Raw genomic sequence first — 65410 nt, 5'->3', positions numbered from 1 at the left:
TCGTCTATTTCAGACAGTCGAACTCAGTGAACGAGAAAGCAGTCGAATCAGATAAGGTGGCTTGTCCATGCCTTATGTTCGACATATGATATCGTGATACAAAAGGATCATCAATCGGAATCATCACTGGAGTTCGTATGACCACGAACAAACTCTATTCGAGATAGGTAGTCATAGTGTCTTGCTAGAGACCGCCTATGACTTGTATATCCGGAATAGAGATTCCGGGTTATACTACTATATCGAGTGAGCCTACAGGGACACACACGCAGGGAAGGACAAAACGCACGAGAATACGACCGAAAAACCAAGACGGAAGGGTCTGGAACGGACGGACCAGAAGTCCGGAACGGATGGTCCACCAGGTCCAGACCCGACGGTCCGAGAATAGTCGCAGATCGCCCGTTCTATGTGATGGAACGGACGGTCCGCGTTGATAACAGACCGTCCGTTCTGGCTTGCCTGGAACGGACGGTCCACGTTGCAGACCGTCCATTCTGGCTTGCTGGAACGGACGGTCCACGTGTATTTCTGGACCGTCCGTTCCGGGTTTCAGATTTTTCGAAAATTAAACCGAAATTAGGGTTAAATCACTTTATAAGAAAGAGATTAAAACCCTAATTCGTATGAGACTTGAGAGAGCCGACTTTCAGAGAATTCTAAGAGCTTTTGGTGAGATCCAAAGAGTTCAAGGAATTCTAAGTCTCGTTTTCTCGAAGTGCACAAACCGAATAGAGATTCGAGTCCTAGCAGACAAGTTCCAATCGTTGGAATCCATCCCGAGGTGTGGATACATGTAGAGGGCGAGGTAATCTTCCTGCCTTTCGTGATCAGACGTGTTCTTCGATTGATACAGGCCCCGGATCGATTGAGGTAAGCGTTCTAACGTTTCTACGATTCAATAGCAGCATGGTTCTAGGGTTATATATAAATTTTTGTTTTACTTCCGTTGCGCAAACCCTAGAATCGATCTCTTAGGAATTAGATTCGCTCATGAGATCCCAGGAATCCCAACAGGAGGTGTCACTCGTGAATGTCTTGTGGCGAAGCCAAGGGATCTCTGACATGACTTGGAAACCCGAGGCAGAGATAAGTAGTAGTTATCCGCATCTATTTACTTGAGCGTTGTACGAACTCCTTTATATGGCGTTCGGTTTGTATCAGACTTATGTTTCGGATGGTACATGGCGATATGGATTGTGTTTTGGTGATGATATCGAGTACGATGAGGTATCGATAATATTATGCGATTCCGAATTCGAGGACGAATTCTTTTTAAGGGGGGAGGATTTATAATACCCTGAAACCGGATTTGAATATTTAATTATTTAAAAATAAATAATTAAATAGAGATGTCACGAAATCACCCAAAACAAATAGTACAATGCCGAGAAGAGGTACAAGGATCGTCACGTGCGGAAAGAATCAAAAAAAAAAGAAAAGAAAAAAAAACAGGGTTGGTCCGCCGGACCAGAATTTGGTCCGGGGCGGACTAACCTCCTCAGCCAGAGTCGGAGCGCGCTGAGCGGACTGGGGAAAATTTCAAAAAAAAAATATAACTGACCCCGGTCCGGCGGACCAAATAGTTGGTCCGACGGACCGGGATCCGATAGACACGCAAGTTGTCAACTTGCGGTCTTGGGACACGAACTTCGCCGGATTTCGGGACCTACCTGCCGTGCTGCCACCTCCCACGCCTCAAGGATGTTGCAAGCTCGCCTATGGGCCTAGACTCGAGCCCATTCGACCCCTCTCGCACGCCATAAACTCTCATCAATCCTCTCCCTTAGCCATTCTCGGGCAAAACAGAGGAATGAGAGAAACAGGGAGAAAGGGAGGGAGAGAAGGCGAACCAGAGAGAAAGAAGCTCGGGGAGACCAAGAGGGACGTGCCCAGACGTGTCCCGAAGCTTCTCACGTCGTATGGAGCACGGGGAACGCACACAAGCTCGGACAAACTCAAGAATAAGGTGAGTGGCTTGAGTTGGATTTGTGAGATCTCATTTTCAATGTGTGATGGTGCATATCGAGATTTTCTTGCGTGTTTAAGGCTTAGAACATGTCTAGGAATGTAAAACTATGTTTTAATAACATTTGGAAACAACCCCGAATCGAAACGGATGAGAAAACGCGAAACAGAGTTCGGAAATGGCGAAGAAGAAGACAAATCCCAGTCCCGGTCCGCCGGACCAGCCGCTGGTCAGCTCCGAACCGAGACTGTGATGATGAACATGTGGTCAGTCGGAGCAGAGGGAGACGGGGCAGACCGAGAGAAAAACACGTCCTGATCCGCCGGACTAGACGTGTTCTGAGGAGACGTACACCGACTGACCGAGAAAGGACGGACCAGGGGAAAAGAGTAGTCTGGTCCGGGGCTGACCAGTACTGGTCCGCCGGACCAGACGTACTCCGAGAAGTTTACGCTCCGCTTGACCAAAGAACCGGACCGAGAGAGAGGAAGAATAAGCTGGTCCGGGGCTGACCAATCCTGGTCCGCCGGACCAGGATTGTTTTCTCTCTCGGACCGACGGACCAAAAGATGAGGCGGACCAGGGGAGAAAGAGAACTGGTCCGGCTGACCAGAACTTGGTCCGCCGGACCAAGCCCAGAGAAAAATTTGGAGAAAATTCAACTTCAACCGAGAAAGAGAAAACGGCCAACGGGGTTGGCCCGAGCCTGAGCAGGCTTGACCGTGGGCGAACTAAACCCCCAACAGAGGACAAAGCTTCGTGATTGAGATCAATCGGACCGAGTTTTCGCCAGAATGTTGTGTAGCGTAGTGAGATGTGCGACATCAAAATACGAGCGGTCGTTGCGTGATTGTTTGTGGGTAGAATTGCATGGCGTTAAACGGTAGCTCAGTAGGGATCGGATGTCGTGATACGCGTGATCGTACTATGGGGAATTGCACGTTGTGTGCCATGTGTGTAGCTTGCTCGTGCGTATGAGTTAAGCGTGATTGTGGTTGTGGATGGTTGTGGACTCAACCATCACCGTCATGGACTTGACGGGTGTTAAGATGTGTTCTAGTCGTGTACGATACGACGGCCAACGTTACGCGAGTGACGGGCGTAGACTCGCCCCTAGTCATGGATTTGACTAGGGTATATGGCTAAGCCCGATGGTGGACTCCATACGGGCATGATTGAGATTGCCGTTTACGTGTTTATTGTGTTTTGTTTATTGCATGTGTTTTATGGAAATGTCGACTGTACCGTTCTTAGTGGGAACGGGATTTCCGGGTTCAACCCGGGCTACTCACTAAGCAGTTGTATTTAGCCCTCGTGGTTTATATTTTTCAGATCACGAGGATTACGCCTAACGCACCGGACGACGATGACTTGAGAGAAGCAGCATCATGTACGGGATTTGAATTCTAGATTATGGGACTTGTATTCCCGCATTTTGTACGGTTATATTAAGACTAATCGGACATGTGTTATTTTGCGAATGATCGCGTTGTATTTTCCGCTGCTTACTCTGATTTGAATTAAAATGTTTTTGGATTTCGTATTTTCGCTTCCGCAATTTATTATTTTATTATATATCGTCCATGTGGCACAGTCCGTTTACTGTACACGGGTTACGGGTCTCACAGTGATTACGCCATCAGTTGTCAGAGTCGGTAGGGGAACAGGGGAACCCGCATCGATGAAAACTCGAGGTTGTGACCCTCAAACAGAGACCGAACCTGGACACTCCAGGTGAAGTAATTTGTAGGAGTAAGTTGTGTAACATTTGACATGTTGCAAGCCAATAACATCTTCTGAGGTTCCTGAGTATTGAAAGTGGCAGGAGCATCAGTGTGCTGGGTTGTAGGTATCTGTGTGGCTGTTTGATTAGTGGCCATGGTGGAGAATTTGGGAAAAGAGTGGAGGATCGAGCGGTGTTAGCGAGTTCGCTCTGATACCATATAACAGTACACGTTGATGTGTAAGAAAGCGGCTTGTCTTATTGATCTCTTACAGTAGTACATTTATATATAGGAGAGTAACAGATATGGCTAGAAAATATATACAGAGATATATAGTTTCCCTTATAATAAATAGGTGATCAAGGGATCCAAATAACCCAGATGAGTGGTGAATCTTCCGGACTCATCTACCATCTTTAAGAATCTCCATTGGAAAGGGATAGTGGACCCCTTGACGAAGGCCTGGGGAAGTAGCCGCATGTTTTCCATTGACTGGGATAGAGAATTTGGTTGTTATTGTGCATTGTTTGATCCATCTCACAAACCGAGTATGCAGTCCAATTGTTTACAGGATTCTTATATGCATATGTATGCATACATATATATATCGTTTATTTTTATTTTTGTCTCGTGATAAAACCGATGATATATATTACCACGTCATCCCTCTACTTGAAAGAAATCGAAGAAATTTAATGCAATTTATAACCGAAAATTGAAAACCATTTTTACATTTTTTATATGTATTTAGTACATTTTGAATTTGAATGTAGTTTTTTTTATCAAAATGAAAAATTAGTGAATATTTTTGTTATTTTCACCAAAATTTCCTAGATATCTCTATATAAATGTGGTAAAATAAAGTATGATTAGAGATTGATTTAGTGAAAAAGATTTAAACAAAAATAAACGAATCAATTAAAACTTTGATAAAGAAGAGTAATATTTCTCAAATCAAATTTGGAATGTTATGAGTAATAAATATATAATATATCAAATGCAGAAGGCAAATTCACATATAATCTTCATTACACACATATACAAACATATATATACACACACACACACTTGTATATAACTTATTCTCCTAGATACATTCAAATTAAAAGTTCACATGTCAGTTCATGTCGGTTGTGTTTCCACAAATTAAAAGTTCATGTCGGTGCCGTCCATGTATAAGAGGATGAGGGACGAAGGCGTGAAGTCCGATTTGTATACATCTTCTATCCTGATCAATGTTTTTTGTCATCTGAAGAAAATAGGTTATGGTTTTGGTGTTTTGGGTGATATTATGAAGAGAGGTCTGGAAGCCGATTCAGTAATGGTCAAGACTCTGGTGAAAGGTCTGTGTTCGGAAGGGAAAGTGTTTGACGCAGTTCAAGTGTTTGACAAAATGTCCGAAAAAGGGTTTCGTGCGGATGCTGTCTTTTACAATTCTATGATTCATGGGTACCGCAAACTAGGAATGTGGGAAGAAGTTACAAAGATGATCCAGAAAATGGCAATAGAAGGGCTTTCACTGAATGTTTATACTTATAACATCTTGATCGATGGTTTTTGCAAAGTCAAGAAGGTGAATGCAGCGATTGAAGTGTTCGAATCCATGTTGAATCGAGGCATCGAGCCTGATGCAGTTACCTACAGTACAATGATCGTTTGCTATTTCAAGCATGGAGAAACTAAGGAAGCATTGAAACTTCTAAAAGAGATGATTCATGAAGGGTTGAAACCTGACGAGTTTACTTACACCACCCTTATTCATTTTGTAAGCCTATCGGGAGATCTGCAAGCTACACAAGGAATCTTTGATTCAGCTTACAAGTCTGGTCACTCTCCTGCCATATATTCATATTCTGCCCTCATTAATGGTTTGATAAAAAATGGGAAAATGGAAGAAGCTCGGAAAAAATTTGATGAAATTCTAGGTATGGGTTTGGTGCCCGATGTTGTAACCTACAACACAATGCTCCATGGCCTCTGCAAAAGTAAGAAGCTATCTGAAGCGAGAGAGTTGCTCATTGATATGGAGGCAAAGGGTTGTCCTCCAGATGCTATTTCGTTTAACACGGTTATTTGGGGTTTCCTTAAGGGTGAGAAGATTGAAGACGCAGTCCTACTTCTTGAGAGCATGCTTGAGAGGAATTTCTCTCCCAATAAGGGTATTAAGTCCAAGTTAAGTCGCATCTTTGCAGATTCTAAGGGTTATAGAACTCTTCAACCACTTGTAGACGCTTATGGAGTGAGGATCTATGAGCAAAATTGATATAATCAGGTGAGGAAAAAAGACTAAAGGTACACCACAATCATTCTGTGTTTGAGCACAAAAAAATACTTCCCTAAGCAATAGATGATGATGGTGCAGAGAGGGTAACTAGTTGCCTAGAGATCTCTTTTAGTGGCCGAAAACCCGAAATACAGAATATAAATCTGTTCAGTCTGATGGAAAGTCTTCGTCCAAGAGATTCTACCCGAGTGCCGCTCTCTTCCGGCCACGCCCTCTGCTGGTGGAGTGTTGCGTTAACTCCACTGGGAAACTGTGGACTTTTTCGTTGTATGCAGTCTCGGATCCCTCGAAAGAGCGAAGCCGGCGAAGAGACTGATCCAAAGAAAAAGATTTGGGTCCTATGATTCTCGACATCATCGTGAAAGTAACAGAACACTTCCTGTTGTTTCCAGGTTCGCACACGACAACAGAGCTTCTATGCTCTAATTCGTTTTCTTTCTCTATTTCTTTTTTTCTGCCCCTATAGTTTCCCTAATGTAGAAAAGCAGCCCTAACATATTAATGCCATCACCCACATGTTTGTGGTCGAGCGGTGCCTTTGGCGCTGGTAGTGGAGTTGTGTCCTTTCCAGGTCAGGGGTACGACTCCAGACATGCGGGGAGGGATAGGCGTAGCCAAAGGCTGCTCCCCGGTCGGAGAGATGTAAGTTGGACCGATAATTTGGTTTAGACCAAACAAATGAGATTATGAGAGTGATTTGCAGAATCTTAGTATTGAATTCCAGTTTATTTGAAGAAACATACAATAGTTTACTTTTTTTGGATTTGTAATGAAATCGAGAACGTATTTGATCCTAAGAAGTTATCTCAAAATCAACAAACACCCCAAAATCTAGCAAGAGTCTCCCAAGATGAATTTGAAATTTTCATAATTGAAAAGTTTATTAAAATAAATAATACCCAGCAAACATAAAATCATTTTATGTTATCATGTCACAAAATCTATGTTTTTCATTTGAAATAGAAGAAAGTATAATAAGGTTCAATAGTCATAACAAGAATTAAACAACTCTAATATATCGGTTTAGAACGTGACTTACATTCCTAGATGTTAACCCCAATAAAACCATATAGATTACAAATGATAATAGATCTGACAAAGCAAAAAGATTTCATCTTGTACGAAACCCAATCGATATCAACATCAATAATTGGCAGTTCATATAACGATTTATCTTTATAGTTGTACCATTTATAATAAGAGTTCAACAATCTACGCAACATTAAAAAAATATTTGAATTCCATATCTTCAATGAATACGACGATTCGTCTATTATAATATTTCTAATGAATGTTTTTCTACATGATTATTGATTAGATTTAAGGATAATAAATTTAGAATTATCTCTTTAAAACTTATTTATTTAAAATTTTCTGATACCCGTTTTATTGAAAAATTCTTGGAACATTTTGAAAATCTTCATAATGTGATAAACAATTTGTATCCAACGAGAAAGATCTATTCAACCACAATAATTATAATACCAATGTAGTTATTTTCTAGAAACATGAAGATATGTAGTTTTATTTTCTCTTTTTTTTTTTTTGGTTCTTAATTTCTCTGTGGAATTTTAATATTTTCTGAATATTCGATTCAAGACAAGTCGACTTGAGGAGTTTGCGCCGATATTTTTTTAACATTTGAAAAATATTTTGAATCATGTTGCTATGCTCTTTTATATTTTTAAAATAAACCGGGAGCCATTATTAGTATATTTGAAAATTACTACAGTAATTTGGCATAAAACAAATTATTAGCGATTGATGTTTTTTCCAAGGCAGGTTATTTTAGATCACATTAATAGTTTAGGTTTGGTTTTCTACTTTGGGGAAATTAGAGGGGTTGAAAAACAAAATAGAGAAACAAAAAAACCAATAGGTTTGAGAAGGCTCTCCCTGTCGTGTGTGAACTGGAGACGACAGACAGAGCTTTGAAGTGTTCCGATGCCGAGAATCATGGGAGCCAGATCTTTTTCTTCAGATGGTTTTCGATCACTCTCTTCCCAGTCTTCGCTCTTTGAAAGAACCAGTGCTCAGATTCCCAGCGGATTTGAACTCGAGTTGAGGCGACTATGCAAATCGGGTGAACTTAACCTTGAAGGTGCTATTTTTTACTTCGATAAGCTTATTGAGACAAGACCCATCCCTTCGATTGGTACTTTTAACCATGTGTTGGGTTCTGTCTCGAAGCTCAAAGGGTATTCGGAAGTGCCGTCCATGTATAAGAGGATGAGGGACGAAGGCGTGAAGTCCGATTTGTATACATCGTCTATCCTTATCAATGTTTTCTGTCATCTGAAGAAAATAAATTATGGTTTTGGTGTTTTGGGTGATACTATGAAGAGAGGTCTGGAAGCCGACTCAGTAATGGTCCAGACTTTGGTGAAAGGTCTGTGTTCGGAAGGGAAAGTTTTTGACGCAGTTCAAGTGTTTGACAAAATTTCTGAGAAAGGGCTTGGTAGGGATAGTGGTTGCGAGGCTAATGTACTTTCTTACGGGATGATTATCCATTCACTTATCAAGAACTGTTCATTGGATAGAGCAGTGGTTGTATTTCAGAAAATGATAGATCATGGAGTTGCCCCTAACGTTATTGTTTTTGCTGACCTGATTAATGGATTGAGTAGCTCGGGACGATTGCGTGAGGCACTCGAGCTCTTTGATGAGATGGTTGTTCGAGGAATCTCTCCGAATCTCATAGTTTACAATTCTTTGATTCGTGGATGCTGCAAACTAGGAATGTGGGAAGAAGTTGCAAAGATGATCCAGAAAATGGCAAGAGAAGGGCTTTCACCAGATGTTTATACTTATAGCATTTTGATTGATAGTCTGTGCAAAGTCAAGAAGGTGAATGAAGCGATTCAAGTGTTCGAATCCATGTTGGATCGAGGTATTGAGCCCAGTTTGCATACATATACCTCGCTTTTGGCTGGCCTTTTTACTGTCAACAGGTCAAAGGATGCCGTTGAGTTATTTGAATCATTGAGGCATGGAAACCTTCGGCCTAATGCAGTTACCTACAACATAATGCTCCATGGACTCTGCAAAAGTAAGAAGCTATCTGAAGCGAGAGAGTTGCTAGTTGAAATGGAGACAAAGGGTTGTTCTCCGAATGCCAATTCATTTAACACGGTTATTTGGGGTTTCCTTAACGGTGAGAAGATTGAAGATGCAGTCCAACTTCTTGAGAGCATGCTTGAGAGGAACTTCTCTCCTTGTGAGGCTGTTAAATCCAAGTTAAGCCGCATTTTTACAGATTCTGAGGGTCATAGAACCCTGCAGACACTTCTAGACGCTTATGGAGAGAAGATCTTCTAGTGAAATTGATATAATCAGGTCAGGTAAAAAAACTATAGGTACACCACAATCATTCTGTGTTTAAGCACAAAAACTACTTCCCTTAGCAATAGATGATAATGTGCAGAGAGGGTAACTAGTTGCCTAGAGATCTCTTTTAGCGGCCGAAGACCCGAAATACAGAATATAAATCTGTTCAGTCTGATGGAAAGTCTCCGTCCAAGAGATTCTACCCGCGTGCAGCTCTCTCCAAGCCGTGCTCTTTTACTGGTGAAATGTTGTGTTGTTACCTTCTCTGAAGTTTCATCCTTCCTCAATCTGTGTATCATCGCTTTCACCGTCGAAGCTTTCAGTTTTATCTAATGTCTCTTCCTCTTGAAGCCTATCCCCCGAGTTTTCTTGTTCTGATAGCTTGTCTCGTAGTTTAAGCTTTGCTTTTTTCGCATTCAATACAGAAAGGGAACTGCATGTACAACAGACAGACTTAGTTTCTGTTCCGTCCTGTAATACAGAAAGGAACAAAGTTGATGATGATTCTGCTTTCAAGTTTAAACTAAAGCTATAGAAGTGTCCTGTAATGAAGTGGAGAAAGACCCTTGTCTCCATACACACCTTGGCATAAGTTAACAGTATGATATTGGACAAAATATCTTAGGATCAAACCTATTCCGTTTATATTCAATAAAGTTAAGCTCTTTTAAATTTCTTAAAATAAACTGGAATTCAATATTAATACTCCGCAAATTAATGATCATGGATTCTTAAAACAAAAAGTAACGGAATCTAAATTAACCATAACCAATTAATCCAAACCTAAACGAACGCTCTGAAATTTAATGAAATTTCCATGGAAAAAGAAAAACAAACTCTTAGATTTGATTATGCAATGAACAAAAAAATAGGAAATGTGTCTTTTGCACATTGCTTCCCTGTTTCTTCTCCGTCAAAGACGTCTCGTCTTGCCCTTTAAACCTCCCATTCTTTCCATCCATCTGTGTAGAGAGATTGTAACATTTTGATTGCCCACATCATTGAATCCGCATCTGCAGTTTGTTAATGTCTATCACTTCTCCACTGTTTCTTCTCGGGTAAAGAAGTCACGTCGAATGGAGACTTAACATTGTCATATCAATTTTACTCGAAGATCTTCTTTCCATAAGTGTCCACAAGTGCCTGAAGAGTTCTATGACCCTCAGAATCTGCAAAAATGCGACTTAACTTGGACTTAACAGCTTCATTGGGAGAGAAATTCCTCTCAAGCATGCTCTCAAGAAGCTGGACTGCATCTTCCATCTTCTCACCGTTGAGAAAACCCCAAATAACCGTGTTAAATGAAATGGCATCTGGAGGACAACCCTTTGCCTCCATTTCAACCAGCAATTCTCTCGCTTCAGAGAGCTTCTTACTTTTGCAGAGTCCATGGAGCATTATGTTGTAGGTTACAACATCAGGCACCAAACCCATACCTAGAATTTCATCAAATTTTTCCTGGGCTTCTTCTACTTTCCCATTTTTTATCAAACCATTAAGGAGCGCACAATATGCAGATATGGGGGGAGACGAACCAGACTTGTATGCTGAATCAAAGATTCCTTGCGCAGCCTGCAGATCTCCTAATTGGCTTACAAAATGAATAAGGGTGGTGTATATAAACTCGTTAGGTTTCAACCCTTCACGAATCATCTCTCGTAGTAGCTTCAATGCTTCCTTAGTTTCTCCAAGCTTGAAATATCCCGCGATCATTGTGCTGTAGGTAACTACATCAGGCCGAAGGTTTCCTTGCCTCAATGATTCAAACAACTCAATGGCATCATTTGACCTATTGACCGCAAACAGACCAGCCAACAGCGAGTTATAGATATACAAATCGGGCACGATGCCTCGATCCAACATGGACTCAAACACTTCAATCGCTTCAGTCACCTTCTTGACTTTGCACAGGCCATCGATCAAGATGTTATAAGTATAGACATTCAGTGAAAGCCCTTCTCTTGCCATTTTCTGGACCACCTTTGCAACTTCTTCCCACATTCCTAGTTTGCAGTATCCACAACAACAACAACAACAACAACAACAACATGGTCTTATTCCCAAGTTTATTTGGGGTCGACCGCATGAATCCTTCGTTTCCACTCATTTCGATCACTTGTTAATTCTTTCGGAATCTGCAATACTTCCAAATCGTTTCTAATCACACGCTCCCAAGTAAGTCTAGGTCTACCTCTTCCTATCTTTTTCGTCTCCATTTTTATACTCTCTATTTTTCTAACCGGCGCGTCTAACGGCCTCCGTTGTACATGTCCAAACCATCTTAAACGTCCCTCCCGTACCTTCTCTTCGATACCTATTACTCCTATTTTCTTTCGAATACTCTCATTTCTAATTCTATCTATCCTTGTGTGTCCGCACATCCATCTCAACATCTTCATCTCGGCCACACTCATTTTTGACATATGTTGCCCTTTCGCCGCCCAACATTCGCTGCCATACAACAATGCGGGTCTTATGGCGGTACGGTAGAATTTTCCTTTCAACCGTAAAGGAACCTTACGGTCACAAAGAACTCCTGTGGCTTGTCTCCATTTCATCCATCCCGCTTTTATTCTATGGCTAACATCCTCATCGCAACCTCCATCCTTTTGAAGGATTGACCCAAGATATTTAAAATGCGGGTTTTGAGGGATTGATCCTCCTTGTAGGGTCACTCCCACATCACTGGGTCGTTTGCCACTGAAGTCACAATGCATGTACTCAGTCTTCATCCTACTAATCCTAAAACCCTTAGTCTCTAGCGTACTCCTCCATAACTCTAGCAGTCCATTTACTCCTTCTCTGGACTCGTCTATTAGCACGATGTCATCCGCAAACATCATGCACCACGGTACCTCTTTCTGTATATCTCTAGTCAGTTCATCCATGACTAACGCAAAGAGGTATGGACTTAGAGCGGACCCTTGGTGTAACCCTATCGAGATGGGAAAATCTCGCGTGTCACCCCCTGTTGTTCGGACACGAGTAGTCGCACCATCATACATGTCCTTCAATACTTGTATGTATCTTACCGATATCCCCCTACGCTCTAAGACCCACCATAAAACCTCTCTTGGTACTCGATCGTAAGCTTTTTCGAGGTCGATAAATACCATGTGCAGGTCTTTCTTCATATCTCGAAACTTCTCCATCAAGTTCCGGATGAGAAAGATTGCTTCCATTGTAGATCTTCCGGGCATAAAACCAAATTGGTTTACGGAAATAGATGTGTCGCTACGTAAACGTCGCTCTACGATTCTTTCCCACAACTTCATCGTATGACTCATGAGTTTTATGCCTCTATAGTTTGTGCAACTCTGGATATCTCCCTTATTTTTAAAAATAGGAACTAAAGTGCTTTGCCTCCATTCATTTGGCATCTTCTTCGATACTAGGATTTTATTAAACAACCTAGTAAGCCAAGTTACTCCGTCTTCTCCTAAGCACTTCCACACTTCAATAGGTATATCATCGGTACCACATGCTTTACCTATTTTCATCTTTCTTAGCGAGTCTCTCACCTCTGCATATCCAATCCTTCGAGTATAACCGACATTCCTCTCCTTAGTGACGGTCTCTAGTTCTATGTGGTCCGTTTCCATGTTCTTGTTATATAGGTCATCAAAGTAACTTCTCCATCTCGCTTTGATGTCATCGTCTTTAACTAGAGTTTTGCCTTCTTCATCCTTAATACATCTAACCACGTCCAAATCTCTAGTTCTCCGCTCTCTCGCTCTAGCTATTCTGTAGATATCGTTTTCTCCCTCCTTTGTCTCGAGCTTCTCATACATCCTTTCAAAGGCCTTGGCTCTTGCTTGGCTAACGGCTTTCTTCGCCTCCTTCTTAGCCAACTTATACTTTTCATATGCCTCGTTTGTATTACATGTAGGCAATTTTCTATACCAATCCCTTTTGGTCTTTAAAGCCTTTTGTACTTCTTCATTCCACCACCATTTTTCCTTTGTTGGTGGTCCATACCCTTTTGATTCTCCAAGTACCTCTCTAGCAACACTCTTAATGCTAGATGACATATCTAACCACATTTCGTTTGCTTCTTTATCTTCTCTCCACACCTTCAATTTTAGCATTTCCTTCTCGAATAGCTCACGTTTTTGTCCTTTTAAGTCCCACCACCTAATTTTTGGTATATCCCTTTTCCTTGGACGAGATGTCTTTCTCTTGATCTTGACATCTAGCACTAGCAACCTATGTTGACTAGTTAGAGCTTCACCCGGAATAACTTTGCAATCCTTACATAGGGTACGATTCGACTTTCTCGTAAGAAGAAAGTCGATTTGGCTACGGTTTTGTCCGCTCTTAAATGTCACTAAGTGTGATTCTCTTTTCTGGAAGTGGGTGTTTGCCAATATGAGGTCATACGACATGGCAAAATCTAGGATACTTTTTCCTTCTTCGTTCCTACTTCCATAGCCAAACCCTCCATGTACCATTTCATATCCTTGTCGATCCTTTCCGACATGTCCATTTAAATCTCCACCGATAAAAATAGACTCTTCGGGTGGTACACTTTGCATGAGCTCATCCATATCATCCCAAAACTTCTCTTTACACTCACTATCTAATCCTATTTGCGGGGCATAGGCGCTAATTACGTTAATAGCTTCTCCTTCTACAACTAATTTCACTAGGATGATCCTATCGCCTACTCGTTTCACTGCAACCACCGACTCCTTCAGAGATCTATCTAGGATAATGCCCACCCCATTCCTATTTCGTTCTTGACCCGAATACCATAATCTAAAACCAGATCCGGAGAGATTCCTCGAGCAACCATCTCATCAAACAGTTCAAGTGCCTCACGCAATCGTCCCGAGTTACTGAATCCATTAATCAGGTCACCAAAAACAATAACATTAGGTGCAACTCCATGGTCTATCATTTTCCGAAATGCAGCCATTGCTCTATCCATTGAACAGCTCTTGATAAGTGAATGGATAATCATCTGGTAAGCAAGCCCATTAGCCTCGCAACCACTATCCCCACCAAGCCTGTTCTCGGACATTTTGTCAAACATTTGGACTGCGTCAAAAACTTTCCCTTCCGAGCACAGACCTTTCATCAAAATGGAAACCGTTACTAAGTCGGCTTCCAGACCTCTCTTCATAATATCACCCAAAACACCAAACCCATAATCAATTTTCCTCAGGTGACAAAAAGCATTGATAAGGATAGTCGATGTATACAAATCGGACTTAACGCCTTCGTCCCTCATCCTCTTACACATGGACGGCACTTCCGAATACCCTTTGAGCTTCGAGACCGAACCCAACACATGATTAAAAGTACCGAGCGAAGGGACGGGTCTTGTCTCAATAAGTTTATCGAAGTAAAAAAGGGCACCTTCAAGGTTCAGCTCGCCCGATTTGCATAGTCGCTTCACCTCGAGTTCAAATCCGCTGGGAAACTGCGGACTTTTTCGTTGTATGCAGTCTCGGATCCTTCGAAAGAGCGAAGCCGGCGAAGAGATTGATCGAATACTATCCGAAGAAAAAGATTTGGCTCCTATGATTCTCGACATCGTGAAAGTAACAGAACACTTCTGTTGTTTCCAGATCACACACGACGACAGCAGAGCTTCTTTGCTCTAATTGGTTTTCTTTCTCTATTTTCTTTTTTTATGCCCCTATAGTTTCCCTAAAGTAGAAAATCGACCCTAACATATTAATGCGATCTAAAATACCCCTGCGGTGGTAAAACATCAATTGTTCCGGTAATTTGGTTTTAGACCAAACAAATGAGACTGTGAGAGTAATTTACAGACCCATCTACAAGTATGATATCGCGATAAAGATTGTGGAGATACGAAATTGCATTAAGAGTCTCCCTAGAAAAATTTGAAATTTTCATAATTAAAAAATCTATCATTTTATGCTATCATATAACCAAAGCTATGTTTTTCCATTAGAAATAAAGGGAAAATCAATCAACTTTGTGCCAGATTCGTTAATTAAATCAAGAATTAAACAACTCATATATATTGGTTTAGAATGTGACTTTCATTGTTGTATGCTAACTGGACAAAATAACCGAATCGACTCGATCGATATATATTCAAACCGAACCGAACCGATTAAAATAATATAACCGATTAGATATGAATATTTCAAACCCGAATTAATTGGATCCGAAATTATCATAAACCGAATATGAATTAACCGTAATTGAATATAATTGTTTATCTATCTATATATCATCAATTAATATACAATATTTTCTAAATCTAATTAGAAAAATTAGTTAATAATATTGTTTTATAACCATAGTATATACCAAAATGAGGTATGTATGTATTTTAATTTAATTATTGATGTATGACATTTGTATTAGAAATACTGTTTTTGTTATTTTTGTAAGACAATTGATTAATTTTTTGTCGATTTTTTTGTTTAGATAAACTAGAACCAAACCAGATCCGAACCGAATTTGAATCCGAACCAAACCAATTAAAATAATATATCCGGTTGGATATTAATATTTTAAATCTGAAATAATCGAACCCAAATTAACTGAATCCAATTAAACCGAACTGATTCGATCACCTACCCCAACGCTAATTCCGATTAAACTATATAGTTTGAAAATGTTAATAGAACTCTCGTCAAACGAAACAAAAAAGATCATCATCTTATACGAAAACCTATCGATACCAACATCAATAATTGACAATTTATATAATGCTTGTACAATTTATAATAAGAGTAAACAAATCTATACAACGTATCAATTAAAGAAATATTTGAATTCCATACCCTCAATAAATACAATTCATCTATTATACTATTTCTAATAAGTGCTCTTCTAAATGATTATTGATTGGATCTAACTACAACAAATTTAGAATGATCTTTTTAAAACTCATTTTACTTCAAATTTTCTGAGATCCGTTTTTTGTAAAAAAAAAATTATATTTCTTAAACTAAACTGGAAGTCATTACTAATATATTTGCAAATTACTACAGTAATTTAACATAAAACAAATTATTAGAGCGATTAATGTTTTTCTACGGCAGGTTGTTTTAGATAGCATTAATAGTTTAGGTTCGGTTTTCTACTTTGGAGATATTGGAGGAGTTGAGAAAGAAAATAGAGAAATAAAACCAATAGCTTTGGGAAGGCTCTCCCTGTCGTGTGTGACGACAGACAGCTTTGAAGTGTTCCGATGTCGAGAATCATGGGAGCCAGATCTCTTTCTTCAGATAGTTGTCGATCACTCTCTTCCTTGTCTTCGGTCTTTCAAAGAACCAGTGCTCAGATTCCCTGCGGATTTGAACTCGAGGTGAGGCGGCTATGCAAATCGGGTGAGCTGAACCTTGAAGGTGCTCTTTTTTACTTCGATAAGCTTATTGAGACAAGACCCATCCCTTCGCTTGGTACTTTTAACCAAGTGTTGGGTTCGGTCTCGAAGCTCAAAGGGTATTCGGAAGTGCCGTCCATGTATAAGAGGATGAGGGACGAAGGCGTGAAGTCCGATTTGTATACATCGTCTATCCTGATCAATGCTTTTTGTCATCTGCGGAAGATAGATTATGGGTTTGGGGTTTTGGGTGATACTATGAAGAGAGGTCTGGAAGCCGACTCAGTAATGGTCTCTGACTTTGGTGAAAGGTCTGTGTTCGGAAGGGAAAGTGTTTGATGCAGTTCAAGTGTTTGATAAAATGTCTGAGAAAGGGCTTCGTGCGGATACTATCATTTACAATTCTATGATTCATGGATACTGCAAACTAGGAATGTGGGAAGAAGTTGCAAAGATGATCCAGAAAATGGCAAGAGAAGGGCTTTCACCGGATGTTTATACTTATAGCATTTTGATTGATAGTTTGTGCAAAGTCAAGAAGGTGAATGAAGCGATTCAAGTGTTCGAATCCATGTTGGATCGAGGTATCAAGCCCAGTTTGCATACATATAGCCCGCTTTTGGCTGGTCTTTTTACGGTCAACAGGTCAAAGGATGTCGTTGAGTTATTTGAATCATTGAGGCATGGAAACCTTCGGCTTAATGCTGTTATCTACAACACAATGATCGCCGGCTATTTCAAGCATGGAGAAACTAAGGAAGCATTGAAGCTCTTAAGAGAAATGATTCATGAAGGATTGAAACCTAACGAGTTTACTTACACCACTCTTATTCATTTTGTAAGCCAATCAGGAGATCTACAGGTTGCGCAAGAAATCTTTGATTCAGCATACAAGTCTGGTCAGTCTCCTGACATATATTCATACGCTGCCCTCCTTAACGGTTTGATAATAAATGGGAAACTGGAAGAAGCACGGAAAAAATTTGATGAAATTATAGGTATGGGTTTGGTGCCCGATGTTGTAACCTACAACACGATGCTCCATGGCCTATGCAAAAGTAAGAAGCTATCTGAAGCTAGAAAGTTGCTCGTTGATATGGAGACAAAGGGTTGTTCTCCGGATGCCATTTCATTTAACACTGTTCTTTTGGGTTTCCTTAAGGGTGATGAGATTGAAGATGCAGTCCATCTTCTTGAGAGCATGCTTGAGAGGAACTTCTCTCCCAATAAAGCTGTCAAGTCCAAGTTAAGTCGCATTTTTGCAGATTCTGAGGGTCGTAGAACTCTTCAGGCGCTTATGGGGAGAAGATTGATAAGTGTCCCACATTGGAAAATGAGAGGGATTTGGGCCAATATATAAGTCCAGGATTGTTAGAATAGAGTTATTAAACTGCCGCTTGTATTCCACTACCAAAAGAAATACAAGACTCAGAGAGGCATACCTCTCTCACACCATGCATAAGCTTCTACTTTTCTCGATACCCTTACTCAACGCAATAAGGAAAATAGATATAGGCCTTTCTCAGCAACAGAATGCTGAGGTGGCAGGATCTACTGAAATCTTTCTAAAACACGCATATGAAAAGGAATAACCGAATTGCCTAGGTAATGATTCCTTCATCAGGAATGATCCCCTGCAACGTCTCCTTGCCAGCTCCGTGTTCCTCTTTCTCAACGGCATTTGGGCCCACACTATGCTCCTCAGCTTCTTCCCCTTCCCTGACCTTCCTCTTCTTCCTTGTATAAACCCGTAGAGGCGTATCAATACCCCCCGCGTAAAGTCTCAGCTTGTCCCCAAGCTGAAAATTAGGGAATTGACTGTTGAATATATCCGCCTGCTCCCAGGAAGCATCATGTTTCGGCATGTCCACCCAATCAATTAGAACTTCCAAGAATCCCTGAGAATTGTAACGTGTGTCCAAGATAGCCGCAGGTTCCAGCAAAATCTGCATCTCGGCAGACAAATTCCTTGGCAGGGAAGTTGGCAGAAAGGAATTCCCCTGGGCTGGCTTCAACTGAGAGATATGAAAGACAGGATGAATATGCGAGTCCTCCGGTAGTTTGAGTCGATACGCCGTTTTTCCCACACGAGCGAGAATCTCAAACGGGCCATAGAATCGAGGGGCAAGTTTCTGATGGCTCCTCCGAACCACTGAATGTTGCCTATACGGTTGCAGCTTAAGAAACACCCAGTCTCCCACTTTCAAATCCAATTCCCGTCTTGAAGCATCAGCATATTGCTTCATCCGGTTCTGTGCTTTAGACAAATTATGCCGGAGTTCAACCAACATCGCATCCCTCTCTGTCATCTCCTTTTCCAACTCAAAATTTGCAGTCGATCCCGCCTCAAAACGCAGAAGAGTCGGGGGTTCCCGGCCATAGACAGCATGAAATGGTGTAGTGTTGAGGGAGGAATGGTACGAAGTATTATACCAATATTCCGCCCATGGAACGAACTTAGCCCAACGTCTCGGATGCTCAATGGCGTAACAGCGTAGATAAGTCTCGAGGCAGCGATTCACCACTTCTGTCTGCCCGTCAGTTTGTGGGTGGAAAGCGGTACTGAATTTAAGCGTTGTTCCCACGAGCCGGAAAAGTTCCTTCCAAAAGTAGCTAAGGAAGATTTTGTCGCGGTCGGAAACAATGGATCTAGGATATCCATGCAACCTGATAATCTCCTTGACAAAAACATCTGCCACCTGAACTGCGTTGAAAGGGTGCTTCAAGCAAATGAAATGCGCATATTTACTGAGGCGATCCACCACCACCATCAAAACATCAAAACCTGCAGACTTAGGCAAACCTTCAATGAAGTCCATCGATACATCCTCCCAAATTTGATTAGGAATTGGAAGCGGTTGCAGCAACCCCGCAGGAGCTAAGGTCGAGTACTTAGTCTGTTGACAAATTAAACATTCAGCAACATACTTCTGAATGACCGTTCTCATCCCCTTCCAATAGAAAATAGCCTGAATACGCTTTAAGGTTTTTAATAACCCCGAGTGGCCCCCTACCGGTCCGTCGTGAAATTCCTTCAAAATAGTCGGAATGAAGGCAGAAGTTGCTGGAATCACAAAGCGATCGCGAAACAACAGAATACCTTGGCGAATATGGTAACCTCCTGGTGCAACCTGATGATTTAACAGCTTTGTGAAAATGGCAGAGAGCTCCGAATCGTTTTCCACTTCTTTATGCAGTTCTTGTAACTGTAGAACAGAAGGCACCGTCAATGTAAAGAGAGTGGACAGAGTAGACATACCCGCCTGAGTAGGAATGCGGGAAAGTCCATCCGCCGCCTTGTTTTGAATCCCCGGCTTATACAAGATTTCAAAATCATAACCGAGCAATTTCGACAACCACTTCTGATATTCCAGACTTATTTCCCGCTGTTCGAGCAAAAATTTCAGAGCTTTCTGATCCGTGTGTACCACAAAGTGACGGCCTAAGAGATAATGGCGCCACCGCTGAACTGAGAGAACTATGGCCATAAGTTCCCGTTCATAAATAGGCTTCAATTGGTCCCGAGGTGACAGACAGTGACTATAATAGGCAATAGGGCGATTTTTCTGCATCAATACCGCTCCAATTCCCTGACCCGAAGCATCCGCCTCTACCACGAAGGTGTCAGAGAAATCCGGAAGAATCAAAACCGGTGTTGTCACCATAGCCCTTTTCAACGCATCAAAAGCCTGTGAAGCTTCTAAAGTCCAGTCAAAACTATCCTTCTTCAATAATGCTGTCAAAGGCCGAGCTAAGATGCCATAATTTCTGACGAAACGTCGATAATAACCAGTGAGGCCAAGAAAACCCCTCAATTCTTTAACATTCTTCGGATACGGCCATTCCCTCATTGTTGCCGTCTTAGTGGGGTCTGTAAGGACTCCCTCCTGATTGATCACATGACCCAAATATTCCACTTGATGCCTCCCAAACTGACATTTCCGACGATTGGCGAACAAATTGTTTTCCGCCAACACCGAAAGAACCTCTCGCAAGTGGATAATATGATCTTCCAATGTCTTGCTGTACACCAGTATATCATCAAAGAACACTAAAACAAAACGTCGGAGGAAAGGCCGGAATACCTGATTCATAGTGGCCTGAAACGTTGCTGGCGCGTTGGTGAGGCCGAACGGCATCACTAAAAATTCGTAATGGCCGTCGTGGGTTCTAAAAGCGGTCTTGTGAACATCCTCTGGGCACATCCTGATCTGATGATACCCTGACCTTAAATCCAGCTTGGAAAAAATCTTTGCGCCAAATAACTCGTCCAGCAACTGGTCTATCATCGGTATGGGGAATTTGTCAGGCACCGTAACCTTGTTGAGTGCCCTGTAATCTACACAGAATCGCCAGCTTCCGTCTTTTTTCTTAACAAGCAGAACCGGGCTAGAGAACGGACTGTTGCTCGGTTGAACAATGCCTGCCGATAACATTTCCCGCACCAAACGCTCTATTTCCTCTTTATGAGCATGGGGATACCTATATGGGCGTACACTGACAGGTCCCGCATCAGCCTTCAAAGTAATCCGGTGGTCGACTTCCCGCGAAGGAGGTAAACCAGAAGGTTCATCGAAAACTCTGGAAAATTGCGAAATGAGCTGGTCCGTGATTAAAGGAGAATCTGAGGCATCGGAGAGCTCCCGATGACTCGAGGCAACTTCGACAACATACCCAATCTCGCTATCTGCCACCGTCTTGAATAACGACTTAAGTGTAATGAAGGAGTGCTGAAGTTGCGGATTACCTTTCAAGGTGACAGCAGTCTGACCTGTAAGAAACCGCATTTCCAACTTCTGGAAATCCATTTGGAAACGCCCGAGTGTTTGTAGCCATTGAACCCCCAATATCACATCAGCACTGCCAAGCTCCAAAGGAAGGAAATCATCCACAATTTCCAGATGTTGTATGCGAAGTAGAACTGCCTTACAAACCCCCACTGATTGGACTGTCAGACCTGTACCCAGAGACACCCCATAACCCGGCGTTTTTGTCGGGCGGAGACGGACCTTGTCGAGCACATGTAGAGCGATGAAGTTGTGGGTTGCGCCTGTGTCGACTAAAACCACTACCGCCTGATTCTTAATGTATCCTTCCACCTTGAGGGTAGTCGGCGAAGTAATTCCGACCGCCGACTGGAGAGAGAGGACGGCGACTTCCATTTGCTCCCCGAGGTTGTCTGATTCCGGCTCCTGCTCCTCGTCGGCCGGCAACTCAAACTCTCCCTCTTCCTTCACCACAATAACTTGGAGTTCGCGATTCTTACACCGGTGACCGAAAAAATATTTTTCGTCACAACGAAAACAGACACCGCGACGCCGCTTGTCATCCAATTCCGCATCTGAGAAACGCCGAAATGGAGCTCGAGTGATTGCTGGCAGTGGATTAGGGTTCGCCGTCTTAGGCCCAGGGAGTCCCGCAACAACTTGGTCTTGTTTGTGAGAAGACCCAAAACGATTAGGCCCATTGGGCCCTGGAGAAGGCAGAGAAACTGTGCGAAAAGGAGAGGGCCCAAGAGACGGCGCTGATCTCCCTGTGCGATAGTCGTTATGCTTCGCCGTCGGCGCACACACTGGGCTCGCATCAAGGCGAAGAGCCGTCTTGATGGTCTGTTTCAAACCCTGTGGTTCCAAAACTTCCAACATGTTACGGACCTCCGTGCGAAGACCAGTGATAAAAGCACTCTCCACCACCCATTCTGGTGCTTTCGGTAACTGCGGTAACAATTCCTCCAACTCCCGTAGGTAATCCACCACGGATCCAGATTGGCGTAATGAGAACAGACGATTATTCACGCTCCCCACATGTTGGTCAGCAAAGCGTTCCATCAATCGGGACTTAAAATCCTTCCAATCCACAAAAGGATCTTCCTCGTTCTGCCATTCGAACCAGTTCAACACCTCCCCATCAATGCTCAACGTCGCCAGCGGAAGCTTGTCAGGCTCCCTAATAGCCCCGTATTTAAAATAGCGCTCAGCGCGCACTATCCAACCAGTCACGTTTGTCCCCTCAAATACCGGCATCTCCAATTTCTTAAGGGTCAAATCATTACCGGTGAGTAGCGAAGCACGTTTCGGATCCTCCACCTCTATCTGAGGAAGCACTTGTGGTACCGGTGAAACAAAAGGTTCCGACTCACCGATGACCAAGGGAGATTTGCCCTTGTCGATCGGTTGTTGACTGCAAGAAGAATGCTCCGCCCGCGTCCACGAAGTTGTTTTCTGTTTTTCCGACAACTCCTGACGTTCTAGCATAACACACAGCTTATCCATGATCGGACCCATGGCCTGTAGCTTGCCGACGTCTTTCTGAATCTGGGCAACATCACCTCTGATATCCCCCACGTTGCCACGAAGCTCACCCAAGGAAGCTTCAAATCTTCCCAGCTTTGAAGTCACCAATTCTTCCAGCTTGTCCATCCGCGATGAATCTTTTGGAGGCATGGTAGATCGGTGCTCTGATACCAGGATTGTTAGAATAGAGTTATTAAACTGCCGCTTGTATTCCACTACCAAAAGAAATACAAGATTCAGAGAGGCATACCTCTCTCACACCATGCATAAGCTTCTACTTTTCTCGATACCCTTACTCAACGCAATAAGGAAAATAGATATAGGCCTTTCTCAGCAACAGAATGCTGAGGTGGCAGGATCTACTGAAATCTTTCTAAAACACGCATATGAAAAGGAATAACCGAATTGCCTAGGTAATGATTCCCTCATCAGGAATGATCCCCTGCAACGTCTCCTTGCCAGCTCCGTGTTCCTCTTTCTCAACGGCATTTGGGCCCACACTATGCTCCTCAGCTTCTTCCCCTTCCCTGACCTTCCTCTTCTTCCTTGTATAAACCCGTAGAGGCGTATCAAAGATCTTCGAGTAAAATTGATATAATCAGGTCAGGAAAAAAGACTAAACGTACACCACAATCATTCTGTGTTTGAGCACAAAAATTACTTCCTTAAGCAATAGATGATGATGTGCAGAGAGGATAACTAGTTGCCTAGAGATCTCTTTTAGTGGCTGATGATCCGGAATACAGAATATAAATCTGTTCAGTCTGACGGAAAGTCTCCGTCCAAGAGATTCTACCCGCGTGCAGCTGTCTTCCGACCACGCCCTCTGCTGGTGGAGTGGAGTGTTACCTTCATTGAAGTGTCTTCCTCACTCTGTGCATCATCACTTTCACCGTCAAAGCTTTCAGTTTTATCTGATGTCTCTTCCTCTTGAAGCCTTTTCCCCGAGTTTTCTTGTTCTGATAACTTGTCTCGTAGTTCTCTAAGCTTTGCTTTTTTCGCATTCAATACAGAAAGGAACTGCATGTACAACAGACAGACTTAGTTTTCTGTCGAATGTACATGTGATGTCCTGTAATGTTGATGCTTCTACTTTCAATAAATTCTGCTTTCAGGTTGATGATTCTACTTTCAAGTTTAAACAAATGCTATAGACGTGTCCTGTAATGGGCAATGAAGTGGAGAATGACCCTTGTCTCCATACACACCTTTGCATAAGTTGCTGTCTCGAATTCTCTTTTCTCATTGCAGAGAGTTTCTCCTTGAGCGAGACATTTATCTGCCTCGGCTTTCATCTTCTCGAAAGACCTAGTCTTGCTCACAACTTCTTCCTGTACAGTAGGACATTAAAAAGCAACCAGTTGAGACTTTTGAAGACAATGTCAAATACCAGTTGCCACTTCCTATTGAAGATGAAGAAGTGGACATAAAGGAGGGGGGGTAGTGGTGTGTGACAACTGATATAAAACCTAATGTCATAATGCATGTAATCTAAGAAATGTATCAGATATTCCTGACTGGTAAAACAAGAACAAAAGAAAAGAAAAACATTACTACATGAATATGTACTAAACACAATCGAAAAGATAAAAGACGGGCTAGATCGTAGTGTAGGCTCGTACACTTAGTCTTATATTCGCCTCCATAAGAAAATCCAAGATCCCGGAAGTGGTCTTTTTGCAATCAGGTGATGGTTTACATTTCCATCGCCACTCAAGTTTAGTCCCTTCCTTCTCAAACGTCCAAGAGAGCTGCAACCCATCAAACTAACACCATCAACAAAGCCAAAGCTCAAATCTTTCGCTGTCTGAAGAAGAACACTTTCAGTCATCAAGATTCTGCAATGAATCATATGAACCCAAAGCCAAAGGGCCATTCTAGATAAGATTCAAAAGTGCAATGCTTTCTCTCGGAAGGAAAAACCTTCTACATAAAAACATGCCTAAAACCATATTTCCTCCATGAATCTTCCAACACAAAGCAGTATCAGTCTTTCTCTGCAATATCTCCATCCATCCAAAATCATCCTAAGCTCTCGAGACATAACGTAGAACAAAGAATTTTAACACCTAAACCTTCCTAACTTTGCTCATGTAGGTCAAATCAGATTACTCTGATCAAAGGCAGTTAATTTCTCAGCTAATGGCAAATACTGAATCAGCCAAATAGAAGCCAGAAGAAACATTGAACTGACCCGTTTAGACCCGTCAAGAGCATCAGAGAATCCGTAGACGGAACCAGCCTGCTGAAACCCTAAATACCTCTCGGCCAGCTCGACATACGCCGTCGCAGGTTGGTCCCATTGCGCCGCACGCTCCGCAACCTCCTCCTTGCTCGCTTCAGTTCCCCAAAAATCGACAAACCCATTTTCAGGAGAAACAAAAACCGAATCAGATTCCCGGAATTCTTTCAATTCATTACCAAAGAACCCTGTAGTGATTGGATTTTAGGGTTTTTACCATCGCAAACCCAAGCTTGGGCTCCATCCGTGATGGAGAGATCGAAACGAGAGCGGTACCAAGTGCCCTTCACGAAAATCGGATCGACGCCGGCGATTTCGAGCTTCAGACAAGTGTGCCTCGTCGTCTCCGATTCGTCCATTGTTACCATTCGACGTCGAAACTTTCCCGGTCGCGTCCGCCGACAAATGAAATAACTCCGTCGAGAAAGACAACGAAAGTAAGGAAACCATTTGCTGATGTGGCTGATGAGTCAGCATATTGGCCTTGCAAGTTTGGTTTCGTATGGTCGCTGACGTGGCATAACACGGTTAAAATATCGTAATATCCACTGTAAATTGCAATCCGCTCTTCACATCTATTAGACCTGAAAAAATACCCAGAAATTTTCACTGTAAATTTTCTTATTAGAATCGAATAATAAACTATTATAAATGCTATTAATCATCATTATGTAAGAATTTTAGTTTTATATATATATATATATATATTTGTGTGTGTATATGTTATTAAACTGCCGCTTGTATTCCAAAAGAAATACAAGATTCAGAGAGGCATACCTCTCTCACACCATGCATAAGCTTCTACTTTTCTCGATACCCTTACTCAACGCAATAAGGAAAATAGATATAGGCCTTTCTCAGCAACAGAATGCTGAGGTGGCAGGATCTACTGAAATCTTTCTAAAACACGCATATGAAAAGGAATAACCGAATTGCCTAGGTAATGATTCCCTCATCAGGAATGATCCCCTGCAACGTCTCCTTGCCAGCTCCGTGTTCCTCTTTCTCAACGGCATTTGGGCCCACACTATGCTCCTCAGCTTCTTCCCCTTCCCTGACCTTCCTCTTCTTCCTTGTATAAACCCGTAGAGGCGTATCAAAGATCTTCGAGTAAAATTGATATAATCAGGTCAGGAAAAAAGACTAAACGTACACCACAATCATTCTGTGTTTGAGCACAAAAATTACTTCCTTAAGCAATAGATGATGATGTGCAGAGAGGATAACTAGTTGCCTAGAGATCTCTTTTAGTGGCTGATGATCCGGAATACAGAATATAAATCTGTTCAGTCTGACGGAAAGTCTCCGTCCAAGAGATTCTACCCGCGTGCAGCTGTCTTCCGACCACGCCCTCTGCTGGTGGAGTGGAGTGTTACCATTCGACGTCGAAACTTTCCCGGTCGCGTCCGCCGACAAATGAAATAACTCCGTCGAGAAAGACAACGAAAGTAAGGAAACCATTTGCTGATGTGGCTGATGAGTCAGCATATTGGCCTTGCAAGTTTGGTTTCGTATGGTCGCTGACGTGGCATAACACGGTTAAAATATCGTAATATCCACTGTAAATTGCTGTTACCATTCGACGTCGAAACTTTCCCGGTCGCGTCCGCCGACAAATGAAATAACTCCGTCGAGAAAGACAACGAAAGTAAGGAAACCATTTGCTGATGTGGCTGATGAGTCAGCATATTGGCCTTGCAAGTTTGGTTTCGTATGGTCGCTGACGTGGCATAACACGGTTAAAATATCGTAATATCCACTGTAAATTGCAATCCGCTCTTCACATCTATTAGACCTGAAAAAATACCCAGAAATTTTCACTGTAAATTTTCTTATTAGAATCGAATAATAAACTATTATAAATGCTATTAATCATCATTATGTAAGAATTTTAGTTTTATATATATATATATATATATTTGTGTGTGTATATGTTATTAAACTGCCGCTTGTATTCCAAAAGAAATACAAGATTCAGAGAGGCATACCTCTCTCACACCATGCATAAGCTTCTACTTTTCTCGATACCCTTACTCAACGCAATAAGGAAAATAGATATAGGCCTTTCTCAGCAACAGAATGCTGAGGTGGCAGGATCTACTGAAATCTTTCTAAAACACGCATATGAAAAGGAATAACCGAATTGCCTAGGTAATGATTCCCTCATCAGGAATGATCCCCTGCAACGTCTCCTTGCCAGCTCCGTGTTCCTCTTTCTCAACGGCATTTGGGCCCACACTATGCTCCTCAGCTTCTTCCCCTTCCCTGACCTTCCTCTTCTTCCTTGTATAAACCCGTAGAGGCGTATCAAAGATCTTCGAGTAAAATTGATATAATCAGGTCAGGAAAAAAGACTAAACGTACACCACAATCATTCTGTGTTTGAGCACAAAAATTACTTCCTTAAGCAATAGATGATGATGTGCAGAGAGGATAACTAGTTGCCTAGAGATCTCTTTTAGTGGCTGATGATCCGGAATACAGAATATAAATCTGTTCAGTCTGACGGAAAGTCTCCGTCCAAGAGATTCTACCCGCGTGCAGCTGTCTTCCGACCACGCCCTCTGCTGGTGGAGTGGAGTGTTACCATTCGACGTCGAAACTTTCCCGGTCGCGTCCGCCGACAAATGAAATAACTCCGTCGAGAAAGACAACGAAAGTAAGGAAACCATTTGCTGATGTGGCTGATGAGTCAGCATATTGGCCTTGCAAGTTTGGTTTCGTATGGTCGCTGACGTGGCATAACACGGTTAAAATATCGTAATATCCACTGTAAATTGCAATCCGCTCTTCACATCTATTAGACCTGAAAAAATACCCAGAAATTTTCACTGTAAATTTTCTTATTAGAATCGAATAATAAACTATTATAAATGCTATTAATCATCATTATGTAAGAATTTTAGTTTTATATATATATATATATATATTTGTGTGTGTATATGTTAATGGGACCGGCCACTTATTTGGTTGGCTAGTGTTTCTTTTACTCCACTCACCTCACATACACAGCTCACTGAAAACCCCCAATCTTATTGAGTCGTCCACATATATATACATATATACACGTATATTCCATAATATCCCACAATTACCCTTTGAATCACTCTTGTATCTCCACATCCACTTGTATTTTGCTGCCAATATTGAGGGGCATATTTGGAAATTCAGGATGAGTGAGTGAGGTGAGTTATATCAAATTAAGAAGAGGGTGGTGGCAAGGCATTTTCACAAGAGTTAAGGTGGTATAATCAAATCAACATGTCCCCAATGAGGTTTGTTCATTAGGATCTCAATATCTTCTCTCTCTCTCTGATTATTATCCGTTAATTTTCATCTGATTTTAATAAAATATCCTCTTGGTCATTAGATGAATCATGAATGTATATATAAGACTAATAAAAGTTTCTTTTTCTTTCAATATTGGAATTTGCAAAGTATAAATTTCTAAAATGTATACAAATGGAAATTCGGATCTTGATATTGATATCATAACATTTTGAATCCATAAAATTCATCCTATAACAATTTTAGTTTTGCACATAAAATGTGTCCCCTATATACCTTAAAGATAGTAACAATGGCTTTATTAATCAATAGTTTTATTATTTTCCAAAGTTTACACCTTTTTTTTTTCTCTCTCCCTATAATTGGGTTATCGCAAGTAATGGCAAAACATGTTGTAACTTGTATCTTTGTCTCATCATCGATTCTTGCAGTGAAAAACTTTGTAGACGGCGTTAACTGACGGCGTTAACACCGACGACGAGGGAGAGAGAGAGAGAGCGATGGTATAAAAAAACAAAGCAACAGAAACGCATAACATAAAAAAAAACTCTGAAGAAACGCTCGGTGTAGAGAGAGAGAGAGAGGTTTTCGGTTTCTTCGCTTGTCACAAGAAAAATGGGTGAGAAAGATTTCTACTTTCTGTATTCTCTCCCTTTCTCCGATCGATTTCATCATGTATTTAGCCTCGTGAATCGGTTTTCGACCCTTGAGATCTCGGTTTCATCCGGTTTTCTCCCTTCTGGTTGATTGATCGTTGGTTGAGCTCAGCTCTTGATCTGGGAATCCTGTTTGCGTTCACATTTGCAAGTTTTTCTGGGTTTTGTTTGGATGCTTAGAAAATGAAAAAAAAATGGTAATTTTGCGATTTCTCAGTTCTGCATTTTCAGATGATGTTGGTGTGTCTTTAAGGTTTCCGAGAAATTGAATCTGGTTAGATGATGTTGTTTGAGACTTTAGTTGCATGTTCGAAAATGCAGGAAACTGTGGCTGTCGATTTCTGTAATTTGAGTTTCTGTGTGTTGTTGGGTTATTGATCCATTTGAATCTATATATATATATATATATATATATATATAGTGAAGTCATTAGTGAAGTAATATCTTTTTTAGGAAAATGCAAGACAGATAACTTAATCTTATGAGATTCAAGTTTTGATTTTGTTTTTATTCGTTTTGTGTCCGATTTCATCATAATTTCGAGCAAGAAATTTCCATTTCTATGTGAATCTTCACCCTGTTCTTTTTTCTGGAAATCCGGAGAATGATGCTTGATGCGTTCAAGTTAGGTGGACGTGCATACAATTCTTCATATAATTTAACTTATCTATCCAAAAATTCCATATTTGAATAATCATAATGTGCATGCTTAGGACTAGAATGATTTTAAAACAATTTCACTTTTGCCTTGAACAAAATGTTCATCTTAGTTCCTTTGCCTTGTCTTTGAGCTGTCTTTCAGGTCCCACATCGGTTAGCCTAATGCTTTTTTTTCCCGATCATAATTTAGATGGTTAGTTGGAGTCTTGGTCATCATTTGGAATTAAGCATGCTTAATCCTACTCGGTACTCGCTTTCGTTATTGTCCTTAGTACGAAACTTGAGTTGTCTTGTCTGTGACATACTTTTGTCTCTGAATCTTGTTTAATGCACTTAATTTTCGGAAATTTCCATTTTTTTAGCGGCAAATCTTGGATAAATCTATTCTTGCTGCTACTTTGTTGTATTAATCATTGTTCTTGGATCTTATTGTGTGATGACAGTAGATTCTGTCTTGCAGATTTGACGGATAGACAAGAAACAGATATCTGTATGGACAAGGAGCCAGACGGTGTGATAGTTTACGCTAATGGTGACCCGAATGATCCAACCCCGGTAGTTTCCGACCCTTCCCTTGATTCAGAATCACACGAGAATGCCAACGGGAATCCGGAACCCCATTATACTGAAGAGAACTCTGAAGGAAATGAATACGATGTGAAAGAATGCACTAACGAAGTTCCAGTCGGTATGGTTTTGGAAGACAGCAATACCGAGAAAATTACCCCGGAAAAGGGAAATGGCTGTTCCAAGTCTGTGATTAAGGCCAATGAATACGGTTCTGATGCTAATAAGGCAAAGTTATCTGCGAAAGATGGATCAAAACCAGGCTGCAGAATTAACAAAACGAAGCAGCACACTGTTCCACAGCCATTTGCTTTAGCAACCGAGAAGCGGGCTTCATCTGGGATCCGCTCATTTACTGCCGATGGATTGAAAAAGTCCTCAAATGGGTACAGTAAAGTTCAAAATCAGGTTTCAAAAGTGAGGATGCTATCTATTATATCCAATCACTTATAGGATATTCCTGTATTTTTGTTCACCTGAGCTTATGTTCTTGTTCTTTCATATCTATTGCAATGCAGATGCAGAGGAAGCCATTGCAGCCGAAAAACAAGAAGCATTCTGATGAAGAAGATTCTTGTTCCGTTGCATCTTAGTATATCCCTCACCTTACCTTCAAGATTTCTACTTGTTTATCTCCTCAATGAGTGTAATTGTAAATGATGTTTTACAATGACAATTTTACAGTGCCACATCGGTTGCACGAACTGTTAAGTCAAGACCTACAGTTGCATCAGCACCCGTGTTTCGTTCCACTGAGCGGGCAGAGAAGAGGAAGGAGGTTACGTAATTCCTTTATAAGTTTAAACGGATTGCACTTTTTTCCCTTCATATCTCTTCTTTGGATTTATTTTTTGTTACTATCCATCAGTTCTATACTAAACTGGAGGAGAAACAACAAGCTTTGGAGGCTGAGAGGACGCAGAGTGAAGCAAGAAACAAGGTCCCGATCTCTATTTCCTTTAACTTTGCATTTATAACGACGCTGAGAAACATGTGTTTGTTACTTCTGAGTTGCCCTTCTTCCTTGCATTTTGCTGTTCAAACACCGAGCTCTTAGGAAGAAAGAGAGGCGGCTATAAGGCAACTAAGGAAGAGTTTGATGTTCAAAGCTAGCCCGATGCCAAGCTTCTACCATGAAGGGCCTCCTCCCAAGGCTGAACTTAGGAAGGTACGCAATACATTCCAGTCTCTGTGTTCGATGTCCCGACACTTCCTAGACCAAATCTGATTCCATCTGAGGCCAATCCTGCAAACCCTTCTGCAAAAACGAACCCTAAATCCAATTAATGCGAGCACCGAGCCGAGTTTGACATTTTGTTTAAATGTTTTTGACAGCCACCTCCTACTCGGGCAAAGTCACCGAAGCTTGGACGGAGGAAATGCAGTGGCGAAGGCCTGAACCCGAGCGACAAAGGAAACAAGGCGAAAGGAGCTCGTCAGCCCGGAAACTGGCAGAGTCTAGATAACTTCCAGACCGCCGAAGATGAGCATTCCGACCAGACAGATGGGTTTGTCTCTGTTGAGATAAACCAGCATTGTGAACCAGAGATTGGTTCATCCTGCTGATATTTCCGACCCTGAATCTTCTCATCTTCTTCATGGCATGGTATGTTCCTTGAAGCGAAATGTTCATCCATTGTCCTAAGGGTTGTGTGTGTGGTTTTTTAACTTATGTTTTTTTTGAAGTGTAAATGTCTGTAATTTAATAATTGTGATGTTTGTCCTCAAAAAGTTTTCTTGCCGAACTTGATATACGAATATCTTTATAAAATGTTTATTTGTGAGGATATTTCCATTTATAAATACCTTATTGTTACGTTTGCTTATTTTTTTATTTAAATAAAACAAATAGATGTAATCATTTATTAGAAGTTGGTGGTTCTTCCCACTAGGGATGGGCATGGGTCGGATACCTGGAAAAATCGAGAGATTTGGATTTGGATTCAGGAGGTTCGGGTATTTAGCTATAAGATTTGTATCCGGTATTTGGTATTTACGAGTATCCGGGGTACGGACAGTGGCAGATCTAGACAAATTTATAAGAGGGGGCAAAAAATTTACACAGGGACAAGAAATTCACACATATAATTTTATAGTCTCAAATTTTAATTTTATGGGAGCATTTGATGATTTTACTCATAATTTTGTCAAATTTATAAAGAAATTGATATTTTTACTCAACCCAAATGGGGCACATGCCTCCACTCCAATTCATGTAGATCCGCCACTGGGTACGAATATCGAATATCCAGAATAATAATCGGGTATTCGTGGGTATCTGGATCCGGATTTATTTAAGAAAAACAACAATATTCATAAATAAATTTTTCAAAGAATGAAGATATATTTATATAAATTGATGAATTATGATAAAATATATGAAACAAAAGATATAATAAGAGATAAATAATAATAAATTTAATTTTTTTAATTAATATTGAAACGTACAAAATTATTTAATCTAAAATAATTATATTTTATAAAAATGTTATATAAATATAAGATATAATTATTTACAATTATAATAGTCGGGTATCCGCGGATATCCGGTTTTAAAAATTCTATTATCCGGATTTGGATTCAGATTTACGAGTATTGAAAAATCTGGATTTAGATTCGGATTTAAAAATTACGAATATCCTAAAATCTGGTATCCGTGAGACAAGTATCTGACGGATACCCGATTTTCGGGTATTTGTGGGCAGCCCTACGTCCCACCATGTTGCAACTCCCCCAAAGCCCAAGGGAACAACCTTCTGTCAATGCCGTGTGAGGTGGACTGATGATGGGCCGTAAATGGGCCGAAAGATGCCACGTGGCGAAATATCAGAAGTTACCGGAACAAAACTAACTCAGAATCCGAATCCATAAGTTTCACGTTCTCCTCATTTTTTTCCTTCTCCCTCACGTGTATTTCACTTTCCTCTCTTTTTTTTTTTTTTCCGTTCACCAGTCTATTTAATTATCCCTTTAATTAAATTTTTTTTCCTCTCAAACACCTCTATATTATACTAATATAAGTTTCAACGATCAGTATTCAAAGAATTTTTAAAGTTTTGGTATTAAATTGAAAATATATATATTGATAAGAACGTAATGGAAACTATTATTTAATTCGGAATAAAAGATAAACGTAGTTAAACAAATTCTAAGGCGGCAAAATCTAAAAAGACGAGTTCGTCCATTTAATATTTTAGGGTTTAGGTTTTCCAATCAATTATTGCGAAACAAGTTTTCTCATTTTTTTTAAGGGATAATCACATAAAAATACCCGAACTTTTACAAAAATCTCAAATAAATATCCGAACTATAAAATTGTCATATAAATACCTGAACTTTTCAAAACTCTCACATAAATACACAGACTTTTAAATTTTTTCCAAATCAAACAAACGCAACTGGTGACTCAGCAAAAAACTGCCGTCTCAGCAAAAAAACTGCTGACTAATCATTCAAAAATATTATTAAATATTTAAATATTCATCTACGTATATTTAAATTAATATATGCATATAAATTCACATATATATACAAATATATATATATATATTAATTTTAAAATAATAATAATGCATTATTATTTTTAATAATTAAATTTATTTTTAGTATATATATTACTAATACATATATATTATTACTAATACATATATATTATAATAAAAATAATTATAATTATACATACATAATAATACATTATTATTATTTTAAACTTTTAAAATAATAATAATGCATTATTATTATTTTTATTTTTAGTAATATATATACATAATATATATTTAATTATAATTATTTTTATGTATTATTATTATTTTTAATAATAAATTTAATGATAATTATTTTTATTGTAATATATATGCATTAGTAATGATATATATATATATATATATGAATTTATATGTATATATTAATTTAAATATATGTAGATGAATATTTGGATATTTAATAATATTTTTGAATGCTGAGTCAGCAGTTTTTTGCTGAGTCAACAGTTTTTTTTGCTGAGTCAGCAGGTTTTTGCTGAGTTAGCAGTTGCGTTTGTTTGATTTGGAAAAAATTTAAAAGTTTGGGTATTTATGTGGGAGTTTTGTAAAAGTTCGGGTATTTTTATGCGATTACACCTTTTTTCAATGGTGGAATTAATATTATCTTCATCATCCGAAGGTGCACAACACGCGCTTCAACATGGCGCGTGTAAGACAAAATTCACGGTCCGCCACAACCACAACAGAAGTCGCAATCGCCTCCGTGGAGCTCTTGTTTATCCTTTTCATGAGAACTGCAAAATCTCAGAAACACCGTAACGAATTTAATTTTTAAATCTTTTTTATATTTTGGTAACGAATTTAATTTTAAATGTTATTGACTTTGAATAAATACCTCCAAATTTGCAAGAACAAATAGAGGGGATTCTCCTTCTTCTTCTCCTCCGTTCGGATTGGCTCGACTTCTCAGCGACGATCGCCAACGCCGATTTTCCCAGCGGGAATCTGACATATTCTCGGGAAAATTTTCCTGGTTTGTGGAAGAACCGCCCCAGAGCCATGGACGAGACCTTCTTCGATCTCATGGATTTTCTAAGGAACCCCTCTGTTACGGAGACATTCGTCGACATCTTGCTCTGCGCTGTCCCGATTTGGCTGGCCGTCATGATCGGGCTCTTGATCGGCTGGTCTTGGCGTCCTAGGTGGACCGGCTTGGTATACCTAGGGTTCCGTTCCAAGCTCCGGTTCCTATGGATCGCTCCACCGGTTTTCGGAGCTCGTCAGCTCTGGCTCGCTTTCTCCGCTCTCTCGGCGTTCTCCGTCTGCCGAACCATCTGGTCTCGTCTCCGCCCGAGTGCCGACAAATCCGCCGCCGGTCCGACTCCGGCCTCCACAGAGGAGGCTCTCCCGATCGACGGGACAGGACCAGTTCCGAGGTTAGTCTGGTCATGGAATGGGTACGATGTTGTGCATTTGCTGGGTCTGTCTCTGTAACAGATGATTTGTATTCTTCCTGCAAACCTACAAATTTACCTCGTTAGTAGTTTGATGACTGCATAAAGGTGGTGGCTTTCACTTTGCGTCGGCCTGTTCTTATGGAGACAAGTGGGTTTGCTCAACTTCAGTTAAGTGATGTCCCAAATCATTTCGTTGCAGAAACGGCCATGGGAGTAGGGAGGAGAAGCAGGAAGTGGTTGTGGAGAATGATTTGAAACATCTTCTGAATCTGCTTGAAGTGGGAAATGCAGAAAGAGAATGGCAATACATGATGGAGAAAACCACCGGTAATATGAGCTACCAGGCCTGGCGCCATGAGCCTGAGGTAGAATACGTGTAGTATACGCGTATAATTACACGAATACACGAAGAAATCGAGCTCGTGGCTCGGTGTAAACGAATCATATGTTCTGTCTGAAACTGGCTTTCGGGTTTTGCAGCACGAAAAAAAATAGGGTTCTTACTGAAAGGTTTTGATATGTTTTGTCAGACGGGTCATGTGGCGTACCGTAGCCGGACAGTCTTTGAGGACGCGACCCCGGAGATTGTGAGGGATTTCTTTTGGGACGACGAGTTTCGGCCGAAATGGGATCCTATGCTTTCGTACTTCGAATCTTTAGAGGAGGACCCTCGGTCCGGAACCATGATTGTTCGCTGGATTAAAAAGGTTTCTCCGATTACCCGATCGATGTATTCCTCCTTTTCGTTGAATCCATGATTGAATTCTCTCTTCTTGCAGTTTCCCTTTTTCTGCAGTAACCGAGAATACATCATCGGTCGGAGAATATGGGAGGCGGGGAAGACGTATTATTGCGTGACCAAGGTAACTTTCCCGTCTAGGAAAACTCTCTAGTGGTTTGCTTCATCGCCTTTCCTTGAGCCCCGTAAATACGATATGCCTATAGAAAACTCGATGAATGTTTCCGCCGTCTTTTATACATGAAGTGATCATAGTAAGACCTGAGAAGAACAGAAAACCGTCTAATTCGGCTGCTTTGATATCCGATGTTATAGGGTATACCGTATCCAGCCCTCCCGAAAAGGGATAAGCCGAGGCGGATCGAGCTTTACTTCTCGAGTTGGATGATAAGAGCAGGTAAAAAGCCCTATCCTATTCCGTGCTCGGTCACTCTATATATTCTTGTAACTGGCTCGAGGGTTTGATCGTGAACGGTTTGATCGTGAACGGATGAATATTACAGTCGAATCCCGGAAAGGGGATGGAGAGCAAACGGCCTGCGAGGTCATGCTCGTCCACTACGAGGACATGGGGATCCCAAAGGACGTGGCGAAGCTCGGGGTCCGTCACGGGATGTGGGGAGCTGTCAAGAAGCTGAACTCGGGCCTACGAGCTTACCAGAACGCCAGAAAAACGGGCAGTCCTCTTTCCCAGTGCGCTCAAATGGCGAGAATCGCGACCAAACTCAGCGTGGATTCGGTGGAAACGTCCTCGGGAGAAGAAGAGAAAACCCGAGACCTCGACGCGGCGAGGACGAGGAGACGGGACGAGGAATCGAAGGTGGAATGGAGATGGATCGTTATAGGGGGCGTCGCTCTGGCCTGCGGCCTTCACTCGTCGGCCGTCGGTAAGGCGTTGCTAGCCGGAGCTGCTCAGAGACTTGCTCGTAGGTGAGAGACCGTGGGAGAGAATATTCTTCTGCCTTCTTTGAGAATATACGCACATATACATATATATGTATATGTATTTATGTACAAGAAGTTTATATTTCCGGAAACATGTTGAAGGAGGGAGGGCGTTGTTGAGTTAATGTGATTGTAGTCTTTTAGCTATTTGGATCCAATTTTGTTATTGGATCTTCTTCTTTTCTTTGTACAACTTTTCTAAGTCAACCAAATAAAAAATATCATTTCTCTTTGAATTTAAGGGTGTTTCGAATCCGATATGAATGAGTTCGGGTTTCAGTTTGTAGATTCGGAAAAAAAAATCAGATTTTTGGGTCGAATAGAATTTTAGGTTTGATCGGATTAATTTCGATGAATTTCGATCCGAAAGTTCGATTTAAAAAAATTATTTGAAAAAATCATTCAAATTGATAAAAAAATGAAAAAATCATAATTCAAGACCGACCCGAATCCGAATTTTATAGGATTAGGTTTCGGATTTGGTTTTAGGGATCCAAAAAGATTAAGATCAACTTAAATCCGAATTCAAAATTCTCGGGCTAAGTGTGGACTCGAACCGGGTCGTTTGACGCCCCTAAAATTCATCCTATCGTGTAAATCCATCACGAAACTGTTCTATGATTTTAAAATTTTAGGCATGCACTCTCTCTCAGGGGCAGCATTGTCAATTAAGAATATTCATTGCCGATTCTGTAAATATTAGAATATACGGTACCCAAATATTAAATAGTAAAACTTTCAGTCTTCAAATAACAAATTATAATAGTTGATCTGCATGTGCATGGGTTACGGTTTCTGCCTATAAAGCTCTAAGGTCTCACACCGAAAACCCTAGCGCCGAAGAAGCAAATCCAGCAAACCCTAGAGTCTCCTTCTTCGAAGATCCAACAACAATGGCGGAAGTCGAACCAGAGGTCGCGACCGCACAGGTCAAGAAGAGAACATTCAAGAAGTTTTCCTTCAGAGGAGTTGATTTGGAGTCTCTCCTCGACATGCCCACCGATCAGCTTGTCAATCTCTTCCAGGCCCGTGCTCGCAGAAGGTAACACCGCTCTCGCCGAGACATGTTCCTTTTGTCTGTCTATCTTTTTGTTCCTGTTTTGCTGCGACATTAGGGTTTTGGTCTGATTTTTCTCTCCGTCCGCGGGTATGGTGTAAGTGCAGGTTTAGGAGGGGTCTTACCAGGAAGCCCCTGGCTTTGATCAAGAAACTGCGCAAGTCGGTAATTTTGCTAAGCCCTTTTCGTCGGTATTAGGTTATAGTGATTGTGCTTTCTGTTTGTCTGGATGGTAATTTAACGATCGTTAATCGCGTTATTTTGGTGTATTTAGGGCTACAGAAATCTTTGTTTTCTCTTTTGGAATGATCTGTTATGTTATTCAGTTGTTTGGTTTGTTTATGTTCCAAGGAAATCATTATATGATGCTGTTATTTTTTAGAAAAGGGTTGAACTTTAGGACCATAAGAGATCTTCCTTAGCTTTTGAGACAAAGGCTTTTTGATCATATAGTAATGGAAGATCATGAAAAGTACTTGTAGTGTCAACTGGTTTCTTTTGTTGTGGTTAGTTTCTGCTCCCATGATTTTAACTTACCCTTTCACATATGTTGCTGCTGCTATCAGAAAAAGGATGCACCTCTAGGCGAGAAGCCTGAGGTAGTTAGAACTCACCTTCGCAGCATGATCATTGTTCCCGAGATGATCGGAAGCGTGGTTGGTGTGTACAATGGAAAGACTTTCAACCAGTTTGAGATCAAACCCGAGATGATCGGTCACTACTTGGCCGAGTTCTCCATCACTTACAAGCCTGTCAAGCACGGTAGGCCCGGTCATGGTGCTACTCACTCCTCAAGGTTTATCCCTCTCAAGTGAAGAAAACGTTTTCCGTGCTCAATTAGACTAGTTGCTTATCTTGCTTTTGGATGCTTAGACAATGTTAGTCGTCTTCAAGGTTTTATGTTTTCAAACTCCGAACCTTAGATTATGACAACGTTTGGTTTCTTTGTTCTTGCTTTAACCTATGCTTGCCCTGTTTCAAAAAGTTCTTCATTTGGATTTTAGATGTCTCCTGTTCTTGCTTGAATGTAAATTACAACTTGGTGACAAGGGTACATGGTCATATGACTCAAGCAAATGTTTGATTCAAAGCTGCTCTTCATTACGTTAGGCCACATTGATAGAAGTATGAACAAGTTCGGTTTCTGATTCATCTGAGTCCCATTGTTCATTGTCTGAAGCAAAATCTGTCTCTGAGTGAAGCCTATGTGCCACAATTTCATCTTCTTCTCCGTTATCTTCTCCCCCGTCATTCTCGCTGTCATATGTCTCTAGATATGCATCGTTGTCGTTGTCGTCGTCTTCCTCCTGCAAACCCGAGAAACACCAGTCCATATATGATCTTTTGCAACAAAACATTCAGTAACAGAAAAACCAAGGCTATACATGAAAACATACGTCTGTTTCTTCTGCATCTTCATCGCCGGATGGATAATCCAAGTCTAGTTTGTCGTATAATTCTTTGTCTCCCTTCTCTTTCACAACGTCCATTTGTCTCTGACAGCCATACAAGGGATTAGGATCTCGGATCAGTAAACGTTGCAAAAACGAAACACCATCTTGGTTTTAGGATCTATAAATGATAAAGATGAACAAGCAAAAAAGTAATGTAAATGAAAAAATCCCTTACGATTTCCGCTCTCAGCTGCTCTGCTCTTGAATGCAAGGCCGAGATGTATTTTATAATACCCTGGTTGAACACAAAGGATACAAAGATAAGCAGATGATAAGAATCCCCCAACAAGAAAGTGGACGCCTTGGCAGATTTTCAATACAAACCTCTCGTCTTTGGAGCTCAATGGAACGAGCCAAAGCCTTCCTCTTTGTCAGAAGGTTTCTCGGCCTCAATGTGGATGGTCGCTTATAGTCTTTTCCTCTGTATACAAGAATGACATAGCCTTTGGAGACCTTGTCAATAGAAACCAGGATACCACCACTCTCAGCTTCAAGGGCTAATGCTATTTTCTTCACATGGTCAAAGCTTTTAGCCTTCACAAGAATTTTCACCAGCTCCCGATATTTCCAGTGTAAGTGCATGTTCTCCACCGTACCATCAAACACCCCTCGACGACCTGAAACAAGAAATCCAAGCTTGTCATAGAGTCCACATCCCTACAGAGACACATCTGTAACTACATCCTTAAACGTGCTGTGGTATTATGTGTAAATGACAGTTTACCTAGGAGTAAGTAAGCTTTCATTCTCAACCCAAGTTTGCGGAACATAAATCTCTCTTCATCCGTTATGCTTCCTGGGTCTGCTCTATTCTCTGCTGGCTTTAGAAATGCCTCCACCTTAGCCAGTTCCCGTTCAGCTTTCAACAACCTTCTCTCACCCTAAAAAGTGCAATAGAAACTCCACTTAATCAAAAGTTTATTTTAATGATGGATTCAGGGAGTGTTTTACTTGGTGGTGACAACAGGTAAACAAGGGCCAAAGGCTGAAAGAAACTCACAAAAGCAAGTTTCCTTTCCAGCTTCCTGACAAGGTTTGCATGCCTCATCTTTTCAACCTCTTGCTTCACTTCCTCCACATGATCATCGTTGTCCAGATCCTTTCCCCACTTTCCCGTCGCATCGAGAGTTTCCCCAAGAGTACCGGCAGCAACAGGTTCTTGATTAGGTTCTACACGTGGGGCAATCAGACCCGATGATGCTCTTAAACGCGCCTCTTCCTCTTCATCCTGCAAAGATTTTGCAAGTCTCTCCTTCTCCTGTAACGCTTCAGCTACTTCTCGTGACAAAAAATCCTTTCCCCTGTAGAACACCAAGAAGTCTTTGTTGCTAGAGAGCAGCATACCTCCTGTCAACCTCTGCAGTCACTTGTCAAGAACATGACATCAACCATCATGCATGGAATCAAGACATGAACAAAAATGTTTGGAACAGACTAGGATGTCTTCATTTGGATACATTTATCATTGAACCTTCCTTTCCACTGAGATTCTGATGGGAGATGCTAAAAAAAGTCCAAGAAATTTCAAGACGTTGGTTTTAATTCTTTTATAGTTTCCCTCGGGATTTCATTCCTCAGCCTTCAATCTTTCTTTTTTGCGGGCTATCTCATTATAAGAAGCCAGGAAAGAATCTTTCTTTTTTTTCCTTCAAATTATTTTTCTTTTCACTCTCTAACCAGCAAGCCAATCTAAAACTTGCTTCGAGCAGAGGCATGCAATTTTGCAAAGATGAATACATTAGGTATTTAGTCATAGTTTACACACTAAACAGGGAATATCTGTTACCTTGAGATCTTCAGCCATTCTCTCACTGGTCGTCAACTGTACACCACGTTTAAGGGCAACCTTAGCAATAGAACTCTTCGCCCATAACTTAACCATGGCCGTAGCCAAACCATGAAGTTGTCTACTTCGGCCTGAAGATCAAAAGATATCTCATTATTCAAATTTCAATTATATTATCCGGGTCCAAACAAGTCAAAAGGGAAATCCAATACCTAAAGCAAAGTGTGGAGGGATAACTCTGGCAAGCCTTCTCAAAGATGTTCCCTCATTTTGTCCTAGACTTGCCCTCACTCCATAAGGAAGTACCCTGAAAGGGGGCTTGTAACCAGGAATGACCCCTGGAAGCATATCAGCATCTACAGGTAATGGATTACTTCCCTGCCAGTCCATGTACCTAGGGCCAAGACCTGCTAACAGTTTATCTACTTCAACTTCGTAATCTACTTCCGGTTGAGATGCCTCGTCTTTCTTCCTCGCAATGGTTGTCTCCTTGTCTGGTTGAGGAGGATGCACTTGTTTATCAGTGCTATTCGTTGAATTTGTTGGTAAGGAAGGACGACTGTCTCCTTGTCTGGCTGAGGAGGATGCATCATCTTCTCTTTTGTATATTCGTTTGTTTAGTTTCACTGATTGAACCTCATAACTGACACCTCGGTACAATGAGATAGAAGTGCCAGACCTCCAAATCACCAAACCACCCGTCTTTCTCTGTCACAGCAAGAAAAAAAACCCTTTTGTTTCAGTCCAATTGTTGTGAACATGGAAAGGACATCTAACAAAACGAAGACATTTTCCAGTTGTCGGAAAGAAAAAGATCTGAAAGCATAAAACCGAAATTGGCAGCACTGAGTGTACACATTCTTGTTCAGGCAATGATGCACGCTGTTTAAGGGAAACTTGGGAACAGCAGCATTTGAAAAAAGCTCATACAATCATGAAAAGTTCAATAGAGTTTCTTGAACTTCGAAACCTAAACAAGATAAGGGTCTTCCAATCCATTGCTTCCATACTCCTTTGTCGGATGATCTTCTAATACACTGCTAACGCTATACAGAAAACCTTTATAATCTTTGCAAAACAGATTTCAATTTATACTTTCGTATTATAAATTAGCTACTGTAAACTAATATAACAACCATTATAAGCTAGGCAAACCAAAATTTTGCAGACAAAAAACAGGCCTACTGTAAACAACAAGTAGGGTTCATAAGAAGCAAACCTCCAAAATCTCATGCATCCTTCTCATGTTAAGTGCACATGCTCCTTCAACTCTCAACCTCACAATCTCCGAGCTCTTCCACTTCTCGTGAATGGCATCCACCACGGCCTGAGTCACTCCTGCCCCCTTAATCCTAGTTCTGCTCTTCGTTTGAAATGTCAAATTCCTCAACCTCCTCAGTTCTGACTCTGGAAGAGTCATATCCGCCAGCGAGTACCGACTCTCCTTCCTTGCCGTCCACTCTCCTTCTCTATCCTTCTCCTTAGAACTTACCTTCTCCCAAGGAAAGCTTACCTCTCCATTTCTTCCTAAGACATTTTCTACACCCAACGGTGATTCCTCTGAGAATCCGCTTCTCCCACTCGGCAACATTCCTTCATCGACGTAGAATATGTCCTCCACCGATCCTTTCTCGACCGTTTTCTCATGTTGGGGCTCCCTATCCTTGACACTGTCTTCCATGTATCCGAATTTCTTCAACTTCTCCACAATCTTCTCCATTGTACTACTTCCACCATCATCACTACTACGACTGTTACTATCACCATTCGTGACCCCTAAACCCGAAAAGTTTCTACCTTTTCGATAATCTAACACAACCTTAGTAGGCTTTCGCTGATTACGTTTCTGGGTTCTGTTCCAATTATCTAACCAATCACCATCACCATCACCATCCCCAGAGCTACCATTATTACCACTGGCTGATAATCCTTGCACTTTCTTCACAGGAGAAAAATTTAACTTCCTCTGACTTTGATCGTTAGACATACAACCGTAAACACCGTTACAGGGTCTGAGTGGAATTGATGAATTGTACCTTAAGAACTGGAGAGGACTGGTTCCATAGAATTTGCAGAAGGAGCTTGTGGGGCAGAAATGGTGACTGGGGTTCATCGCAATTTCTGAGATTAATCCCTTCAATGACTATTCACTGATTCTGAAGAGAGAAGAAACCATAAACAAGAAATTCTCATACAAAGTTTCTACAGAATTTCAGCTTTCGCTTATTCGTTCAGCTACGAAGCTTTTTGCCATCTCGCCATGTTATCCATGGCGGGGAAGGGGTCGAAATATCTAAGGGGCTGTTTGGATACGTGGTCTTCCATAACCTAACCCTATTAAAGATAATGGCCCCGGAACATTTTAGATATCAAACCCAAACATGACCCAACCAATGTGCGCATTGTAGCATGAAAACAAGACGACCGGCTAAAATGCACTCGATGCCGGATCCATTTTCCTCGTTCAAATTCTCGGTACGGAGACGCACTTTTCTCGTTCATTTGTTCTTCCTCAGAGCGGCTATTTTGCTCACACAACTTCTCAGCTCTCTCTATCAGGTATCAAATCTCTGCCTATTTTTATTATTATTTGCATGAATTTTTTCCCAGAATTCTTGTGATTTATCTGAAGATCTTCGTTATTCGTGGGAATTCGATGCTTTTTTTTTTAATTTTTCGTTGGGGGCTTGGAGTTTAGCTGGCTGTTTAACAGCCCAGTTGCTAACTCAAGACGAATTATGAGCGGAACAGGGAAAATTGGAATTCTGATGATAGATGGGATCAATTTGATGAGGGTTCATATTGGCTTCGAGAAAGAGACGGAAAAAAATTCAGCCTTTGATGCTTTGAAATGGTGGATTCAGGCAGAACCGAGGGGTTTTCAGGAACAATGAACACTGAAAAACAGAAGGGTTGGTTTGGTTGTCTGTCCTAGAGTTATGGATGGTCCTTGTAGATAACAAAAGTGGAAAGTGTCAGAAAACGAGGTTTCCATTATTTGATTTGTGGGATAGAATCTAAGACAGACACACTGTTGATTGAATTTCCCCCTTTGGGTTTGTTTCCAATCTGTCTTCTGTAATAAATTTCACCGATTTAAAGGAGGTTTTCTTGTGTTTGTTGAGATCGGAAAAATTAGGAATGTTGCTACCTTGCCGGAAGCTATGACTCAAATTTTACGCAAAGACGGATTCAAATTTCTCCGGGAGGTCTAAGATGCCACCTCCTTTTGAGGAGAAAGGAATCTTTTCTTGAATCTGTTAGGGTCTGTTTGCATTTGTTGCGGCGAGTTATGTGAAAAGTTGGAGCCTGCATTCGTGTTACAGAACAAAAAATTGCAGAGGTTATCCGATAGATTGTTTGTCTATCTGTTGTCTTCTTGTCTAGTGTCGGTTACCATGCTTTCTCCTTGTTACGATGTCGGTACATCTTTGTAAATCTTTGGTAGTTGGGTTTGAATACATGAAAATGCTATATAAATTTGGGGATGATTGATATGAAGCGCTACCGGAAACCGGGGGAAAATGTGGAAATTACTGTGATCTATGACTCCTTTTCTTTAGCCGAATCATCGTCTTCTGCTCTGATAAATGATTTGAACCCTGGTGTTTGCCCTTGCCTATGCCTTCATCCTCTAAAAAGATAATATCTATATCTCAAAATCTTGATTTGATTTCCCATGTTGTTCCTCTGGTGACAGATGAAGCATGTTTTTGGAAGTGGAACTGAGAAGGGATGTGGCTATGTGCACTGGACACTTGAGTGGATTGATTCCACACCAACAGATTGTGCGTAGACTGCTTCAAGATCTAATGAGCGAGAAAGCGTGCGAGGAACACGGGTTCTATCTTGCGGTCACCAGCCTGAAAAACATCGGGAATCCGAACCTTCTAGAAGACGACAATGGCGGCGGCTGGTCTTACAGACCCGTCACGTTTCCGGTCTCGTTCACTTGCCGGACGTTCTTGCCCAGGAGAGGAGAGGTCTTGAAAGGTGTGGTCCAACGGGTTTTTCGGAATGGGGTCTTCATAAGCTGCGGCCCGATCAGATACGCTTACCTCTCGGCCATCAAAATGCCGGGTTACCATTACCTCGACAGAGACGAGAATTTGTGTTTTCGGAAAGAAGATTGCTCGAAGATCGAGGTGGGCGTCGTGGTGCGGTTCAAGGTGTTGGCGGTGAGGTTCAATGAGAGACAGAACAAGAAAAGGAACGACTTTTACGTGCTTGCGACCATTGAAGGCAAATCGTTTGGACCCATCTCTCTTGCAGGACCTGATGAACCCTACATGTGATTCTGTATATATATATATTCCCACAAGACAAACCCTTTCGAGTCTTCGTATGTTTTTTTAAGATTCAGTTTCCTATTGGTTTTTATGTACTTCGTTAAACAAGTAATACACACACACATATATATATATATATATATGAAGAATATGCAAAAAAAAAAAACTTAATAGATTAAACGATGAGAGATGTCTTAATGATTCTCTGAATCAAAAAATGTGAAAACTAGGGGTGGACATTCGGTTCGGGTATTTCGGTTATTAACCAAACCGACCGATATATACCCGAACCGAATAAAATTAAATAACTGTTTGGTTAAGATTTTTTAAAACCCGAAATTAACAAAACTGAACCGAACCGAACCGATTAAAAATGATTAACCGTTTGGTTATAAATTTTTATAAACCGAATTAACCGAACCCGAATCGAACCGAACCGTTTATATATCTTCATTTATATATATTTATATACATATATGATTGTTTGTATTATTGATTTAATCATTGTTTTATTATATTTTAAACGTATTTTATCATTGTTACTATTGTTTTTAAAGTCGATCTTTATTTATTTAATAGTTTTATATCAAAATATAAATTTAGATATTACTATTTTATATGTTAAAATAATTATGATAATATTTTATATTATATTTTATTTGAATATTTTTAATTATAAATAAATTGATTTTTAAAATATTATAACCGAACTGAACCGAATCTTTATTTGGTTATAGTTTGGTTATAGTTTTAAATAGACAAAACCGAGCCAAACCGAACCGAAACCGAACCAAACCGAACCGAATAAAATTAATTAACCGTTTGGTTATGAATTTTAATAACCCGAAATAACCGAACCCGAAATAACCGTAACCGATTAACCCGTAACCGACCGTTCGTCCACCCCTAGTGAAAACCATACTCTAAATATTTCTTCCATCACCGTCATATCTACAGTTTTCATGAACATTTCTTTCATTTTTTTAAATTATTTCCCAACGATCTTTTAATACCCATAAATTGTAATAAATAAAGATTTTGTATATTTTTTACATATGCAAATTCATACTTGTTTAAAAAAATCAGTTTCTTTTTAAAAATGTAAAAAAAAATTTACATATAGACCTAAGTTTTGTATGCAAAAACAGAGAGATTTTGCTCATTATGAAGGCTAAATGAGTTTGAATCCGATCTACATTCCAATGAATAACAGCAGGTTTTGTTATTAGGGAATCCCAATTATTTGCGGATTATCATAGAAATATATTACAAAATAATAGGATGTGACACATAAATTGAGCAATAAAATTTTGAAAAAATCGCATATAAATATCTAAATTTTTACAAAAATCTCACTTAAACTATAAAATTTTCATATAAATACCTGAATTTTTCTAAAATCTTATATAAATACTTAAACTTCTGAAAAACTTTCAAATAAATACAAAATCTATTAATGACATCACTTATTTTTATTTGAAAAATACCTGAAATTCATATTTAGTTAAAAAAAAATTAAAAATCTAGGTATTTATATATAATTTTTAAAAGTTCAGGTATTTATATTAAAATTTTATATTTCAGATATTTATATAGAATTTTTATAAAAGTTTAGGTATTTATATGTTATTTTCTCTAAAATTATAGAATAAAGTTGAAACTTGCTCCTCGTAATAGGAAAAATAGGGTGCAATGATATAATGGCCATGAATGAAGGGGTCCATGAACATGCACATGGTCTTGTTTCCCTGCCCCTCTCATGGGTCTTGAATTTAATAAATTCCTCCCACTTTTAAATTTTTTTAAAAAAAAAAACATAATCATTCGCAAATGGTCAACTCACATACTTATATGAAAATAATTGGATGATGCATAATTTGTATAATCCTTTTTCGATATATATATATTAAGGAAAAAAAACACAAACAGCAAACGATTTTATTGAAGTACAAAGATCACAACTAGACATTTGGACGACATTATTATTATAACACACAAAAGAAACGACAAAGAGGCAGACTAAAGGACCAATACATGCATACATACATACATGCATGCATACATACATACATACATACATACATATCCATGTATATGTACGAAGATTGGTCATTATATCAACCAGACACACACATGTTCGGCAATAAATATGACACAAACACAGAGACTGTAAGTTTCTCTCTTATGTCCACATTACAAATTGTCCACATCCTTATAGTGAAAATACTATACCTATCTTAATTAAAATTACAAAACACAGAGGGAAAAAAAAGGTCTCATAAAATCAACAAAAATACAAATAAAACTTTATAATAAAACCCCATATTGTATTCTTCATTGATCTGATGATCACGACAGTTCTTGTTGATTCAAGATCTGTTCTTGCACTTCTCCATAGCTCTTGGTGCTGAAATCAAATCAGGAAAAAAAAAAACACATTAGAAGTGTTTCGATTTTTTTTTTTTTTTTGATAAATTAAGATAGAGGATAAAGGGAAGAATACGTATACCAAGTCCGATGGCTTCAGATCCTTTCATAATGCGCAAACGTTTGCACGATTCGACAAACATTCTGAAAAATAAATTCGGGTTTTGGCATTTAGACGTCGGTCCATATATATATATATATATAATATGATCATTGATATTTCAACATCGAGCAAACATATAATTAATTGCGTTTTAGATAATGATAGCGATAATAGTTTCGGTATTTGCCAGCTATAAATGAGCTACCGTTTTGACATGTTCAAGATCATATCTCTTGTCCTATATATATATATGCCAAACAACGGAGAGTTTGTGTGTATATATGTTCACATGGAATTTCTTGACTATATATATTATTATAATAAAATGAAATAAATGGGATTTATATTAACAATTAACAAAAAACGAGAAATGATAACTCACAGCCAAGGAACATCGCCCACGAGCATCCAGTCACCGTCCTTGTCTTCGTAGGTTGGCACATACTCGGAACTGTTCAGCAGATCCATCAATTTGCTCTCGTTCATGAAATCTATCATCCCTTGTGCTCCATAGCTCCCTACAAAATATACAATTCACAATTTAATCTTCATTATATATATATATACATATATGCGCATGCATGTGTATATACACAGAATTTTATTTGTTTCTCCAAGTATATATGAGAGGTTATATTCCCAAGACACATGGTTACGTACATGTGATGCATTCATATGTACATATATAGTATATGTATATGTGTGCGTACGCATGGTGAAGGAGCTAAACATTTTGTATGTATATATGCATGCACGTGTATATACACAGAATTTTATTTGTTTCTCCAAGTACGAGAGGTTGTATTCCCAAGACACGTGTGGTGAATATAAACCCCCTTACACATACGTGTGCGATATGTGTTCATATGTATGTATATATATATATGTGAGTGTATGTATGTATATGCGAGAGTATATATATGTACCCATGGTGAAGGAGCTGAACATTTTGGCCAAAGCATCAGAGAGATCTTGGTAGCTTTTGTGCATCTTGAGGTCGACCTTCCTGAGATAAGGAGCTCCATCCATGGAGACCTTCACGAAGGCTGCTGCCGCCTTCTCCTCCTCCTCCATGGCACTGTTCTTCTGATTAGCCATCACGTTCTTCCTGTAGTTCCTCACCGGAGGCCAACCCACCACTTGTGCCCTACATATATGTACATACAATTAACATTATATCATACATATATATATATAATTGTTAGTATCATGTTCCATAATTGATGTATGTTAAAAACCATTCCATGAAAAAAAAAAAAAGCTGTTGATTGGAACAAATTGTCGCTCAAGATGAATCATCATATATGTTAGAAAAATAAAATAAAATATTATTACACAACAGACAAGTAACGTATATTTTTCATGTCTTTTAAAACCCTCAAGATTGAATATTTTAAACTTAAATAAAGTGGGGTGAAATATTATATCATTCAGAAGTTGTGTAGATCCGGAGATCCGTTATTCATTTTTCTCGGTTCCACCATTATTCTTGAAGCGAATAAATTTAAACTTGCGGTTTAGGGTTTATATATGAAAAAAAAATTAAGTTTGATTATATGATTGTGGTTTCTGTTTAGCCTTCCATTCTTGAAATCTACGGTGAATGGAGATCAAGACTTTGTATAGTTACCCAAAAAAAAAAGATTATGTATAAGTGAAGTTTTTTTATGAAGAAAATTAAAATATCATAATATAAAAAAGAAAAGAAAAGGGCATACTTAGAAGGAGGCTTAGCAGGATCCTTAGAGACCTTGGAAGCATTGGTGAGATCCATAACTCCTTCCTGCTTGTTTGTCTGAAGATTGAGTTTCAGATCAACTGTCTCTGAGAAACCTCTCTTATTCCCCGCCGCCTTTGCAGAGCTCTCCCCCTCTCCTCCTCCTCCTCCGCCGCCGCCGGGCAGGCCGAGACAGAGCTCTGTCTCCTTCAGATTCATCGGTTCACCCTTCATGTCGGTGGTGGCTCTTCAATGGCTGTTTCTCTCTCTTTCTCTCTCTCTCTAGATGTGGATTTGGTTTTGGGGTGTGTGGGTGGGTGGGTAGAGATTTTTGGTAAGAGGGGAAGAGGGAAGGGAGGGAGAGGAGGACAATAATATAAGGGAGGGAGAGAGAGAAGTGTGTGTGGGGGTCTGCCTGTTGTGTATGTATTCGCGTATGGGCATGTGCATGTGCATGTACATGCCATTGCTTCTTCTTCTTCCTTTTGTTATGTGGGGTTCTTGACACGTGGGCTTATATTAATATTAGACCTTCATTTCTATTCACCACTTATAATATGTATGTATGTATGTATGTATGTATGTATGTATGTATGTATGTATGTATGTATGTATGTATGTATGTATGTATGTATGTATGTATGTATGTATGTATGTATGTATGTATGTATGTATGTATGTATGTATGTATGTATGTATGTATGTATGTATGTATGTATGTATGTATGTATGTATGTATGTATGTATGTATGTATGTATGTATGTATGTATGTATGTATGTATGTATGTATGTATGAGGAAAAAACAATCATCGATCTCGGCAATTGCAATCGAGTTAGCTAGAGGACATTTACCTTATAAAAAACATATATCATACAAAATGATGCAATTTTTCTATGATTTTTTGTGAACAATTTCCTCTATTGGAATGTAGATTTTGATATACGTCTATGTATATGTATTGTATTTGTAAATAATACGATTTGTTTATTTCCGATTTTATTATATCACTGACTCCTATGGGCAACTGTTCATCGCATGTGAATTGGGCGGTAAAATTCCGTTAATCGAATTTGGTCAACATTATAATTAAATACGGTCTTCTTTCTTTTCCATTTTTTAATTTATTAAACGTATATCTTAATGAATATTTAGATAATTAATAAGTCCATAGGTAATAGAAAAAATGACAAAATGAATACTCGTTTTGACAACAAAAATATACACTCTTATATATAGATTTATCTTTATACAAAAATATATTTTATGTATCAATTGAAGATAGTACGTCGTTGGACCAAAACACACTGATATTTCTATTATAAAAAAAAAACTTTACTACAACTTATCAAATCTAAAGCAAAGTAGCAATCGGATGTTTTTCTACGCATTACTCAAGTGATAATTTTTTCTAGTCGACAGTATACAATTAAATTGAGGGAATATATTTTACAAATATTATATTTATATATCTATATATATATATATATTTCTAATTCCAATGATGTTTTGTTTAAATTTATTAATTTTAGAAATTTTATATTGTGTGCCTTTAATATTTTTAAAGATATTTATTTTTAAGAAAATATTTTCATTTTTTATTTTGATTTGTAAATAATTTTTTGTATTCAAGTTTAATTTGAAAATAATATCAAAAAAATTGAAATTTTTATTTCATTTAAATATTAATAGATAGTCCAATTGTCCAGATAAATCGGTTGAGTAGCCCATGATTCTCTAAGAGGTCATGGATTAATTCGATTCCACTCACCAGTGAACTTATCACTCTTTAAATGGTTTATTTGTTCTACGTGGTTTATAAATTATTGTGTGGAATCGGAAGATTTATCACTATGTCCGAAAGGTTGTGGTTGAGTTCCGTCGTAGCAAAAAAAATACTAATAGATATTAACATACATATGTATTTGAAACCCTAAAACTATCCTACATTAAATATTTGACCATAAAAAGAAATATTTGATTTAACCAAAAATAAAGAAGCAAATAAAGTTTATTCACCTTTAATTATTTAACACCACATACGGAAGTCAACACTCCATAAAATAAAATAAAAAAGCAGTTAATACATGAGTAATCGTAATTAATACTACAAATAATTAATGACAATATTCTCTGTTGAATATTTTAATTGAATCGTGACCATCTTCCCTCGACATCTTCCTGAATTTCCGTGAAAATGATACGACAAATTTGGGAAAAGAATACCGTAAGGTTGTCGATTAATCATTATAACATTCGGAATAAAAATGGACATATATAATTAAATTTAACGTAAAGAAAGATTGTTCCCGGAACCTACCAATCATGTATAACCCACATGATCGAATAATTCGTCCCACATAAAGAGTTGGATTAATGAAATATTAATCTACGTATCAAAATAATTTATTTACTTCAACGAATATAATAAAAGAATCCATATATCATTGATATAAGTTAATCATTGGATGCCAAAAAGATTAGTGCTAATTAAAAAATAAGGTGGACCGTCCATTATAATAAACAAAAAAAAACTAAAAAGCACACGGATTTTGTGGTAAAGTCTCTGAAATTTTCCCACTGTTTTGAGCTTAGGGTTGGTTCAAATAACTTAAAACATAAATAAAATTGGTGGATACTAAATTAAAACTAAACCCAACAAATTACTAAAGATGCTAATTAATTGATTGCTTAATTCATTAATATAGCAGTAAAGATTATTAAGTCTATAAAATTACATCCAATTTGGGTAAATCAAACGATAAAACGGAAATTGCAAAGCGTATTTTACGACCCGAGTTCGAGTCTTAAATTGGGAATGGAACGTAATTCTAATCACATGATTGGCTCTCGACTGCGGGATTGATTTAGACCTCGATATTAGATACCCGATTAAAAAAAGTCTATAAAATTAAGGGTGTAAAACGGACCGTCCCGGCCCAGCCCAGCCCGGACCGTCCCGATCTGGAAAATTTTCAGCCCAACCCGTTTTTTAGTGAGCCAAAAATAGGCCACCCCAACATCGTCTTAACTCGCGAGCCAAATGAGCCGGCCCGCGAACCAAATATATAAATTTTAAAAATAAAATTTTAATACTAAAAAATATTTAAAAATAATTTAAATATTTAAAATATCTAAAATATAATAAAAAAATTAAAATTTTAAATAAAATAAACCAAATATGTAATAAAAATAAAATTTATATATATAAAAATATATAAAAATTTTAAAATTTTAAAAAAATAAATATTTTTTCTGACCTGCGAGCCAGCCCAGATCGTGACGGGTTAGCTCGCCCAAGCCCGGCTCGTGACGGGCTGACTCGTGTGGCCGTTTTTTATGGGTTCGAAATACTTAAGTCCGGTTCGAAAAAATATGGGATGGCTCACGAATCAGCCCCGAGCTGGGCTCATTTTACATCCTAAAATTACACCAAGATTAGTGAGGAATATGGATAGTGGATGGTGAAGAGTGAGAGACAGGTCACATCCAAATGCAAAATGAAATAGACAGACCCAAACCCAAAGCATCCATCTTTGCCTTGTCAACATCCCCCACCCCCCATTTACCATTGTTTCCATCACCCAACCCTCCAAACTCAATTTTTTATTAAATTATTATTTTTAAATTTTAATTGGATTTTCTTAGTTTTTTTTTTCATGAAAAAGGGAGAAAAAAAAAACTTCTTGTAACATCATATTAGACATCTTCCGAACCACATCTTCCTTTTATGCACAAACACCTTTCAAGAGATGATATAACATATGCCTGCTCTTGTCTTGTCCTCTTCTTCTTCTTCTTCTTCTTTATTGGTGGATTCCTTATCTATATATATCTCCTTACTTCAATTCCAAAATACCCTTTTTCTCATTTATATTTTGCATTTATATCTAAGTACCAAGTTAATCAAGCAAATGTATATGTGCTGTTGACATTAATATATACATATACATGTATATAAGAGAATCTTACCTTTAATTGTAATTATTCCTAATGTTGGTAGAATAGGGAACATTGGCTTGCAAACCATGAAATTGAAAGGGCTGGTCCATGACCATATATAGACACGTTTCTTTTTGCTTATAATAATAAGTTTTTCCTTAATTAAGAAAACATAATTGCACATTCTTGATTAATCATATGGCCATTTATATCTAATTAACTTAAGCTACAATGGAATATATATAATCTTTAGGAAGAAAGATTATTTTCGACCCAATATCTCTTTTATGTAAAAGCAACACATATATAATCATATATCAAGTTTCCAATTGGTTTAAGAATGAAATTACGACAAGCATGCGTGATCTAAGATGTGGTTTTGTAGTGGATCAATTTATATATAATTTGTTAATATTATTTCACTAAAAGAGCTTTTATTAGATATGATGCAATTAAAGAGAGTCCCCAAACAAAGCATAAAGTTTATAGGGGAATCAAATTTTTCTATGTATCGTTTGGGCCCAATTCGAAACAGGCATGACGGTCCACTTGTATAATATGTACATATCCCTTAGATTTTTTTTTTTTGTTAAAAAAAAGACAGAAGCATTACCGATTGATCTTTTTTTTTATAATCAGAAAGGTTGGATAAGTCTTCGAACCACTTAATTCTTCTAAATCTAAATTTATTCTTTAATTGCACATCTCGTCCTTTTAGTAGAATCGAATTCAGGATTTTAAAATGACTTTGTCACCCACCGAACCATTGGACCACCATCTAATGTCTTTTAATTCATTGTCATTAATTAATTTTAAACATAAAAAATGAAGTTTGATTGTTTGGACATTGTTCTTCTTTAGTCGAGGAAAGCGTTAGGCCTTCGTACGTGTGCATGCATGCACACAATACAATACACACACTGACACACATATTTGTGTATATATACGTATATAATTGTGTACAAGTAAATTTTATTGATGAGAAAACTCGGCGTTTTGTCTTTATTATCAGAATGCAAAGACATACTTGGATCCTTTCACTGTCACAAATCGATGGACACACGTGTGTGTCTTTCGTTCTACAGCTATGGTGGGGAATTTTCTTCTCTGTTTGCTTTTTGTCCTTTATTTGGACCATGCCCTTCAATGCTCTTGTCGGCAGTCACACGCTTATATATGTGTGTGTATATATATATATATATAAACTTGTATGTTTATACACATTTATACATGAGTAGCTGGAAAGTTTAAGCGGTATCATGAATTTGGTTGTAAATAAGGAGATTTCCTCGGAAATTATTCTACGTATTGCCGCTTCTATGTATGTATGTATGTATGTATGTATGTATGTATGTATGTATGTATGTATGTATGTATGTATGTATGTATCACGCTAAATGTTTTTGGTGGTAGGATGGTGTAGGTATAGTAATCAAATGCATAGTGACAAATATCAAAATTTCTTCGTAATTGTAACAATCCAAAATGTTTAAATACGAAGTAAAAACAAGAAAGAAATATATATACATATATATATATATATATATATCAAATCAAATCAAATTGAATACATTCTCATCCACAACAATTATAGAATACGTTTCGCGTAGGAGAACCAAGCGTGGGCGTTTCAAATATTGAATTAGCCTGACCCATTTGCCCAACGACCCCAAAGTCCCCACCTTTGCCCCCACGTCATTGACTTTGCATGCTTTTCATAATTTCATTTTCTGAATTTTCTCCAAAAAGAATTTTATCTGATGTGAAAAACAATAATAATGCCTCTTGATTTCAGTGTCATCCATTCCATTTTGATCAATCCCAATCATAGTTAATCGAATGATTATTTTTAGCTACCCTCCGTTTCAAAATATTTTTTGTTTTAGATTGTTTCACAATTTTTTAAAAAATAGATCAAAAGTCATATATACCCTTATTTGATGATAAAAATATTACAATTATTAATAATGTATTGGAATTTAGTAGGGATAAAATTGGAAACTATTATAAAAAATGTCTTGAAAACGTAAAACTACAAATATTTTGAAACATAAAAAATAACCTAAAACTATAAATATTTTGAAACGGAATGAGTATAATATAATTCCACCACAACAAAGACGCCATTTCCAACGGATTTATATGTCCGTTGGAAAATTTTCAACGGATATCAACAGCGTTTTTTAACGCAAGTATAGTAAGATATATGGGTCTAACAGCAAATCAACAAAATTCATTACCACAAAGCCAAATTAAAATGGAGAATTCTTGAATCACATATATATAGTTTGGATCCAATTATACATGTAGGTCTTAGAGTACAGCTTTACGAACGAAAAATTATCCGCGGGGTCCGAGTTATAAAATCTTAAATAAACCAGGAAATAAAAAATTAGAACTATCAATATTGGAAAAATCGAAGAAAGAATTGCAGTGAAACATACATTAATTAAATTGTCTGCTCAAGAGAGATCAAGAAGATTCTCAAAATCCAAAAAATGTTTAAGCAATAAATTTTCTTCACAAACCTAACTGTCATAAACATTACACTCTCTCTCTCTCTCCTTGTATCGAATAATTTAATTAAATTTATCTAAAAGATTTAAAAAAAAAAAGAACCCAGAGATTAGGAGACTAAGATAGGGTCGTTATGATCTTAAACAAAAGGTTAACTGACCAACACATGGTATTATGGGGCAAATTTGGTGCCACGACCACCGATTTCGGTGTCCACAAGATTTTGATGTTTTGTTTTATACATACATACATATATATATGTGTGTGTGTATATATATGTACTTATGTATATGCATGGTTTTTCAGATCTGGTTCGATGTTGCTGTCTTGACCCTACGTTGCCTTGAACCCTTCTGTAAATGATTGAAGGTTCACGAGATGACGATTTTCAGACATATCCAGCAAAATTAGGGCAATGCTCTCCGTGGACAATCGGATATCGTTCATTAGGAATACATATGAATTCTTAGATGTTATTTTGGTCATAATTTAATATATATATATATATAAACCGGGAAATGTGTATATATAAGGAAGAAAAGGATGATGAACCAATAATAGAATTCGGGAGAGTAGCATATTGCTAGTATACAAAAAATGAAACAGGAAGATGATAGATACAGATCGATACCAAAAAAGATTCAAAAAGGAGACAAGACTTGTAAATTATTTATTTAAATTGAATATGCACACGAGCGAGGGAGTGCTTTTGTAAAAATAAAAAAAAATAAAAAAAAAAATTAGGACCCTCTTTCTATTTTTAACATTTGGAGTTTTGCAGACCAATCAGACATATGATTTGTGTTTCAACTCCATCTGTCTTCTCAATGTTTTCAAAACTATTTTCTTTTTCTCTTTTCCCATTTTGATGATGATGCGGTACCTCCACATATATATATATATACATATATATATATATATACATATATATATATACACACACATGGGCATACCCATGTAAAAGGTAATGAGGGCATATGCTTTTAATTAAAATCATTAAATGTTCTCATAATAAATTAAATTTGTCTGTACAATGTGACAATGTCCTGATTATACATTATGCCCCGATTATAAATTGTTCTCGTTCTTATAAGTATTTTTTGTGATGGGAATGTTGTTTTATTATGGTAAGAAAATAGAGTATAGTACATGTATGTAATGTGTTAGCGAATCGTTCGACGCATGAACCCCAAGCATATTGACCAGTTTCATTCGTTAATTCAAATATAAAAAAGGTAATTATAATGATCAATAACTTAAAAAAAATTAAAACCATTAACCAATTTTCAATAATTTTCAGGCGGAAAAAAATAATATTTTCCTCATTTGATAAAAGACATTATATGATGGGATTAGAGTTGTAAAGCTCCATCGACAAAAGCAACTAAAGGTTCATCTTTTTTTTTCCCATTCTTTATACATTTATGGAAAAAAAAATGCAGATACAATGCATATATGCCCATTGTAAATATCGAAACCGCATGCGGATTAACAAGATTAAACGAACTTAGTTATGCGTAAATCACGCAGAAGTTAATATTCAATTCGTCAAAAGTTAGCATTCAATTCGTATTAATTTTTAAAAAAAGTATGATGCAATGTATGTATATAACTATATATTATATATCTTTATAAAAAAAAACACTATATGTTATGTATTCATGCATGGGATGATGGACATTGACACACCACGTGGATTTGGTCCCACCGTTATGTATGTTATTAAAAGGAAAAAAAAAACAGGCTAATTCATTTCAGCCCACATGGGCTTCACCACTCTTATGTCCATCGCCAAAACATTTGATTCTTATCCACATGGGTCTCCCACTTAATTATATATAAAGTTTTTTTTTTTTATACATTGAGAACCCGTGACTACCTATCCTTACAAACGAAGATGAACTGGTCACCACCTACGCCTAACAGTTTTTATGGACCTCAGTCCGCCGGACCTGGCCACCAGGTACGCCTAACGTTCGGGTCGTAGTTGGATTTAGGCGTCTGCGGGTCAAACTCCAAGTCCACGCGCACGAACCTGCAACATACGCGTAAGAGGTAAATCATCCCGTTATGACAGATTGGCAGGCGAAAAAGTTAAGGTTATTGTTCATACGAGATACATCTTATATATATATAGATTGGAAAAAAGTAAAAAAGGTTTTTAAAAAGATTCAGTTTAATAGATTAGTTAAATACTATTTATGATTAAAAAAAATTAAAACTTACATTTTGGTGAGGCTAAAAATATTTAGCATCTAGATATAATGTGTTGAGGTTATAGTAAAATCAATTCAGTACAAATACAAAGGAAAATATATATGTTCAAATTTTATTTATATAAATGTTGATGTAATGCAAATAATACACAAGGAAAAAAATGAGAATTTATATATCTATGTCTATATGTGCGTGTGTATATATATGATACTTATCCTGGAAATCCTCCTCTTTTATTAAAGTGAATATAAAACGAACGGCTAGGATCAATGTTTAGAGTGAGATAAGATCTCAACCGTTGATGAGATTAGAAGAGAGAGAGAGGGAGAGACCGCGTCCATAATGGGCGGCTTAAGGTCAATGTCCCACCTCTGTCCCCTTGTACTGGAGACAGCTCTGCCTCTCCCTTGCCCCTTCTGCTTCCGACATTGTCCCTTTCCCTCTCTCTCTCTCTCTCTCTCTCTCTCTCTCTCTCTCTCTCTCTCTTTAAAGCAATTCATTTGCTTATATAACACAAAGTCTTCCATTTCATTTCCCACAAGCAAACTCCTTTCGCATTTCAAGAAAGAAGAGGAAAAACAGGATTGTATCTTCATCTAAACACAGAAACTATCACGAAAAGGGGGCTACAGATTCTTATTCTGAGAAGAAAGAGAACTCGATTCGACTATGGCGTACGAGGAAGTTAACGGTCTTAACCTCAAGGACACGGAGCTGAGACTGGGATTGCCCGGCACAGACGAAAACAGAGAGCGAGACGTTTCTTGCTTCACAAGCAACAAGAGACAGTTTCAGAGCAAAGACGATCAAGATCAAAACCAAGAATCTGCACCTCCTACGAAGTAAGCTGAGATCTGGGTTCTGGTTATTTTTACCTAAAGCCATGTTCTTGATGGGTAATTTCTCCTCTTTCTATACTGATATCGAAATCGATCGATCTTTCTGCAGAACCCAGATCGTGGGTTGGCCGCCGGTGAGATCTTACCGGAAGAACAACGTTCAGGTGAGGAAGAACGAGGAGATTCATGCCGGGATCTACGTGAAAGTGAGCATGGACGGTGCTCCTTACCTTCGAAAGATCGATCTCAAGATGTACAAAAACTATCCTGATCTCCTCGCCGCCTTGGAGGACATGTTCAAGTTCACCATTGGTAAGATTTGTGCTTTTGCTCCAAATACTTCAGAAATTTCCCTATCTTGCTTAGATCTGTATCTCTAACTAGGGGGTTTTACGTTCATGTTTCAGGTGAGTATTCCGAAAGAGAAGGATACAAAGGATCTGGTTTCGTACCGACCTACGAAGACAAAGATGGAGACTGGATGCTTGTTGGAGATGTCCCATGGGACATGTTCTCTTCGTCTTGTAAGAGACTGAGAATTATGAAAGGATCTGAAGCAAGAGGACTAGGCCGCGGTCTCTGAGATTCTTGCAAGAAACATTTCACACGAACAATGATGATGAAGAAGAAGAAGAACACATTCAAGTTCAAGCTCAGGCCAACAGATTCGTTTCTCAGTCCAAAGAGAACTCTTTCAAAGCCCTTGGAGTGGATCTGTCGGAGAAATGATAGTGACCCTTTTGATCGTGATCGGCGATGGCCGGAAATTTCATGTTCCGGCCGACGAGATGGTTCTGATTGTTCTCTTCTATTAGCCCTTTTTTTCAGGAATTTTCAAGAGTTTTTGTAAAAAAAAAGAAGATTATGTATAATATTACAGACAGATATTGTAAATGTATACTTCAAAAACCTGTTTCTGTAAGATCAGTTTTTCATGTTCTTTGGCGAATACAGAACCATCATACACAACTGTACGTGTATTTCCAAGTATTTTTAATTTGGTGTGGCCATTTCGTTATTAACCCAATAAGCGAAGCAAACCGAACCAAATAAGATATAATTGTATTCAAACCGAAATCGACATCAAAACCGAACGGTTATAATTTTTTTAAACTCGAATAAACGAAATCGAACTAAACCGAAAAAAAAAAAATCCGATAATTTCTTTGAAAAAATGATTTTTTTATCGAAATCGAATCGAACCGAACCAAAGTTTATATAAAAATCGAATGGTTATAATTTTTTTATAACCGAAATAATTAAACCGAACTCAAACCGAAACCTGAAATGACCACCACTATTTTTTTACCAATAACAATTAATTAATTAATCAAAAAAGCTCTATTTTGGATTCTCCTGCACATTTCTAAAACATTGCGCTGTACTTTACAACTTTTGAAAATACGGGGGGCTACATGTATAATCTTAAACTTATGGGGGTAAAATAAATATGAAGCAAGTATCAGACATGGGAAGAAGATTTTCGCGCGCAATTATCATCCGTTTGCAGAGACGTCAGAGGAGCCTAGAAAATCCGAGAATCACGCGCTTCGCCATCGCAGAAGAAACACCATCGTCTCTGTAATTATCTCTTCCTGCGATTGACTCACTCATGCACGTTGCGGTTGAAAAATGTTCGCGAATCTCTACTTGGATGGTAGTAGCTTACAGATTCTGTGTTCCACAAAAACCCTACCACCCAATCTAGGTTCACCGATTTCCCCTCTGGAGAAATCTCTGCCGATCAGAAAAAGCAAGCAGAACTACATACTCAGAACCCATGATGGGGAGAAGAGGCACGATGGAGGCAACACGAAACAGGGCGGTTATAGAAATGGAGTTGTTGTCCGCGAATTTCTTGTCGGAAAACCAGGTTTTGTCGAGACCCGAGAGAGCGAACGGGTCGGAAAAGGGAAGGGCGGTGATGGATTTTCTGATAAGGGGATTGGGAATGGTGGATTGAATTGGAGTGGCACGGTTGTGAAAATGCATGCCAAGTGTTCGACGAAAGGCCTGAATTATGGAGGATGTATGCCCGCCATTCTGCAGGCTTTGGATAGCATAGAGGATGTCGAAGAGGCATTGAGCCCATGGGCGGAGAATCTTGGCAACAAGGAGAGGACGATCATATTGAAGGAGCAGACACGGTGGGAGAGAGCGGTGGAAATTTTCGAGTGGTTCAAGAGCAAGGATTGCTACGAACTGAACGTGATTCACTATAACATCATGCTTCGGATTCTTGGCAAAGCACGTAAATGGAAGTATGTGCAGAATTTATGGGACGAAATGGCGATGAAAGGTATCGAGCCGATCAATTCTACGTATGGAACTCTGATTGATGTTTATAGCAAGGGTGGCCTTAAGGTACATGCCCTCTGTTGGCTTGGGAAGATGAGCAAGATCGGTATGCATCCCGATGAAGTCACGACGGGAATTGTTCTCCAGATGTATAAAAAAGCGAGACAGCTTCGAAATGCCGAGGAGTTTTTCAAGAAATGGTCGTGTGGACGTGATCAGGGGACGGGTGTGTTCACTGTGAAACAAAATGCCGAATCAAATGCTTATCTAGGCGCTTATGCTTATAACACGATGATCGACACGTATGGAAAGGCTGGGCAAATAAAAGAGGCATCGGATATGTTTTCAAGGATGCTGATTGAAGGGATTGTTCCGACCACCGTGACTTTTAACACGTTGATTCATATGTATGGGAACAACGGCCAGTTTGGGGAAGTGACGTCTTTGATGAAAACGATGGAAAGGCTTAACTGCTCACCTGATACACGAACCTATAATATCCTTATCTCACTCCACGCGAAGAACAACGACATCCAAAGGGCCGATGGATACTTTAGGGAAATGAAAGATTCTGGCTTTAAACCGGACCTTGTAAGTTACCGAACCCTTCTTTACGCGTTTTCGATAAGGCATATGGTTGAAAAAGCCGAAGAGCTTATCGAGGAGATGGACGATAAAGGTCTAGAGATCGATGAGTATACACAATCCGCTCTGACACGAATGTATATCGAAGCCAGAATGCTTGAGAAGTCATGGTTATGGTTTCAGAGGTTCCATTTCGCTGGAAATATGAGCTCGGAGGGCTATTCAGCCAATATCGATGCATATGGTGAGCGTGGCTATTTGTCGGAGGCGGAGAGAGCGTTTCTCTGCTGCCGAGAATCCAAGAACCGAACGGTTCTCGAGTTCAACGTGATGATCAAAGCGTATGGAATCGGCAGAAGGTACGAAAAGGCATGCGAATTGTTCGAGAGAATGAAGAGTTATGGTGTGCAGCCAGACAAATGTACATACAGTTCTCTCATACAGATACTGGCAAGCGCCGATATGCCTCATAAAGCTCGACCCTTTCTCGAAAAGATGCGACAGACAGGTTTTGTCAGTGATTGCGTGCCTTACTGTGCAGTGATCTCGAGTTTTGTGAAACTGGGTCGGCTCGATATGGCGGAAGAAGTGTACAGAGAGATGATCCGGTTCGATATAAAGCCCGATGTCGTCGTGTATGGAGTCTTGATCAACGCATTTGCAGATAGAGGAGACGTAAGGCCAGCTTTGATGTACGTAGGAGCGATGAAGAAGGCAGGGATTCCTGGGAATTCGATAATATACAATTCCTTGATCAAGCTATACACGAAAGTCGGGTACTTGAAAGAAGCCGAGGAGATTTACAGAATGCTTCGATCGTCCGATGTGTATTCCTCGAACTGTATGATCAATCTGTACAGCGAAAGATCGATGGTCAGAAAAGCCGAAGAGATCTTCGAGTCCATGAAACAGAGAGGGGAAGCGAACGAGTTCACATACGGTAAGATGTTATGTATGTACAAGAGAAACTGTAGGTTCGAGGAAGCGATACAGATTGCAAAGAAAATGAGAGAGCTGAAGATTCTTACCGATCCGCTGAGTTACAATAACATTATTGGATTATACGCCATGGACGGACGATTCAGAGAAGCTGTCGAGACTTTCAGAGAGATGGTTTCCTCCGGGGTTAATCCCGATGAATCGACGTTCAAATCGCTCGGAATGATTCTGATAAAACTCGGGATCTCGAAGAAATCTGTGTGTAAGATCGAGGCAGAGAGGAAAATGGATGGTCGGAGAGGATTAGAGGTATGGATCTCCACTCTCTACTCTGTTGTCGGGATCGATGATAACCACGAAGAAGACGAAGTTTTTTAGGGTTTGTAAGGTTGATCCGCCATTGTTTTCTATCTGAAGCTCCTCTGTATATAGGGTTTAGAAGAGAAGGAACAAATTTGAACCGTTGTAAAGTCTGGAAATTTTTACGCGGGAAAGATTAAGCCAGACTTAAACCTGATTTTCATATATTTAGATACATAATCGAACACCAAAACCAAAGCTACCTTTACAAAAAAAAAGGAATAAGAAAAAACAATTACACGACGTCACTGTGCCATGAGAGGACGATCTCGTCGAGCTCCGACCACCGAGTCTCCTCGTCGTCGTCTCCCACTGCCACCTTCATCTCGGCCACCACCACCTCCGGCGCTATCTCCACCGCCTCCACCACCACCGCCGTTCTCCCCTTCCCCAGCCCCACCGCCGCCGCAGCTAATCCGCCTTTCTTCTTCTCCACCACGAACCCTAATTTTTCCCCTATCTCCTTCACTTTCTCCACAGCCCTGTCCACCGAAACCCTAGCTGTGAATCTCTTCTCCCTCCGTCTTCTCCGTTCGAAGAGCCCTGATAGGTCTAATTCTGAAGAGAGAGAGATTATGTCGAATGCCGTGATTGAATCTATGGTAGATTTTGCTTCCTTTTGCAGGAATGGATCCGATTGGAAGATGCTTCCATGGAAATCTGAGGTTTCTAGAGACTTTTTGAACCAGGATGTTCGCATGACGGTTTCTATGCTCATCCTCGTATCCGGATTCGGATCGAGCATATGGTAGATGATGGATCGGGCTTGTTTCGAGATCCAATTCGGGAAACGGTAATCTCTGCGGTGGATCTTCCTGTACATGGCGACGATGTTGGAGTCATCGAAGGGGACAAATCCGGCGAGGAGGACGAAGAGGATGACGCCGCACGACCACGCGTTAGCCTGCGCGCCGTCATAGCTGTAATACCCCGATTCCCGAATAATTTATTTAAATTAACTTCGGGAATAAAATAGGGTAAGACAAGTCTAAAATATAAGGTGATTGGCATAAGATTCGAACCAAGGGATCAACGGGACTCGAACGCGTCGAAAACGACGAAAAAAAACAGTACAGAACGGACGGACCATGAGGTGGAACGGACGGACCAGAAGGTGGAACGGACGGACTGCCGTTCGCGAAGCGGAACGGACGGTCCCGGAGGTAGAACGGACGGACTGCACGTTCGCGAAGCGGAACGGACGGTCCAACACCAGAACGGACGGGCTGGGGGTTTGGGAAAAAGTCGCCGAAAATTCTGACTTTCTTCCATTTTCGGCCGCGATTTTCTCGCGACACACCGACCCCACGCGTGAACGAACTCCACTCAGACGCAGTGGACGACACCCTCTGGCCCTCCTACCCTATCCGACTTTCTTCCATTTTCGGCCGCGATTTTCTCGCGACACACCGACCCCACGCGTGAACGAACTCCACTCAGACGCAGTGGACGACACCCTCTGGCCCTCCTACCCTATCCGTAGCTCCTATGGCGGCGTTAGAGGTCGATTTAACCGGCTCCAACAGGTGAAGATCACCATTCTGCAACCCAGAACCTGTTCTTCGAAAACAGAGAAAAATAGAGAGATTCAGGGAGATTTGAGGCGGAGCAAGTTCGGGAAATCAAAGTAGGACATCCCAAGGAGGTTCTTGGAAAGTTTCACAACCAAAGACGGCCTGAAGAACACACACGAGCTCGGACAAAAACGCACAGCACTTGAATCCGAGGTGAGTGGTTTGGATTGTGTTTGTGAGATTCTATTTCTCATGATTTATGGTGTAGACTAGTGATTCTGCAAGAGTTAAGCACCTAGGGATGTTAAATATTGAGTGGGTAACAATTAGATCTTAAATCGGATCAGAATTTGGACAAAAATGGCAAAAAATTGGACTGAACTCGTGAAGAAGACGAAGAACTGGGTCCCAGACCGTC

At 39.4% G+C, this 65410-nt stretch overlaps 12 protein-coding genes across 13 annotated transcripts in view; 8 read left to right on the top strand and 4 right to left on the bottom strand.

The window, feature by feature from the left end:
• The first annotated feature begins 4832 nt into the window (after positions 1 to 4832).
• Positions 4833 to 9806, top strand: LOC104809083 (putative pentatricopeptide repeat-containing protein At1g12700, mitochondrial). The gene is made up of 3 exons (XM_010534980.2): positions 4833 to 5946; positions 6253 to 6369; positions 7915 to 9806. The coding sequence occupies exons 1-3, from the start codon at positions 4850 to 4852 to the stop codon at positions 9293 to 9295; spliced, it is 2595 nt and encodes an 864-aa protein (XP_010533282.2). The 5' UTR covers positions 4833 to 4849; the 3' UTR covers positions 9296 to 9806.
• A 6726-nt stretch (positions 9807 to 16532) lies between these two features.
• Positions 16533 to 25570, bottom strand: LOC104808600 (DNA repair protein XRCC4). The gene is made up of 6 exons (XM_010534308.2): positions 25372 to 25570; positions 25107 to 25249; positions 24535 to 24663; positions 24121 to 24243; positions 23488 to 23932; positions 16533 to 17927 (listed from the first exon to the last, which is right to left on the bottom strand). The coding sequence occupies exons 1-5, from the start codon at positions 25520 to 25522 to the stop codon at positions 23705 to 23707; spliced, it is 774 nt and encodes a 257-aa protein (XP_010532610.1). The 5' UTR covers positions 25523 to 25570; the 3' UTR covers positions 16533 to 17927; positions 23488 to 23704.
• On the top strand, positions 16958 to 17870 carry LOC104808599 (pentatricopeptide repeat-containing protein At1g62930, chloroplastic-like). Its single transcript, XM_019201990.1, has 2 exons — positions 16958 to 17677; positions 17782 to 17870. Exons 1-2 carry the CDS (start codon positions 16981 to 16983, stop codon positions 17784 to 17786), a joined length of 702 nt encoding a protein of 233 aa, XP_019057535.1. The 5' UTR covers positions 16958 to 16980; the 3' UTR covers positions 17787 to 17870.
• A 3386-nt stretch (positions 25571 to 28956) lies between the features above and the next one.
• Positions 28957 to 32114, top strand: LOC104808597 (protein WVD2-like 3). 2 transcript variants are annotated; one of them, XM_010534303.1, is made up of 7 exons: positions 28957 to 29061; positions 30219 to 30742; positions 30844 to 30917; positions 31010 to 31103; positions 31194 to 31265; positions 31383 to 31493; positions 31661 to 32114. In XM_010534303.1, the coding sequence occupies exons 1-7, from the start codon at positions 29058 to 29060 to the stop codon at positions 31889 to 31891; spliced, it is 1110 nt and encodes a 369-aa protein (XP_010532605.1). In that variant the 5' UTR covers positions 28957 to 29057; the 3' UTR covers positions 31892 to 32114. The 2 variants fall into 2 exon arrangements, with proteins under 2 accessions (XP_010532605.1, XP_019057560.1); XM_019202015.1 differs by lacking the exon at positions 28957 to 29061 and adding an exon at positions 29160 to 29295 and having other exon boundaries at positions 31661 to 32012.
• Positions 32115 to 34579: 2465 nt separating this feature from the next.
• LOC104808596 lies at positions 34580 to 37184 on the top strand. The gene is made up of 7 exons (XM_010534302.1): positions 34580 to 34622; positions 34718 to 35243; positions 35464 to 35629; positions 35795 to 35971; positions 36044 to 36127; positions 36319 to 36400; positions 36507 to 37184. Exons 1-7 carry the CDS (start codon positions 34595 to 34597, stop codon positions 36935 to 36937), a joined length of 1494 nt encoding a protein of 497 aa, XP_010532604.1. The 5' UTR covers positions 34580 to 34594; the 3' UTR covers positions 36938 to 37184.
• A 561-nt stretch (positions 37185 to 37745) lies between these two features.
• On the top strand, positions 37746 to 38965 carry LOC104808595 (40S ribosomal protein S15-2-like). The gene is made up of 3 exons (XM_010534301.2): positions 37746 to 37990; positions 38113 to 38170; positions 38572 to 38965. Exons 1-3 carry the CDS (start codon positions 37842 to 37844, stop codon positions 38818 to 38820), a joined length of 456 nt encoding a protein of 151 aa, XP_010532603.1. The 5' UTR covers positions 37746 to 37841; the 3' UTR covers positions 38821 to 38965.
• A 13-nt stretch (positions 38966 to 38978) lies between these two features.
• On the bottom strand, positions 38979 to 43517 carry LOC104808594 (CRM-domain containing factor CFM3A, chloroplastic/mitochondrial-like). The gene is made up of 9 exons (XM_010534300.2): positions 42465 to 43517; positions 41458 to 41953; positions 41246 to 41376; positions 40460 to 40816; positions 40184 to 40340; positions 39784 to 40076; positions 39635 to 39694; positions 39403 to 39501; positions 38979 to 39312 (listed from the first exon to the last, which is right to left on the bottom strand). The coding sequence occupies exons 1-9, from the start codon at positions 43356 to 43358 to the stop codon at positions 39112 to 39114; spliced, it is 2688 nt and encodes an 895-aa protein (XP_010532602.1). The 5' UTR covers positions 43359 to 43517; the 3' UTR covers positions 38979 to 39111.
• A 180-nt stretch (positions 43518 to 43697) lies between these two features.
• On the top strand, positions 43698 to 45666 carry LOC104808593 (DNA-directed RNA polymerase subunit 7-like protein). The gene is made up of 2 exons (XM_010534299.1): positions 43698 to 43804; positions 44946 to 45666. The coding sequence occupies exon 2, from the start codon at positions 44953 to 44955 to the stop codon at positions 45538 to 45540; it is 588 nt and encodes a 195-aa protein (XP_010532601.1). The 5' UTR covers positions 43698 to 43804; positions 44946 to 44952; the 3' UTR covers positions 45541 to 45666.
• A 1963-nt stretch (positions 45667 to 47629) lies between these two features.
• On the bottom strand, positions 47630 to 50126 carry LOC104808592 (auxin-responsive protein IAA14). Its single transcript, XM_010534298.1, has 5 exons — positions 49783 to 50126; positions 48991 to 49211; positions 48447 to 48582; positions 48044 to 48105; positions 47630 to 47941 (listed from the first exon to the last, which is right to left on the bottom strand). Exons 1-5 carry the CDS (start codon positions 50013 to 50015, stop codon positions 47904 to 47906), a joined length of 690 nt encoding a protein of 229 aa, XP_010532600.1. The 5' UTR covers positions 50016 to 50126; the 3' UTR covers positions 47630 to 47903.
• An 8853-nt stretch (positions 50127 to 58979) lies between these two features.
• On the top strand, positions 58980 to 60265 carry LOC104808591 (auxin-responsive protein IAA1). Its single transcript, XM_010534296.2, has 3 exons — positions 58980 to 59299; positions 59406 to 59608; positions 59704 to 60265. The coding sequence occupies exons 1-3, from the start codon at positions 59127 to 59129 to the stop codon at positions 59877 to 59879; spliced, it is 552 nt and encodes a 183-aa protein (XP_010532598.1). The 5' UTR covers positions 58980 to 59126; the 3' UTR covers positions 59880 to 60265.
• Positions 60266 to 60790: 525 nt separating this feature from the next.
• Positions 60791 to 63696, top strand: LOC104808589 (pentatricopeptide repeat-containing protein At3g23020). The gene has a single exon (XM_010534294.1). It carries the CDS (start codon positions 60929 to 60931, stop codon positions 63494 to 63496), a length of 2568 nt encoding a protein of 855 aa, XP_010532596.1. The 5' UTR covers positions 60791 to 60928; the 3' UTR covers positions 63497 to 63696.
• The window catches only part of LOC104808590 (CBL-interacting serine/threonine-protein kinase 7-like), a 3953-nt gene continuing 2165 nt past the window's right edge, over positions 63623 to 65410 (bottom strand). The window contains exon 2 of the mRNA XM_010534295.1: positions 63623 to 64398. Within this exon, the coding sequence (XP_010532597.1) occupies positions 63714 to 64398 (685 nt within the window). The 3' untranslated portion in view covers positions 63623 to 63713. The remainder of the gene's footprint in view (positions 64399 to 65410) is intronic.

The sequence above is a fragment of the Tarenaya hassleriana genome, unplaced genomic scaffold, assembly GCF_000463585.1.
Source record: "Tarenaya hassleriana unplaced genomic scaffold, ASM46358v1 Cleome15, whole genome shotgun sequence".
In the NCBI taxonomy this organism is placed as follows: Eukaryota; Viridiplantae; Streptophyta; class Magnoliopsida; order Brassicales; family Cleomaceae; genus Tarenaya; species Tarenaya hassleriana.
Note: the sequence above shows the minus strand (reverse complement) of the source record. Positions and strands in the feature narration are given on the sequence as shown.

Coding starts and splice junctions, on each gene's coding strand:
- LOC104808599 (XM_019201990.1), top strand. CDS start 16,981: ATGTCTGAGAAAGGGCTTCGTGCGGATACTATCATTTACAATTCTATG.
- LOC104808593 (XM_010534299.1), top strand. CDS start 44,953: ATGTTTTTGGAAGTGGAACTGAGAAGGGATGTGGCTATGTGCACTGGA.
- LOC104808589 (XM_010534294.1), top strand. CDS start 60,929: ATGTTCGCGAATCTCTACTTGGATGGTAGTAGCTTACAGATTCTGTGT.
- LOC104808594 (XM_010534300.2), bottom strand. CDS start 43,358: ATGAACCCCAGTCACCATTTCTGCCCCACAAGCTCCTTCTGCAAATTC. Junction 39,502..39,634: donor AGCAGCTGAGAGCGGAAATC/GTAAGGGATTTT, acceptor TATGGCTGTCAG/AGACAAATGGACGTTGTGAA. Junction 39,313..39,402: donor AAGATGCAGAAGAAACAGAC/GTATGTTTTCAT, acceptor TCGGGTTTGCAG/GAGGAAGACGACGACAACGA.
- LOC104809083 (XM_010534980.2), top strand. CDS start 4,850: ATGTCGGTGCCGTCCATGTATAAGAGGATGAGGGACGAAGGCGTGAAG. Junction 5,947..6,252: donor TATGGAGTGAGGATCTATGA/GCAAAATTGATA, acceptor CGTTGTATGCAG/TCTCGGATCCCTCGAAAGAG. Junction 6,370..7,914: donor ACACTTCCTGTTGTTTCCAG/GTTCGCACACGA, acceptor AGAGCTTTGAAG/TGTTCCGATGCCGAGAATCA.
- LOC104808595 (XM_010534301.2), top strand. CDS start 37,842: ATGGCGGAAGTCGAACCAGAGGTCGCGACCGCACAGGTCAAGAAGAGA. Junction 37,991..38,112: donor CAGGCCCGTGCTCGCAGAAG/GTAACACCGCTC, acceptor GTGTAAGTGCAG/GTTTAGGAGGGGTCTTACCA. Junction 38,171..38,571: donor TCAAGAAACTGCGCAAGTCG/GTAATTTTGCTA, acceptor TGCTGCTATCAG/AAAAAGGATGCACCTCTAGG.
- LOC104808600 (XM_010534308.2), bottom strand. CDS start 25,522: ATGGTAACAATGGACGAATCGGAGACGACGAGGCACACTTGTCTGAAG. Junction 25,250..25,371: donor CCAAGCTTGGGTTTGCGATG/GTAAAAACCCTA, acceptor GGGGAACTGAAG/CGAGCAAGGAGGAGGTTGCG. Junction 23,933..24,120: donor AGACAGCAACTTATGCAAAG/GTGTGTATGGAG, acceptor TTGTACATGCAG/TTCCTTTCTGTATTGAATGC.
- LOC104808592 (XM_010534298.1), bottom strand. CDS start 50,015: ATGAAGGGTGAACCGATGAATCTGAAGGAGACAGAGCTCTGTCTCGGC. Junction 48,583..48,990: donor GTTCAGCTCCTTCACCATGG/GTACATATATAT, acceptor TATATTTTGTAG/GGAGCTATGGAGCACAAGGG. Junction 48,106..48,446: donor GTGGGCGATGTTCCTTGGCT/GTGAGTTATCAT, acceptor TTTATTTTTCAG/AATGTTTGTCGAATCGTGCA.
- LOC104808591 (XM_010534296.2), top strand. CDS start 59,127: ATGGCGTACGAGGAAGTTAACGGTCTTAACCTCAAGGACACGGAGCTG. Junction 59,300..59,405: donor GAATCTGCACCTCCTACGAA/GTAAGCTGAGAT, acceptor ATCTTTCTGCAG/AACCCAGATCGTGGGTTGGC. Junction 59,609..59,703: donor CATGTTCAAGTTCACCATTG/GTAAGATTTGTG, acceptor TTCATGTTTCAG/GTGAGTATTCCGAAAGAGAA.
- LOC104808596 (XM_010534302.1), top strand. CDS start 34,595: ATGAGAACTGCAAAATCTCAGAAACACC. Junction 35,630..35,794: donor CCTGGCGCCATGAGCCTGAG/GTAGAATACGTG, acceptor ATGTTTTGTCAG/ACGGGTCATGTGGCGTACCG. Junction 36,128..36,318: donor CGTATTATTGCGTGACCAAG/GTAACTTTCCCG, acceptor CCGATGTTATAG/GGTATACCGTATCCAGCCCT.
- LOC104808597 (XM_010534303.1), top strand. Junction 30,743..30,843: donor TTCAAAATCAGGTTTCAAAA/GTGAGGATGCTA, acceptor ATTGCAATGCAG/ATGCAGAGGAAGCCATTGCA. Junction 31,104..31,193: donor GGGCAGAGAAGAGGAAGGAG/GTTACGTAATTC, acceptor ACTATCCATCAG/TTCTATACTAAACTGGAGGA.